The sequence below is a fragment of the Lathyrus oleraceus genome, chromosome 1 (genome assembly GCF_024323335.1).
Source record: "Lathyrus oleraceus cultivar Zhongwan6 chromosome 1, CAAS_Psat_ZW6_1.0, whole genome shotgun sequence".
NCBI classification, from domain to species: Eukaryota; Viridiplantae; Streptophyta; class Magnoliopsida; order Fabales; family Fabaceae; genus Lathyrus; species Lathyrus oleraceus.
Window position 1 is genome coordinate 316,540,762 of NC_066579.1, and position 72,089 is coordinate 316,612,850.

Below are 72,089 nucleotides of genomic sequence, written 5' to 3' on the forward strand. Positions count from 1 at the left end.
CGAATTAGATGATCCATCAAGCCGCTCTCTATCAGAACATCAGATATCATCCTTCCCAGAGGGATGTAAGTTTTAGGCTTCATGTTCTTCCTAGTGTCCCTTACAGAATCCCCCGGGTACTTGAAAAGCAGTGCTGGCAGATTCAGCTTGAGCCCTTTATGGAGGTAGTAGAGGATACACTTCTGGTCAGTGTTGATATAGTCTGAAGAGTTAGACGTTGGGCGATGATGAATAGTCCCCAAAATGATCTTTAGCCAGACTCTGAGGTTCTGGTGATGTTCCTTGTTCTTGGACGAATTACCCTCAGTGTTCTGTTTGAAAATTGTTGGGGCAATTTCTTGGGACATATATTTTGCCCTAGGGTTAATATTGTAAATTCGTCTTTCTCTGTCTTCTCCATGTTCATAAGGGTAGCTATTGACTTCTCGGTGATGACGATCTTCACCCTCAGAACATAGGACACAATATAGTGGTCATTTGAATCTGCAAAATGCCAGAATTTCTTGACCAGATATGTGTATATGGGACCATAGAGCCTTTGAAAGTAGTTTTCCCACCCTTGCTTTCTGAGTTATTCAGTGAGGTCTATCCCATTTCTTTTCATATTCTCAAAATCAACCAGGGATTCACACAGTACTTCAAGCTTTTCAAACGGAGTGGCAAGGTTGATATGGGGTTCACGATCCAAAATATGGGGTTCTTTGTAGATGGGAATGTAGATAACACTAGTTGTTGTAGTGGTTTGTTGGGAAGAATTTGGAGGTTGTTCCATTGATTCCATTTGTTATGAGTAGTTGTACATTGATTGTTGCTGGGAATCCATGAAGAAGATGAAGTTTTTGAAGAACGTTGAAAAATGTTGACGATGCTGAGGATGCTAAAGAAAGAGAGAGGTTTGTGTAGGATGTGAGTGAAAAGTGTGAAAGTGTGAAGTGTGGTAACTATAAATACATAAGAAGGGCATGCAAAACGATAGCGTTAGATGAAAAGGAACAGTTAAATTTAATGATGGCACAGAAAAAGAGTTGACACGCTAGGGAAGAAATTGATTACAGCTAATGATGAATGTCTAATCCACAAATCAACATACTGCTCGAGGAGATCTCAAGGGTCTGTCTCTTGATTTCTGCTAGACAGGTGTCTAGAAGATCCAAAGTCAGACGCAAGAGAAACCACATGTTGATCTATCTGATCTTCAAGAATACCAAAAGATTGGATCATGAGGATTTCTAATTCAGATGATTTCTAACTGGTAGAAGTATCAGAGTCAGATCCAGACACCAGATGTTATGTTCAGAGCCTTATTTTGCCATTTCATATGAGCACATGTTTGATTCATTCTGGGCAATTTTCAATTTTTAAATGTTTCAGAATGAATGAGAATATATCTTCAGCAAGGGGTTTTGTGAAGATATCAGCCCATTGGTGGTATGTATCTATAAATTTTAAAGAAATTACCCCTTTCTAAACATAGTCTCTGATAAAATGATGTTTTATTTCTATGTGTTTTTCTCTGGAATGTAGAATAGGGTTCTTACTTAAACAAATGGCAACAGTATTATCACAAAAGATAGGAACGTTACTCTCATATATCTGAAGATCTTCTAGTTGATTCTTCATCCGGAGCATCTGAGTAATACATAATGAAGTTGATATATATTCTGCTTCTGCAGTAGAAAGTGCAATGATTGACTGTCTTTTGCTGGCCCAGGATATAAGATTGTTTTCGCAGAACTGACAGTTTCCAGATGTGCTTTTACGTTCCATTCTGTCTCCTGCATAATCTGCATCACAATATCCAAAGAGTCTATACTCTCATGTTTTCTCATACATCAGGACAAGGTTAGGTGTTCCCTTAAGATACCTTAGGATTCTCTTAACTGATGTTAAATGAGATTCACTTGGGTTCGATTGGAATCTGGCACAGAGACTTACACTAAAAAGAATATATGGCCATGTAGTCGTCAGATAGAGAAGACAGCCTATCATACCACGATAGAGCTTCTGACAAACCTTTTGACTTACTTCTTCTTTCTCTAGAATGCAGGTTGGATGCATGGGTGTCTTTGCTGGTTTGCATTCTGACATTTCAAATTTCTTCATAATGTCTTTTATGTATTTACTTTAGTATACATATGTGGCTTCTGAAGCTTGATTAATTTGAATTCCCAGAAAGAATTTTAGTTCTTGCATCAAACTCATTTCAAATTATGCCTGTTTTAACACAGAGAATTCTTGACAAATAGAGGGGTTAGCTGAACCAAAAATTATATCATCAACGTATATCTGACAATTCATGAGATCATTTCTAATGTTTTTATAGGAAAGTGTAGAATCAACCTTTCCTCTAATAAAGTCATGTTCCAGAAGAAAGGTGCTTAGTATTTCATACAAAGCTCTAGGAGCTTGCTTTAGACCATACAAATATTTTTTCAGTTTAAAAACATGTTCTGGACATTTAGGGTTTTCAAAGCCTGGAGGTTGGTGAACATACACTTCTTCTGAGATATAACCATTTAGAAATGCGCTCTTGACATCCATCTGATATAATTTGATGGAATGATTTACAGTGAATGATACAAGTAAGCGAATAGATTCTAACCTGGAGACTGGAGCAAAGGTTTCGTTGTAGTCAATGCCTTCTTGTTAACTGTAACCTTGTGCTACCAGTCGTGCTTTGTTTCTGACTACTTCTCCCTTTTCATTTAGTTTGTTTCTGAATACCCATCTTGTTCCATTAATGTGGGTTCCTTTGGGCTTTGGAACCAAATCCCAGACGTCATTCTTTGTGAATTGATCAAGTTCTTCCTTCATTGCCAAAATCGAGTAATTGTCTTGAAGTGCCTCATCACAGGAAGTAGGCTCAAGCAGAGAGACTAATCCCATAGGGGTTTCTTCAGATACTTTGAATGTAGACCTTGTTCTGACAGGTTCATCCTTGTTTCCCATAATCAAATCTTCAGGGATGTTTGGACGATTTCTTGATCTTTTCTGAATAGTTGAGATTTCAGTTGTTTCTGGATTTTGCTTTTCAGTTTCCTCAGATTCTATAGTCTTTTCGTCAAAACCTGCAAGAGTTATCTCCAGATCTGCAAGTTTTTTAACTAGCTTTGACTTTTCAAAGTCAAGCTTATCATCAAATCTGAGATGGATTGATTCTTCCATAATTTTGGTTTCTGTGTTGTATACTCTGTAGCCCTTAGAGCGCTCTGAGTATCCTAACATAATACCTTTTTGTGCTTTTGAATCAAACTTGTTTAGATGTTCTTTAGTATTAAGAATAAAACAGGAGCATCCAAAAGGATGGAAGTTCTTAGCCATATTTGTTTCGTTAATCATGGTCCTGGCCATTTCTTGGAGTGTCCTATTCTTCCTTTCCATAACCCCATTTTGTTGTGGAGTTCTAGGACATGAGAAATCATGGGATATTCCATTTGTATCAAAGAGTTCCTCAAAGAAATTATTTTCAAATTCGCCACCATGATCACTTCTGACTTTGATGATTTTAGAGTCAAATTCGTTTTGCACTTTAGAACAGAAGCTAGTGAATACATAGTGTGACTCATTCTTGTGCTTTAGAAATTTTACCCATATCCAGCGACTAAAATCATCAATAATGACCAGTCCATACTTCTTTCCATTGACTGAAGCTGGCTTAACAGGTCCAAAAAGGTAAATGTGAAGAAGTTCTAGAGGCTCAGAGGTAGAAACAACATTTTTCTTTTTAAAAGAAGTTTTTGAAAATTTTCCTTTCTGGCATGCCTCACACAGAGCATCTGAAGAGAACTTCAGTTTAGGTAGATCTCTGACTAACTCGAGTTTATTTAGCTGAGAAATCCTTCTCATGCTAATGTGTCCCAAGCGTCTATGCCATACCCATTGGTCTTCGTTTACAGACATTAAACATTTTACATTTTGAAATTTTTAGATCTGAAAGATTAATTTTGTAGATGTTGTTTTTCCTCTTGTCGGTGAATATAACTGTTCCATTGTTCTGATTAATTGCTTTACATGTTTTTTGATTGAAGATTATATCATAACCGTTATACTTAATTGACTTATTGATAACAGGTTATACATTAATCCTTCTACATAGAGAACATCGGATATAAAGGGAATAGATCCATTACCAATAGTTATGGAGCCTTTGATTCTTCCTTTCTGATTTCCTCTGAAACCTACAAAGTCAACATCTTTAAGTTCCAGGATTTGGAACATATGCTTTCTTCCTGTCATGTGTCGCGGGCAACCACAGTACAGGTACCATGATTGGTGTCTTAACTCTGCTGCATAGGATATCTGCAACATAAACTATTTTATCCTTTGGTACCCAAAATCTTTTGGGTCATTTGTGATTAGTTCTCCCAAAGTTTCTTGAAACTTTGGGTTTTCTAGCATTAGTAAAATTTTGATTTTGTGTATGTGTGTAGTGATAAGAAAATGGGGATTTAGGTTTATCATCTGCAGAAGATATGTGTTTGTCTTCATTAGAATCATATCATATTCGTCTTTTCTTATTTTTACTGACTCCATAAACATAGAGGTCATTCTGCTTCTTTCTATACCATTTTTTAGAAACTTTTGAAAAGCCTTTTCATATTCATATATAATTGTGTTAGAAGTCTATGGGGCTTGAGATAAGGCTTCTTCAAGTTTTATACATTGTTTATTTGTAGATTCTTTTTCTCTTTCCAAAATCAGAATGTCATCTTTTAATTCAGAAACTTTTATCTCAAGCTTATCACATTCTTTAATAGTTCCTTCAAGAACCCTTTTTAAAGCTTTAAATTTTTATCGAAGTTTCTGATATGAGTTTAGAGATTCAGATAGGCAAGATTCAAGGTTAGAGCGAGATAAATCAGAAAATACCTCTTCAGGATTGGATTCTCATTCAGATGAGCTTCCAGATGTGGTAGCCATGAATGCAACATTTGCATGTTCTTCTTCAGAGTCTGATTCTTAGGTATCAGATTCAGAGTCATCCCAGGTGGCCATGAGTCCCTTCTTAGTTTTGAAGGATTTTTTCTTGAATCCTTCTTTCTGGAGCTTTCTTTCTTAAGCTTTGGGCATTTGTTTCTATAGTGACCTGGTTCTTTAAATTCATAGCATGTTACCTCTTCGTTTGATTTTCCTCTAGAAGTTGATTCTGAGCGATCTCCCTTGGGTCTTGGTCTTCTGAAGTTGTTATTCCTTTTTCTCCAGAGTTGTTTTGCTCTTCTGGTTAGAAGGGATAGCTCTTCCTCATCATCAGAATTGTCTTTTTCAGAGTCCTCATTATCTTCTTCAACTTTGAGGGCTTTGTTCCTTTCTGGTTTGCGTATCTCAGATATGGACTTCAGAGCTACAAATTTGATTTTCTTTTGGGGCTCATCTTCCTCAAGTTCTATCTCGTGACTCCTGAGGGAGCTGACGATTTCTTCCTGGCTTATGTTGTTCAGATCCTTTGATAGTTTCAATGCAGTGACCATAGGTCTCCACTTCTTTGGCAAGCTTCTGACAATCTTTTTGACATGATCTGTAGTTGTGTAGCCTTTGTCCAGAACCTTGAGTCCTGCAATTAAAGTTTGAAATCTAGAAAACATTACCTCTATAGCTTCATCATCCTCCATCTTGAAGGCTTCATATTTCTGAATTAGAACTAGAGCCTTTGTCTTTTTAACTTGTGAATTGCCTTCGTGGGTCATCCTTAGGGAGTCAAGTATTTATTTAGCAGTTTCCCTGTTGGTGATCTTTTCATATTCATTGTAGGAAATGGCATTCAACAATAATGTTCTGGCTTTGTGGTGATTTTTGAAATCACGCTTCTGGTCATCTCTCATCTTGTTTATGGCAATAGCAATACCGGTATTAGATACATGAGGTACATAGCCAATAGTAACTATTTCCCATAGGTCAGCGTCATAACCCAGAAAGAAACTTTCGATTATGTCTTTCCAATAATAAAACCTTTCTCCATCAAAAACTGGAGGTTTGGCATTATAACTATCTCTTTCATTGGTGTTGGCCATAATGTTTTTCTCACGCTGGATCTCTCTACACTGTTAAGTATTTGATTAGAAAATCAATAATAGAGTCAAAGCTTTGATACCAATTGAAGGTAGATAAAAACAAGAAATGGGGGTTTGAATTGTTTCTACAGATAATGAAAACTTTTGCAAATAAAACACACGCGAACAAATAATGCTATCAACACAGAAGTTTATCCTGGTTCGCTTGAAATTCAAAGTTACTCCAGTCCACCTGGCCAAGGTGATTTCTCCTTTATCAAGGAATTAATCCACTAATCTTGAAAGATTACAACACAGAGCATCTAAGTAGATAAAGATCTCTTAGCCCTCTCAAGCTTACAAACTTCACAAGTCACTTGAGGAATATTCAACAAGTAATGAAAAATACAACTATGTGCTTAGTGCTTCTAGGTAAGCATAAGTTACACAATATGAGAACAAAAAAATTTCACACTTAGAGAAATAACTCATGTTAAAGAGAATGAACAAGAATAATAGAGATTTGAGATTTGTTTGTGGTATTCTCATGTGCTTCGTTATTGTTATGAAGATGATCTATCCTTTATATAGAGATTTGATGAAGAGACCGTTGGATGAGGAAATCTTGGCAATGATGGACTTTTAATGTAATTAATCTCTTTGTCCTTTCCATATCAATTTTGGAGAATGTTAACTCTCTTCCAAAAATAGATACTTTCCAAAAACGAAAGACTTCGCAGCTAAGTCTTGGTGATTGTTCTGAGTCAGAGTACGCAGAGCTCGTATGTTTCTGTTCAGCATGTGCATCTTCAGATAGTTGCTGAAAGCTGATTGACTTCAGAGGTTCTTGATGTCTATCTGATAGTGATTTCTTCAGAGTGGGAAACATCAGATCCTGGAGTGCACTGTTCAGATTCAGAGTGTCTGGTACTTCTTTTTACGTAGAACTTGTGCGCTTTCTTTTGTTCAGCGTTAGAACCTCTGCTAGAATAATTTCTAATGGTCATTCTGGACATTCATGTATATCAGATATATGTCTATCTGACCCTTTTTAGATTAGAGTCTTGCACACTTAGATAAATATTGTTAGGGTACTAATTTGTTTCATCCTTTGTTATTATCAAAACCATAGAGATGAATTGTAGACACAGAATCTTGTTCTTACAGCAACATCATGAACTCTTGTTTTTAACATGAATCTAACATGGATTCAACTGCGAAAGACTTCATCATCCATGTCTCCCTGCATCGGAGCAATTGATTTTCTCTGAGCAGGGAGAATTTTCTCAAAAACACGAAGAACCCTAGTTTTTCAAAGTAAAATTAAATGGTTAATACTGAAAATAAATGACCAATAGGTTAAGGATTTTGATCAGTGGAACAAGGCGAAAAGTGTGGTAACTTGTTTGTTCAAGGTTGTAACTCATATCTACTTGTTCGAATGAAGCTTCAGAAGTCAACAATGGTGGATCGGAGAGCTAGGTTGCAAAAGGATTCATACCAAAGCAAAGCTTCAAACACCTCCAGAGGATGGCGGTGAAGTATTTTGGGCACATAAATGGAAGGAAAAGAGCTTGATTGGTTTTTAAAGGTATCAGGCTTCAATGGTGGCAGGGTTTCTTTGGCTTTCAAAGCTTGGAAATGAAGGCAATAACTTCCACTATTTATAGGGAATGAATTAGGATCCAAAAAGTGGGAAATTGGCTCAAATTTATGTGAATTGAGTGGAAAATATTCAGATCCCGAGCGTGTGCACCATGTTTGGTCATTTTGGGGTCCTATGTTCATGATTTAGTAACTTTGGATTCCCTTGTGAATTTTGAGCCAAAATTAGGCTAAATGATTTTTAACATAAGCTTAACACAATGCAAAAGGAATGAGGTTAAAAGGATAATTGAGCTGAAAATGGAAAGGGTGGAAAGTAGGGGTCATGGCAAGGTTTTGGCCCATTCTGGCAACTTGGCCATTGGCACAAATGAGATCTTAAATGGATTAATTAATGTTTGAACCTTGAATAAAAGTTGTAAAGGATCCCAAAAGGCACATTTGTCTCAAAGAAGCTTAGAATTTGAAAAAAATAATTAAAAGAGTTATGGAGTTTGGACCAAAGGCATGTTATAGGTCAAACCACCTTGCACACTTTTTGCCAATTTGAAGTTTTCTTGCACTTTAAACCATGATGATGATGAAATGAGAATCCCTTGGTGAAATCTTGATCAGGGATTGAGTGATATGTGATTTGGATTGAATATTGAGGGTTGTGGCATGAAGATCACCACATGAAACACCTTTTGAATCAACTTGAACAAACTTGCATTTCCCTTGATCAAAGACCTTAATTTTGCCTTGCTTTGAAGCATGATCACCTACTTAAGTAACAAGAGAAAACAAGTACCAACTCTTCATGAAGTTAGGGTTAATTGATAATTAAAACAAAGTAAAACCCTAAGGTTAAGATATAATACACAAAGTTGCCATGCTTGTAATTCCATGACTAAATGCAATGGTCATGCATGATATGACTTGATGTATACACATGAGGTATGTGAAAAGAAGAAAAAAAGAGGCTAAATTTTTGGCTATGACACATAGGTCAAAACTATCACCATTAGACGGTGGAGGTGTGTTTAGGAAAAACTCTTGTTAAAACAATTGTTGGAAGTCCTCCTTCTCCTAAGACAATTAGTATTTAAACATGAGGTAGACTCTAATACCACTTGTTGAACAAGTGACTCTACACATAAGAGGGGGGTAAATTATGGGGGTTTGAAAAACTATGGTTTAAAATGAAACTCTCTTCTAAATCAGAATTTAAATACATTTTTTAAGAAAAATTTGCAATAGGCGGAAGTAGGAAAATACGGAAAGCAAAAGTTAAGGGAATATGAAACGACACCAGGAAATTATAGAGGTTCGTTCTAAAGAAGGAACATGCTCATTTCCCTAAGAACTGGTCTTGAGAGTTTCCACTAATGCTTGGGATCTCGTATAAGGTAGAGTCCATGAACCCTCTTATACAAGGAAAATGAATTTTTAAGTTGACTTATAATCAAACAACGACCATGGAGTGAAGCGATTAGTCTTCACACCAAACATAAAATAGAGCTTTGAGCGGTTACTCTCTAAGCTAAACCGATATTTTGCACTTACTTATCTCGAACCAAGCTAGAGTTTTGAAATGGTTAACCTCTTAACCAAACAAAAGTTTTATATCGGGATAACTACGAACCAAACCAAGATTTTATATCGGGATGTTCTTGAACCAAATGTGCTTTTATACCAAGCTTACCTCAAGAACCAATGTGAAAACCTTTCACTAGTTATTCTTCACGAATCCATAAGGAAACCCTTTTTTTAACTTTGCAGAGCTCACGCACCAAACAGAGACTTATCACTAATCCTCCAAAATGAGCTTTTAAGAAGTTTAGCTCAAACCTAAAGAAAAATTTTCTAAGGAAGAATGATTCACTCAAGAGGAAAAATAAATCTTGATGAATTTACAATAATACCCCTTCCAAAATAACTTCCCCACTTGACACGAGAACTTTTCTCAAAGTGCTATGGCTAAAGATGTATGAGAAAATGAAAAATATTTTAGAGAGAGAATGAGAGAGAGTGAGATGACATATGTTGTATTTTTTAGATGTTTAAAAATGAAGGGGGAGACCTCTATTTACAGGCCAAAGGATAGTTCAGAAAGGAAACAGTTCATGCGCAAAAATAATTCACCTAATCGATTAGATCTTAAGACTAATTGATTAGGTACCTCAAATAATCAATTATTTAAGCTCAATTTGAAAGGTTTTGATTGAGAGTCATTTTCATTCATTAAGAAACTTTCATAATCAATTATAGATTTGTTTTATCCTTATCTAATAAATTAGGCACTTAGTCTAATCGATTAGGCATTTCAAAAACTTGCCTTAATCAATCTCACAGTTCTGAATTCATTTGGCTAGGCTCCAAAAATAATTTTGGTGATTTTGTTTTAAAATAGAGGCTTCAAAATAATTTTAGTGCACGTGTGATTTAACCATGCTACTTAACGAAAATTTCATTGTATTTTACAATAGACTAAGCACTCAGACACGAACAAACGAGTTTTCACATTTCATCTCTTTCACACTTTAAAACGTAAAGTTCTTTTGCCTGATATATCAATCATACGAGAGATTCTCTTGAATCTTCTTGAGGATGAGGCTTGAGATATCTTAAAGTCAGATGCCATTATCAGAGGATATTACTAGTGATTGTCAAACCCTAACTCTTCAGCTTTATTCGAATGAATAACTTTATTATCTTTCTTGTGCATCTTGGACCGCTTGAATTAGATTTAACACTTGCTTGATGTTATCGTAAAAGGATTTACATATTCAATATTTGTCATATCAAAACCATAATATTAACAGGGCTATGCATATTTTCTTTATCTATAAGTTTTGATCACTTCCTGATTAAACCTGCAAGCATATAGTTCCACAATCAGTTTGATTGTACCTTTGTTATGACTTTAAACATGCGCACTACCAGGGAGATCAGTCTAATATAATTTAAAAAATGAGAATTTTTACTCTTTAGAATTAAATCTATGAAGGTATTGTTTGACCCCTTCATAATTCACTTGGAATTCTTGCAAAAATTTCATGAAATCACTTTTCACTACATCCTAGAACTCTTTTAAAAATCCAAAGTTAACACAGTCTAAATTTGGACTCTTAATACTATCACATTCCCACACAACATTCTTAATATAAATTTCTTCAAAATTTATGATCAAATTATTATAATTTTAAAGGTCAATTTTCCTAAAGTCCAGATGGGTCAATCTCAGTCTTCCCATATTCGAATATTTAAAATTCGCTTCAAAATACTTAAAAACGTCAACCTTAACATTATCAAACCCTTGCACATTCCACTCTAAGATCATCCTCTTTTATGCTCAATATAGAACTATTTCTTCTCACTACAACAAGTTTCCTCTTCGACAACAATTGAAAAGTGTTGCCAGAATTGTGACAAACATTGCCTAAAGGAATAAGGTACGCTTTTCAGTTGTCCTCAGTGCGAGTGTCGACTATTATTTAAGGCAACGTTTTTTTATCAATCTATGGACACACTTTTCATTTATTTCTTATTGTTTAAGGCCAATTCTTTTTTTCACTCTTTAGGCATACTTTCCACGCAAAAATTATAAAATTATTAAGATAAAATAAAATATAAAATAATAAAATTAGGATAAAATAGTTAAAATGGAAGAAAAAAAATATGAATTACGAGACATATTATAAATTGGACTAAGTTTTGAAAAGTGACGCTTAATTAAAATGTTATATGTTTGGAGGCAAAATTGTCACCTAATTTTTTTTAGGAAATTTTTATACAAAATTTGTAAAATGTAGTATTTTGTTAGGAAGAATGTGACAATCTAAAATTGCTCCCATAAGCATTTAAGGGAATATTTATCCGTTGTTGCCAAAGATAAATTATAGAAATGCTTGAAAATTGTTCTCAAGTGTATTTTAGAGAACATTCGTGAGGTGTTGCGAGAATTGTCTCGGAAACAGACAAAAATCGTTACCTGGACTTTTTTTAGGTAACAATTTACACATGTTGCATAAAAAAGTGTTGCCAAACATAATAAATATTGTAGTGATCTCTTACTTAAAATCACACCGTAAAATCATTTTAAACTAAAATCATTCTCCCTAAGCCATAAGATTTTAGATTTTTGCCATAGAATGTTGTATTTGATTTTATATAAAGAAAAAGTTTAAGCAGATAAAGAACATGTGTCCTCTATTTTTCTCTCATCTAACTTAGTTTTTTTATGTTAAAATATTACTTGTTGAGATCATCTTTAACCTTTTGAATTTTCTTCACAATGACGTCGCTATTATGTTGATGCCAAAGCTTCAATGAAGCCTTAATACCCTTCAATTTTTCTTTAACAGTGTACTAACATCATTCCCTTTTGAAAAACTCGTAATACCTTTCAAACTCGGATCAATATTTCAACATTCTAAAAGGTTTTGGCCTCAAATTACCAGACTTATTTGTAGGAAACATGGCATTGTTGAAACAATTAGAGTTTGGAGAATAATGAAGAAGAAGAAGAGAGAATAAGAGAGAGAAATTATATTGTGAAAAAGGAAATTTTATTAAAGTGAAAATTGTAGTACTTAGATTTACATCGTCACCTATATATATAGGAAACCAAAACATAATTCACTAACTACAATATTTGAGTTTGTCGAATACATGCTTACAAACTTCGACACTTACATGTTATATTCGAATCTGTCGAATAAAACTAGTTGAACACATCTTTCCTACTAAATAATGAATTATTAGCTTCTAACACACCATCTAATTCATGTTTACAAGGCTTCTCATCCTAATGTTTCTCTTCAACTCATTTAACCTGACTTTCTTCAGGGGCTTGGCTAGTATATCAGCTAGTTTCCATTATGACTTGGAATGTTCAAGATCAAGATTTCCTTTATTTACTTGATCCCTAAGAAAACGATACCTCTTTCCTATGTTCTTACTTATACCACGACACACAAGATTACTTTCCAGGTCAATAACTAACTGGTTATCTAGAAACAACTTCATTTTCTTTAGTACCTTGATCTTGAGCTCTTTGAGTAACATCTCTATCCATAACGCTTGACACGCTGCATAAGATGCAGTTACTTAATCAACTTCACAAGAGGATAATGCCACAATGCTTTGTACCTATGTACTCGACTTCATGAATATGTAGCATGTAATACTCTTTTTCTCATCTTGGTCTCCATTGAAATCTAAATCAGTATAGCCATGTATCTCTGCATCTGTGTTTGTATTCTCATGCCTTAACATTAACACACCATGGTTGATTGTTCCCTTTATGTATCTCAACACTTTATTTACTGCAGTGAGATAACATTCTTGTGACTTCTCCATAAATATGCTCAACAACCCAACATTTTGATAAATGTCGGGTCTAATATTGCATAGATACCTTAATTATCCAATGATTTTCTTGTACAATCTTGCACTTACAAACTTATCATTTATATCCTTTATCAATTTTGCTCCAGTCTCCAATGGTGTGACAACTGCATTACAATTACTCATGGTAAACCTTTTTAAGATATCTTGGGCATACTTTTCATGATGCAAAAACACTCCTTTACTTGTGTCTTTAAACTCTATACTTAAGAAATACAACAAGTTCCCTAGGGAGGACATTTCAAATTCATGCATCAGTTTTGACTTGACGCTTTTTATTTATGATTCATCTACACCTGTAATAAGCAAGTCATCCACATATAAGCACATAATGACTCAACTGAGACAACTTGCATTAATGACATACACTTCATGCTCTAAAACACATTTTGTGAGACCTACCTTGGTCAGAAAGCTATATATTCTCTTATTCCAAGCCACTGGGGCTTGCTTCAAACCATAGAGAGCCTTCCTCAATTTGCACACCTTCAGCTCTTGCCCTTTGATTTCGAATCATGGTGGTTGACTAACATAGAATTCATCTTCCAATGGTCTGTTTAGAAATGTTGATTTTACATATAGTTGATGTATCTTCCATACTTTGTATGATGCATTCGACACAACAATCTTGATGGTTTCCATCCTTGTAACAGGTGCATAGACTGTTGGTGTAAGCCCTAGAGACCAATACTTTTGGTACTTGTATCGAATTATTTATTAATAATAAAAGGCTTTTTCTTTATTATAATTGTTTAATAAAGTCCCTAGGATAGCTAGTCAGTTTAATGTATCAAGTGTGACTTGATCATGAGATCACATTAAACATAAGAACACTATTCTTAAAGTATTCGTAGTCGAGCTTTATTGTGAATATTATGTATATAGACTAATGATCACATCTCATGGATCATGGATAAGGAGTTATCAAGTCTTAAACATAGGTATGAATATTAAGAGTAATATTTATACTGGATTAACCCGCTATGAGAATACTATATAGAATGTTATGCAAAGTGTCATAAGTTATTCTCATGGTGATAATGGTGTATACCACCCTTTGACCTGAAACCACTATGGACCCTAGATGTAGAGTCGAGTGCCTTATTGCTGATCAAACGTTATCCGTAACTGGATGACCATAAAGACAGTTGATGGGTACTCCACGAAGCATGCTAAGGGACATGAGTGACCTAGATGGAATTTTCCCATCCTGCGTAACAGGATAAATTTCTATGGGCCCAATATTAAACTGGACAAGGATGACATGCCTTGTGTTCGATATAGACATAAGGGCAAAAGGGTAATTGTACACATAAGCATTATCACAAAAGGATTTGTCAAATCACATGACATTTTCTTGTCTTGGGTAGCAGTGATGTGTTGCTAGATATCGCTCACTGTTTATTATGTTAAATACGTGATTTAATATAATTACCAATGCCGCGAAAACCTACAGGGTCACACACAAAGGACGGATTGATGAGAGATAGAGTAACTAAGGAACACCATAAGGTACGGTGCACTTAAGTGAATTGTAGAATATCGTAATTAATGGTGTACTTAAGTAGAATACGAAATATGGTAAGGTACCACGCGCTTAAGTGATTTTGGCATATTATAAGATATGGGCCACATACACTTAAGTGGGATTTTTAGCTTGAAGCCCACACAAGTGGTTCTATAAATAGAACCCTTGTGCAGAAGCATTAGTGCGGTTGCATTTTCGTTTTCTCTCTCTCTCTCTCTTACTCAAAGCCTTCATTAATAGCAGCTAGCACTGAGATTGAAGGAATCCGCCCGTGTGGAGTGAGTAGAGGCGTTGTCATCGTTCAACGTTCGTGATCGCTCCGTAGATCTGCATCAAAGGTTTCAATCGTCACAAGAGGTAACGATTCTATCACTGACCATGTCCATTCGTAAGGATCACTAAAGGAGAAAAATTTTAATTTCCGCTGCGTTTTGGATCGCCCTTCTCCTTCAGTGATATCAGAGCCACTTACGAAACCATGCATCGGATAGTTGTTTATTTTCTGTATTAATATGATTAAAAGACAGAATGAATCAAAGAATAAACGAGTAATTAAATTTGGCATCATGTGTGTATGATTTGGATGATTGATGTTGACTATGCTTCGGAACCGACATTAGTATGGTGAAGCAGCGATACATCGACCGTCCATAGGTTACGCAATTTAGATCGATCAAGTTATATATATGATATAAGTAATCCTAATGCAAAATACGGTATATATGATATATTGTTTCTGTTTCGTTCATTCAAACGCATAATGGTTGTTTTCCTTTGAGTGATCAATGGTCATTTGCTTCGGAATTCGACTTTAGTATGGTGAAGCAATGACCTGTTGATCAATCATACTGAATCAACAATCGAGGTGTGTTTAACGGTCTGAAATTGGTGCATTAGGGTTAGTGACGGCACAAGGGTTGTGTCGTCAAAGAGTTGTGAATTGAGGGCTTGTTGGATCACGTCTGTTGACTATTTCAAAAGCGCTGATTTTGGCCGCGTGACGTTCGTCATGGGCCTGTGATGATCGTCACAAGCTGGACGTGACGGTCGTAACATGCTTTGTGATGGTCGTCACATTCACAGATTCAGAATTCTAAGTGTTTCTGTTATTTTGGCCGCGTGATGTTCATCATGGGCCTGTGACGGTCGTAACAAGCTAGACGTGACAGTCGTAACATGCTTGTAACGATCATCACATTTACAGAATTAGAAACCCCGTTCCCGCTGACCAGGCAGCAGACCCCCAGCTAACTCTGTGTAGTGTGATCGATCGCGGAAATTTAATTTGATTTTAATTAATTAAAGAAATTAAAATTAATAATAATAATGTGTTTATTATTATTGTCTTGTGATGATCGGTTATGGCCTTAGTTTTCCTTTATTTTGTTTTGGGATTTTAAAATACGACCTGCGTGTCGTGCCTCTCTTTTAATCTCTTAATGTAACTTCTTTTCTCATCTCACTCCCTCGTATGTAAAATGAGTTTCTTTTATGTAATGGAATGTTATGAAGAGAGAGAAGAATTCAATATCAAAGGAGGACAACCTTGAAGATCTTGCTTGGAGAAGCTTAGATCGTTATTAGGTTAGCTTAGGTTCTCTCATTGGCTTGAGAGAACAATTGCGCTAGGGGCCATAACTGTTTCATTATGTATGTTGATGCATGTAAATGTATGTTGATGCATGTGAGAGACGATTTATATGATAAATAAGCCGGTGAGATCAGAATAATTGCAATTCCCTCAAATTAAATATTAAGTTTATGCTTTCCAAGTTTTAGCACTCAGCAAGACTAGTATCGGATAATGTAGGTTTCGCCTACGCGAGGTGCATGTTCTATATTAGTAAGGTGGGATGGGATAATTGTAATATCCAATTGCTAAAACAATGGGCCAAACTTAACTAAAAAAATTATAATAAGATTATATGTGTTTAAAAGCAAGAGTTGGACATGATCCATGTGATGGATTGGAATAAGGAGTTATTCACCCAACTAAAAATATTCGAGAGTTGTATTAGATACAATTGGAAGGAGTTCCTACCTAAATAACCTAGTTTTGTGTAATTCGCCTACGCGGACTTAGAACAAAGTAAAATATGGATCTCGACCCACTAGAAAATCTTCCAACGAGATTTTCCGAATCAAATGATGAGGGTCATTTGTTTTAAGTAAAATAGTGGGAGCATATTTAATTAAAGGCCTAATTAAATATGTTATTGATACTTATATTTTCATCAATTTCATGTAGATTACCATGACAACAAACACCTCTAACAAATTTTGCGATCAATCCTTGACAAGGAAAAATTGTCTGGGACAAATTTTCTAGATTGGCACCAAAATCTGAGGATTATCCTCAAACATGATAGAAAGTTGTATGTCTTGGAGAAACCTATTCCTGAAGAGGAACCTCCTAGTTCTGCACCTAAGGTAGAAAGAGGTGCTTATAAGAAGCATGTCGATGATGCCAATGAAACTGTTTGTCTCATGCTGGCTACCATGAACTCAGAGTTACAAAAGCAACATGAGAACATGGCAGCGTTCGATATGATTGAACACATGAAGATGCTCTATCAAGAGCAAGCAAGGCATGAAAGGTTTGAAGTTTCAAAAGCCCTTTTTCAAGGCAAGTTAGCTGAGGGAGCCCCTGTAGGTCCCCATTTGCTCAAGATGATTGGGTATGTGGAAAACCTTGAAAGGTTGGGTTTTCCCCTCGGAAAGGAACTTGCGACTGATTTGATCCTGCAATCACTTCCAGATAGATTCAGTCAATTTGTCCTAAATTTCAATATGAATGATATGGATAAATCTCTTCCTGAACTGCTAGCCATGTTAAAGCTTGCTGAGCAGAACCTGAAGTCAAAAGGGAAGTCCATTCTGATGATCGGAAATGGAAAGAGACAAAACAAAAGACCCGCCAAGCACGATGATAAAGGGAAAGGCAAGGAAGTTGCCAAACCCAGACCCACTGTTGCTTCTTTGAAGCCTAGTGGAGGCATAGCAAAGGCAGGCACCTGCTTCCATTGCGGTAAGACCAGACACTAGAAGAGAAACTGCCCAAAGTACTTAGAAGATACGAAGAATGGAGTAGAGACTTCAACTTCAGGTATTTTTGTTAGTGAAATAAATTTATCTACTTCTGCATCATGGGTATTAGATACTGGATGCGGTTCTCACATTTGTACAAACGTGCAGGGGCTAAAAAGAAGTAGAGATTTGGCAAAAGGTGAAGTTGACCTACGAGTTGGCAATGGAGCAAAGGTTGCTGCTTTAGCCGTAGGAACTTATGTATTGACTTTACCTAGTGGTTTAATAATTCAGTTAGAGAATTGTTATTATGTACCTGCAATTAGCAGGAATATTATTTCCATTTCTTGTTTGGACAAGTTTGGTTTTTCATTTATAATAAAGAACAATTGTTGCTCAATTTATTTGAATGATATATTCTATGCTACTACACAAATGAGCAATGGACTATATGTCCTTGATCTCGAAATGCCTATTTATAACATTAATACTAAAAGGATGAAACCTAACGAGTTAAATCCAACTTACCTTTGGCATTGTCGATTAGGCCACATAAATGAGACATGCATTTCCAAACTCCATAAAGATTGACTCTTGGACTCTTTTGATTATGAATTATATGAGACATGCAGATCTTGTTTAATTGGAAAGATGACAAAGTCTCCATTCACAGGAAAAGGTGAAAGAGCGAATGATCTTTTGGGCCTCATACATACTGATGTATGTGGACCACTGAACATACCAGCCAGAGGAGGTTTTCAGTACTTCATCACATTCACTGATGATTTCAGTAGATATGGTTATGTGTATTTAATGAAACACAAATCAGAGACCTTTGAAAAGTTCAAGGAATTCAAGAATGAAGTACAAAACCAACTAGGTAAGAATATTAAAACTCTTCGATCAGATCAAGGTGGTGAGTATTTAAGCCTAGAGTTTGATGACCATCTGAGAAAGTGTGGGATCATATCCCAGCTTACTCCTCCTGGAACACCCCAATGGAATGGTGTATCTGAGAGAAGAAATCGAACCCTGTTAGACATGGTCCAATCCATGATGAGTCATGCCAATCTTCCAAACTCCTTTTGGGGACATGCACTATTGACAGCAGCTTACACACTTAACCGTGTTCCATCCAAAAAGGTTGAGAAGACACCATATGAAATATGGAGTGGTAAGAAACCACATATGTCTTACATGAAGATTTGGGGTTGCGAAGTTTATGTGAAACGACAAATTTCAACTAAGCTTGAGCCCAAATCTAACAAATGCTTATTTGTGGGGTATCCTAAAGAAACAAGAGGGTATTACTTCTACAATCCTTCTGAGGGCAAAGTATTTGTCGCTCGAACTGGTATTTTTCTAGAAAAGGATTTTATTTCCAAAGGAATCAGTGGGAGGAAAGTAAAGCTTGAAGAAATTCAAGAATCACAAAGCATTGATACACCTATGGAGGAATTAGAGCAGGAAACACAAGTAGTTGTGGAAGAGCAACCTGCTCAAGTAGAACAAGACTGGCGTAGGTCAGGTAGGATACGTCACCTACCTGAGAGATATGGATATCTCATAACTGATCAAGGTGATGTATTACTCATGGATCAAGATGAGCCTGTGACCTACCAAGAGGCCATAACTGGTCCCGAGTCTGAGAAGTGGCTAGAAGCCATGAAATCTGAAATGGATTCCATGTACACAAACCAAGTTTGGACCTTGGTAGAGCCTCCTGTAGGAGTTAACCCTATAGGATGCAAGTGGGTCTTCAAGAAGAAGATTGACATGGATGGTAAGGTACATACCTATAAGGCAAGACTAGTTGCAAAAGGATATAAACAAATTCATGGGGTTGACTATGATGAAACCTTTTCACCAGTTGCAATGCTTAAATCTGTTTGGATTTTACTTGCTATCGCTGCATATCATGATTATGAAATATGGCAGATGGATGTCAAAACTGCTTTCCTTAATGGGAATCTTCTTGAGGACGTGTACATGACACAACCTGAAGGATTTGACGTACCAGAAGAAGCCCAAAAGATATGTAAGTTACAAAGATCAATCTATGAATTGAAGCAAGATTCCAGAAGCTGGAATCTTCGTTTTGATGAAATAGTAAAACAATATGGATTCATAAAGATTGAAGATGAGCCTTGTGTCTACAAGAAGGTTAGTGGGAGCATGATCGTTTTCCTGGTATTATATGTAGATGACATATTACTCATTGGAAACAATGTCCCTACCCTACAACAAGTAAAGTCTTAGTTGGGGAAATGCTTTTCTATGAAGGATCTAGGTGAAGCAGCCTATATATTAGGAATCAGAATCTATAGAGATAGATCATAAAAACTGCTTGGCCTAAGTCAGAGTACATACATAGACAAAGTGCTGAGACGTTTTAATATGCATGATTCCAAGAAAGGATTCATACCTATGCAACATGGCTTGTGTCTATCAAAAACACAATCCCCTCCAAATAAGGAAGAAAGGGATCGCATGAATAAGATTCCATATGCATCTGCAATAGGATCTATCATGTATGCCATGTTATGTACTCGACCAGATGTCTCGTATGCTTTAAGTGCAACGAGTAGGTACCAATCTGATCCTGGTGATGCTCATTGGGTAGCTGTCAAGAATGTCCTTAAGTATTTGAGAAGGACTAAAGACTCATTCTTGATAAATGAAGGTCAGGAAGAGTTGGATGTAATTGGATACACCGATGCTAGCTTCCAGATAGATAAGGATGACTTTAGATCGCAATCTGGTTATGTGTTTTGCTTAAACGGTGGCGCTGTGAGCTGGAAAAGTTCAAAGCAAGATACAGTTGCTGATTCTACAACCGAGGCCGAGTATATTGCTGCCTCAAGTGCAGCAAAGCAAGTTGTTTGGATCAAAAATTTCATTAGTGAACTTGGCGTGGTTCCTAGCATTGTGGATCCCATTGGTCTCTATTGTGATAACAATGGTGCTATCGCACAAGCTAAGGAGCCTAGATCTTACTAACGATCAAAACACATACTTAGACGTTATCACCTCATTCGAGAGATAATAGATAGAGGAGATGTAAAAATATGCAGAGTACCTACACTTGACAATATTGCTGACCCACTGACAAAGCCTCTTGCGCAGCAGAAGCATGATGGCCATACTAGATCTATGAGCATTAGGGGTATGCCTGATTGGCTCTAGTGCTAGTGGGAGATTATTGGTGTAAGCCCTAGAGGCCAATACTTTTGGTACTTATATCAAATTATTTATTAATAATAAAAGGATTTTTCTTTATTATGATTGTTTAATAAAGTCCATGGGATAGCTAGTCTGTTTAAAGTATCAAGTGTGACTTGATCATGAGATCACATTAAACATAAGGACATTATTCTTAAAGTATCTGTAGTCGAGCTTTATTGTGAAATGGGATAACATTAAAGCATTAAGACTATTATGTATATAGACTGATGATCACATCTCATGGATCATGGATAAGGAGTTATCAAGTCTTAAACATAGGTATGAATATTAAGAGTAATATTTATACTGGATTGACCCGCTATGAGAATATTATATAGAATGTTATGCAAAGTGTCATAAGTTATTCTCATGGTGATAATGGTGTATAGCACCCTTCGACCTGAAACCACTATGGACCCTAGATGTAGAGTCGAGTGCCTTATTGCTGATCAAACGTTGTCCGTAACTGGATGACCATAAAGACAGTTGATGGGTACTCCACGAAGCATGCTAAGGGACATGAGTAACCTAGATGGAATTTGCCCATAATGTGTAACAGAATAAATATCTATGGGCCCAATATTGAACTGGACAAGGATGACACGGTCTATGCCTTGTGTTCAATATAGACATAAGGGCAAAAGAGTAATTGTACACATAAGTATTATCACAAAAGGATTTGTCAGATCACATGACATTTTCGTGTCTTGTGTAGCAGTGATGTGTTGCTAGATACCGCTCATTGTTTATTATGTTAAATACGTGATTTAATATAATTGCCAATGTCGTGAAAACCTACAGGGTCACACACAAAGGACGGATTGATGAGAGATAGAGTAACTAAGGAACACCGTAAGGTACGGTGCATTTAAGTGAATTGTAGAACATCGTAATGTGTGGTGTACTTAAGTAGAATACGAAATATGGTAAGGTACCACGCGCTTAAGTGATTTTGGCATATTATAAGATATGGGCCACATACACTTAAGTGGGCTTTTTAGCTTGAAGCCCACACAAGTGGTTTTATAAATAGAACCCTTGTGCAGAAGCATTAGTGCGGTTGCATTTTCTTTTTCTCTCTCTCTCTCTTACTCAAATCCTTCATTCATAGCAGCTATCACTGAGATTGAAGGAATGTGTTCGTGTGGACTGAGTAGAGGCGTTGTCATCGTTCAACGTTCGTGATCGCTCCGTAGATCTGCATCAAAGGTTTCAATCATCACAAGAGGTAACGATTCTATCACTGATCATGCCCATTCGTAAGGATCACTAAAGGAGAAATTTTTTAATTTTCGTTGCGTTTTGGATCGCCCTTCTCCTTCATAGACTTCGTCGAAGTCGATACCGGGTTTTTGTAGAAAACATCTTGCCACCAGTTTCTCCTTATTCTTGGAAATTTCACCATTTGGCCTTAGCTTCCACTTGTAAACCCAATTCACGTCAATTGGTTTCTTGATTGAATTTTCTACAAGCTCCTAAGTCTTGTTCTTCTCGACTTCCCTAAGTTTTTCTTGCATGGATGCCAATCAATTTGCATCATTCATGGCTTGATCCAAATTAATTGGTCCTGATTTAGCCATCATCATCACTTCTTCTATGAATTCACCATCTGCATCGATTGATTGATATGGAAATCTCTCATATCCAGCCAGCTAGCCTTGCCGACTCAGTTATCATTCTAATATATCTTCTAACATTTTGGTCAAGTGGTTCTTCATTTCGAGTGGTTGTGGATTCAGTTGTTGGTCTTCTTCAAGCACAATTGTGATTGTATCTTGCTCATGTCGAATTGACCCCTAAGTCTAATTTCACCATTTTCTTTCATCCACTAGAACATCCCTACTGATCACTAGCTTACCATTATTTGACGAATAAATGTGTATACAGCAGTTGAATGATAACCTATGAGCATCATGGGCTGACTTCGATCATCTAACTTCTTCCTCAATTGCTCAGGTACATGCCTAGAACACATTGATCTAAATACTCTAAGATGACTAACATTTGGCTTCAGTCTTGTCTAAGCCTCATAAGGCGTCTTCTCGACTATCTTCTTGGTTGGATATCTGTTTAAAATGTATACTGATGTCGAAGCTTCTTCACACCAAAATCTCTTTAGCATTTATTTAGCTTTCAACATACTTCTGGTCATGTTCAATATATTTCTATTTCTCCTCTCAGCTATACCATTGTGTTGAGGTTTATAGTGTTCAATGACCTCATGCTTTATACCTTCCTCATTGCAAAATCTTGCAAATTCTCTAGAGGTGTATTCACCTCCACCCTCAGTTCTAAGTTTCTTTAAATTACATCCACTTTATTTCTCGACATGTTACTTAAACTTCTTGAACTATGTGAATAACACATTGTTTCTTTAAATAAGATAAATCCACATATATCTAGTGAATTCATCTAAGAAGGTTAGGAAATAACAATTACCTCCATTCGACCTTACTTCAAAAGGCACACACACATCAGAATGAACAAGCTCCAGCTTTTCTCTCGACTTCATCGACAAGTCATGTTTGAGTGCTTTCCTAGCCTGTTTTACTTTGCAACATTCCTCTCACACTTGGCTTGGTTTCTTCACTTGAGGTAAGCCATACACCATTTTCTTTTGGTTGAGCATACCTAGACCTCTAAAGTTTAGGTGTCCGTACTTGTGATGTCATAACCAGTTCTTGTCTTCAACAACAGTCGAAGCAAGACGTTGATAATCAATCATGTCGATCTCAATCTTGAAGGTTTTATTATCTCCAATGATGCTTTTAGGATCATCCTTCCTTCACCATTATACACCTTCATTTGTATCTCTTCCACCTTCATGTTATACTCTTTCGCAAGTAATTGACATATGTTAATCAAATTACTTGTCATATAAGGAACATACAATACATCAGTAATACTGGCCTTCTGACCATCTCTTCTAATCAAAACTATGTTTCCTCTTCCAATTTGTAGGTGTTTAATTGGCTGCATTATATGGTAAAACACTAGCTGGATTCTAATGTCTTGACTGATGTCATGACATGGTGTGTATGTGTGACTGCATTGTAGGTTAGAATATCTAACTGTACTCTGATGTCTTGACTGATGTCATGACACACTTGAGTAGTTACTGCAGGATTAGCTAATACAGGATTTATTGAATGTCAAACTGGATGTTGTGACATTCATCCCTGTCAGCAGATACTAAGGAATAGAACAGCTTGTGTTCTGCTAGAACTTAGTATTTATTTCCAGTCTGGTTATCAAGGAAATACCAGACCTGGCATAAGGCCTACTGACTGAATGTCAAACTGGATGTTATGACATTCATCATTGACAGCATATACTGAACAATAGACAGAGTGGTGTTCTGGTACACTTCAGTATGTTTCTTAGTTTGTTCTTCAAGAGGATAACAGAACTAACTTTAGGCCAAATGTGTAAATGTCAAATTGGACACTTTGACATTTATTAATGTAAGTTGTTACTGTAGAATGGTCATTTTGGTCATGTACAGGTCAGCAAAATTGTACAGTCTGTTTTCTGGAAAAACAGACTTAGCATATGATCCTTGATGTCAAGCTGAATGTCGTGACATTCATTCCTGACAGCATATGCTATATTGTAGGTTGTTCAGTTTTCTGTTTCTCAGGCTATTCTTCATGGATTCAACAGCTGAGAGAAAATCCAGGAAATCAACAACCAAGCTACATTTAATGAACCTAACAAATAGCCTATTTGTTAGTAACCTAGATGTGGAATTTAGGGGAACTCGCGTGACCTTAAATTCAGGAGAATACAAGTGCAAAGGCCCAAGTACTGCAATATAAAAGGAAGTCGTTCCTTCATTCAGAACTGGGGATTTTGAGGCGTGAAGATTTAGTGTGTCCATCATACTTCACTGCTGTATTTTTGTGAGTCTTGTATTAGACATATCTTGTAAGCCAAGCCATTATCACGTAGATGATTGCTTTGGCATAGGGTGTTCATTGAGTTGTAAGTGTTGTGTCGCTCAAAGCTTTTAAGCGTGAGTGTTGTGTATCTTGATTAAAGCTGTAAAGCACAATCAAGAGTTGTTTGAAGTGTGACTTCAAAGTTGTCTTTAATATTGATTAAAGGTAGTAATCACTGAGGTGATTGAGGGGGAGTGAGTACGAACTCTGATCTTAGTGTAAGATTGAAATTGCATTGGGTAGGGATTAAGTGACAAGTTGTAAACGGGTGAGTTTAGCTTTGAATTAATACTACTGATAGTGGATTTCCTCCCTGGCTTGGTAGCCCCCAGATGTAGGTCATGTTGGACTGAACTGGGTAAACAATTACTTGTGCTATTTACTACACTTATTTTAAGTTCTGCATAATTCTTGTCTGTGCAGAATTGGATGTCATAACAACCCGTGTGACATCTAAAGTCTGATAACTAGAATTTCAATTGGCATCAGAGCAGGCACCCTGCCTGTGAATTTCTGGGTGAGATCTAGGGAAGTTACTTTCTAGTACCATGGACAAGGATATAGGACACTCAAATAGACCACCCATGTTGGATGGCTCTAATTATGATGACTGGAAGCCTCGTATGATAGCCTTCTTAAGGTCTCTAGATAGCAAAGTCTGGAGAGCTATCAACAAAGGATGGGAACATCCAACGAAGACAGGTGAAGATGGAGTCAGTGTGCAGATTCCTGAAGAAGAGTGGGACAAGGAGCAAGAGGCATTAGCTCTTGGAAATTCCAAGGCCTTGAATGCATTGCTCAATGGAATCAGTAAGAACATCTTCAGGCTGGTGCACCACTGTGAACTAGCTAAGGAAGTTTGGGATACCCTCAAGGTAACTCATGAAGGTACTTCCAAGGTAAAGATGTCCAAACTTCAGATGTTGACCACCAAGTTTGAAAATCTGAGGATGAAAGAGGATGAGACTATTCATGACTTTCACATGAATATTCTTGAAATTGCAAACACCTCTGGTGGACTAGGTGAGAAAATGGCTGAAGAGAAACTTGTAAGAAAGATTCTCAGGTCCTTGCCTAAGAGATTTGCTATGAAGGTCACAGCCATAGAGGAGGCGCAGGACATCTGCAATATGAAGGTGGATGAGCTCATTGGTTCTCTCCAAACCTTTGAAATGGGCTTGTGTGAGAATGCTGAAAAGAAGAACAAAAGCGTAGCTTTTGTATCTAATGCTGAAGAAGAGTCAGAAGCAGGATATACTGAAGGTGATGAAAGTATATCAGAAGCCTTAGCCATGCTTGGGAGACAGTTCAACAAGTTCGTGAAGAAGATTGATCAAAGAGGGAGACCTAATGTCAAGAACATCCCGTCTGACATCAGGAAAAGATCAACTTCTGAAGAAAAGTTCAACCAAGGCAAGGGAATCCAGTGTCATGGTTGTGAAGGGTATGGACACGTCAGAGCTGAATGTCCTACTTATCTCAAGATGCAAAAGAAGGGGCTAACTATCACATGGTCTGAAGGAGATTCTGAAAGTGAATCTGAAGGAGAATCTGCCAAACATGTCACTGCACTAACCAGTGTTTGTGCCTCTGATGATGACTCAAGTGCAGATGAACTGACCTTTGATGAACTTGCTGCAGCCTATAAGAAGCTGTGTACCACCAGTGCAGAAGTCCGTGCACAAGGAGAAAAGCAGAAGAAACTCATCAAGGAACTGGAAGATGAGAGACAGAAGCATCTGACAGCCATAGAGGGTCTAAATGGTGAGATAGCCTTGCTGACCTCCAAGCTGAATCAGATGACTAAATCCATCAGAATGATGAACAAGGGAACTGACACCTTGGAAGAGATTCTAAAGGTGGGACAGCAGTCTGGAACCAAATCTGGCCTAGGATTTGGGAAAAGATCCTCAGCTGAACACAAACGCCCAAAGGCTAAAGTTCAGAAGTTCAAGCGGAAGTCAAAGCCAATGTCTCAACATCGGGGAACTAGGATGAATAATCATCAGAAGACGAAATACCAGGAGTGGAGGTGTCACCACTTTGGTAGGCTTGGACATATAAAAGCCTTCTGTTACTGGCTTCATGGTTTCCCTAACCAAGCCTCGCATGTCAGGCCTAAGCATAAGACATATAAGCGTTATGTCCCCATCAAGAAGCAACAATGGTATGCTAGGTTAGCACACACAGCTCTAAGGGCTTCTACCAGAGAAGACTGGTACTTTGACAGTGGATGCTCAAGACATATGACTGGTATGGAAAATCTACTTGTGGATATTCAACCTCACACTACCAGCTATGTGACCTTTGGTGATGGTGCCAAAGGAATAATAAAAGGTGTGGGTAAGCTGGACTGCTCTGGAGTTCCAAAACTGAATAATGTGCTGTTAGTAAGAGGACTAACTGCAAACCTCATCAGCATAAGCCAGCTGTGTGATCAAGGGTTCCATGTTCAGTTTACTAAGGAGCTATGCATTGTGACAAATGGTGACAATCAGGAAGTTATGAGAGGAACCAGGTCCAAAGATAACTGTTATCTGTGGGAACCTAAAGTCTCTAACTTTTCCACAATATGCTCCTCAGCCAAGGAAGAATAGGAGGTGAAGCTGTGGCATAGACGCCTTGGACATCTCCACTTACGAGGAATGAAGAAGATTATATCCAAGGAAGCAGTCAGAGGAATTCCAAAGCTGCTTATTGATGAAGGAAGAGTCTGTGGAGAATGCCAGGTGGGCAAGCAAACCAAGATGTCACATCCGAAGCTGGGACATCCTACAACCTCCAGAGTTCTGGAACTGTTGCACATGGACTTAATGGGACCTATGCAGGTTGAAAGTCTTGGTGGGAAGAGATATGCTTACGTGGTGGTTGATGACCATTCCAGATACACGTGGATAAGCTTCATCAGAGAAAAGTCTGATACATTTGATGTCTTCAAAGACCTGTGCGTAAGACTTCAAAGGGAAAAGGACAGCTGTGTGGTCCGGATTAGGAGTGATCATGGTACGGAGTTCAAGAATTCCAAGTTTGATGAGTTTTGCTCGTCTGAAGGAATAAGTCATGAGTTCTCCTCCCCTATAACTCCCCAGCAAAATGGGATAGTTGAAAGAAAAAATAGAATTATTCAAGAATCTGCCAGAGCAATGATTCATGCAAAGAAGCTCCCCATGCACTTTTGGGCTGAAGCAATGAATACCGCGTGCTATGTTCACAACAGAGTTACCTTGAGAAAAGGAACCTCCTCCACTCTATATGAAATATGGAAAGGCAGAAAACCCACAGTGAAGTACTTTCATATCTTTGGAAGTAAATGCTACATTCTCACAGATCGTGAACAAAGAAGGAAGCTGGATCCCAAAAGTGATGAGGGTATATTTCTAGGATACTCCACTAACAATAGAGCCTACAGAGTGTTCAACTACAGGACCAATGTCCTGATGGAATCCATAAATGTTATTGTGGATGATAAAGAGGAAGGAATCAATGTCATAGAGGATGTTGAAACATTCCTTGACAGTTTAACTGACATTCCAGTCAAGACTGAAGAAGTACAGAAACCTCCTCCTGAAAGTGAAGTAGATGCAACCACCAAAATGCCATCTATCAGAATTCAGAAAGACCACCCTAAGGATCTTATCATAGGGGATCCTAATAGTGGTGTGACTACCAGGTCACGGGGAATAAGCTCAAATTCCTGCTTTGTATCCAAGGTTGAACCAAAGAATGTGAAAGAAGCCCTGACTGACGAATACTGGATCAATGCCATGCAAGAGGAACTTGAGCAGTTCAAAAGGAATGAAGTATGAGAGCTAGTTCCAAGACCTGAAGGGACCAACATCATTGGTACCAAGTGGATCTACAAAAACAAATCTGATGAGAAAGGAGTAATTACTAGGAATAAAGCAAGACTAGTAGCTCAAGGATACACTCAAGTTAAAGGGGTTGATTTTGATGAGACATTTGCTCATGTGGCTAGGCTTGAGTCCATCAGATTGCTGTTAGGGGTAGCATGCATTCTGAAGTTTAAACTATTCCAAATGGATGTAAAGAGTGCATTCTTAAATGGCTACTTGAATGAAGAAGTCTATGTGGAACAACCTAAAGGGTTCTGTGATCCTAACCAACCTAAGCATGTATACAAGTTGAGGAAAGCCTTGTATGGGTTGAAACAAGCACCTAGAGCATGGTATGATAGGTTGACCGAATTTCTGACCTCAAATGGATACAGAAAAGGTGGAATAGATAAAACCTTGTTTGTGAAGGATGAAGACAGCAAAATCATGATTGCTCAAATCTATGTGGATGATATAGTCTTTGGTGGTATGTCAGAATAAATGGTAACACATTTTGTTCAACAGATGCAATCTGAGTTTGAAATGAGTCTGGTTGGGGAACTAACCTACTTTCTTGGAATGCAAGTCAACCAAATGGAGGACTCTATGTTTCTCTCCCAAAGCAAGTATGCCAAAAACATCGTTAAGAAGTTTGGTATGGATAATGCTAGGCACAAAAGGACTCCTGCTCCTACTCATCTGAAGTTAACCAAAGATGATGGAGGGCCTAGTGTTGATCAATGCTTGTATAGAAGCATGATAGGCAGTCTACTATATCTAACTGCAAGTAGACCTGACATTTCTTATGCAGTTGGAGTGTGTGCGAGATACCAAGCAGAGCCTAAGGTGAGCCACTTGAATCAAGTCAAAAGGATTCTCAAGTACATCAATGGGACTTGTGACTATGGGAAGCTGTACTCACATGGGTCTGAGCCCATCCTATTTGGGTACTGTGATGTTGACTGGGCTGGAAGTGCTGATGAAAGAAAAAGCACATCAGGAGGATGTTTCTTCTTGGGAGACAATCTCATATCTTGGTTCAGCAAGAAGCAGAACTGTGTATCCCTGTCCACTACAGAGGCTGAATACATAGCTGCTGGAAGTAGTTGTTCCCAACTGGTGTGGATGAAACAGATGCTCACTGAGTACAATGTCACTCAAAATGTTATGACATTATTCTGTGATAATCTCAGTGCCATCAATATTTCCAAGAATCCCATCCAACACAGCAGGACCAAACATATTGATATTAGACATCACTTCATCAGAGATCTGGTGGAAGACAAGGTGATCACTTTGGAACATGTAGCCACTGAACTGCAACTGGCTGACATATTTACAAAGGCTCTGGATGCTACTCAGTTTGAAAATTTAAGGGGCAAACTGGGAATATGTCTCTCTGAGACCTTATAGCAACCAATGATGTTTGGAATATATTTATTGGAACTATGTTCTGATTGGTCAACAGATCATAGATATACCACTTGCAACAAGTGTGGCAACAAGAGGGTAAGGAGACACCCTAACGTGAGAAGGCCTATGCACCTGCAGGAATTCAAGGACGTTGTTCATGCAGGAGTGGTTCTGGATGTCAGAAACAAAGTCATGACATCTGATATGGTTGTACCAACAGTAAAGCAAAAGTGGGTGATTACTTGATCAAAGCTGTGAAGCAAGATCAAGTGGGTGCCAACTTGGTTGAAACTGTGAAGTAAAACCATGTCTGTAAGTCTGTCATTTGTTTCTGTTGTTGGCTTTGGCAACATTTCTGACAAAAAGGGGGAGTAACAGTGGTGATACCCCAGACAACAGATTGGTCTGTTAAAAACAGACCTTCATGACAGATTCGAAGATTCCCTCCCCTGCAGCTGATGTGTGCTACAATTAGAAGTTTTTATTTAACTTCTGTATGTGTGCTGTTATGTGAAGTTTTACTTAACTTCCATGTGTGTGAGTGTGCTGCCGCTCTGAGTGTATTAGCTAGGTTTATTTCCTGCTAGATGTGTGATTCCGCTGCTATGAACTCTGTTATGGGGATCAAAGTGTTTTAGCCAAAAATTTGCCAAAGGGGGAGTTTGTAGTTGTTTAATTGGCTGCATTATATGGTAACACACTAGTTGGATTCTAATGTCTTGACTGATGTCATGACATGGTGTGTATGTGTGACTGCATTGTAGGTTAGAATATCTAACTGTACTCTGATGTCTTGACTGATGTCATGACACACTTGAGTAGTTACTGCAGGATTAGCTAATACAGGATTTATTGAATGTCAAACTGGATGTTGTGACATTCATCCCTGTCAGCAGATACTAAGGAATAGAACAGCTTGTGTTCTGTTAGAACTTAGTATTTATTTCCAGTCTGGTTATCAAGGAAATACCAGACCTGGCATAAGGCCTACTGACGGAACGTCAAACTGGATGTTATGACATTCATCATTGACAGCATATACTGAACAATAGACAGAGTGGTGTTCTGGTACACTTCAGTATGTTTCTTAGTTTGTTCTTCAAGAGGATAACAGAACTAACTTTAGGCCAAATGTGTAAATGTCAAATTGGACACTTTGACATTTATTAATGTAAGTTGTTACTGTAGAATGGTCATTTTGGTCATGTACAGGTCAGCAAAATTGTATAGTCTGTTTTCTGGAAAAACAGACTTAGCATATGATCCTTGATGTCAAGCTGAATGTCGTGACATTCATTCCTGACAGCATATGCTATATTGTAGGTTGTTCAGTTTTCTGTTTCTCAGGCTATTCTTCAGGGATTCAACAGCTGAGAGAAAATCCAGGAAATAAACAACCAAGCTACATTTAATGAACCTAACAAATAGCCTATTTGTTAGTAACCTAGATGTGGAATTTAGGGGAACTCGCGTGACCTTAAATTCAGGAGAATACAAGTGCAAAGGCCCAAGTACTGCAATATAAAAGGAAGTCGTTCCTTCATTCAGAACTGGGGATTTTGAGGCGTGAAGATTTAGTGTGTCCATCATACTTCACTGCTGTATTTTTGTGAGTCTTGTATTAGACATATCTTGTAAGCCAAGCCATTATCACGTAGATGATTGCTTTGGCATAGGGTGTTCATTGAGTTGTAAGTGTTGTGTCGCTCAAAGCTTTTAAGCGTGAGTACTGTGTATCTTGATTAAAGCTGTAAAGCACAATCAAGAGTTGTTTGAAGTGTGACTTCAAAGTTGTCTTTAATATTGATTAAAGGTAGTAATCACTGAGGTGATTGAGGGGGAGTGAGTACGAACTCTGATCTTAGTGTAAGATTGAAATTGCATTGGGTAGGGATTAAGTGACAAGTTGTAAACGGGTGAGTTTAGCTTTGAATTAATACTACTGATAGTGGATTTCCTCTCTGGCTTGGTAGCCCCCAGATGTAGGTCATGTTAGACTGAACTGGGTAAACAATTACTTGTGTTATTTACTGCACTTACTTTTAAGTTCTGCATAATTCTTGTCTGTGCAGAATTGGATGTCATAACAACCCGTGTGACATCTAAAGTCTGATAACTAGAATTTCACAATTGATGTGACATGTCGGCCATATACAAACCTGATCATTTTCTTAACTGATTCATCTAACTTAGTGAACTGGTTTTTATTCCCAGTCATGTGGTTGTTGCATCCAGAATCCAAATTCCACATATTAGTTTGTTCATTATTCGACTGAGTATTGCCATGAGTAACATATCATCAGAGTCGCTTTCTCCAACATGTGCATATTTCACTTCTTCATTATCTTTTGCTCTTGATTTCTTCTTTCTCCAACAATCTCGAGCATAACGACCAAATCCTTGACAGTTGTAACAATGCACCTCCTTCATGTTAACTTTCTTCCGTGAATACTTGTTGCCCATGCCTTTCTTGGTTGAATTAGAGTGAATATTTGAAGTCTTGCTTGACTTCTCATCATTTGCAAGATTATTTCATTGCTTCGCCTTTTCTTTTCCAAAAATCTTGATGAATCTTACTTGCAATGTTTGTTCAGCCACCTTCTCCCTTTCTGAGTTCCTCTGCTTCAACCTCATCTCATGAGCCTTTAATGAAGCTTGAAGTTCTTCTAACTTCATCTCAGCTTGGTTCTTAGACTCTTCAATAGACACTATAATATAATCAAAATTTGCAGTCAGAGATCTCGACACTTTATCAATCTTCTGCAAATCATTGATCGATTCACCACACGCCTTCATCTTGTTCGTGAGTAACATTAATCTTGAGAATAAATCAACAACTAATTCATCTTCTTTCATATGTGTTATCTCAAACTGCTTTCTCAGTGTTTGCAACTTCACCCTCTTCAGTTTTTCATCTTTGTCGTACAAGTTTCTCAACTTGTCTCGCGCTCCTTTGGACGTTTGTTCTTCAATAATCTTCTCGAATATGTTAGGATCCACACATTGATGAATCAAGAAAATAAATTTTTCATCTTTCTTTTTCTTTCTTTGTTCCTTGTGTTGCAACCTTCTAAACATCATTTGCATTCTCTTCCAACGCAAGTACTACATCACTCACGATTTCAGCCGCATCATGAAAACTTAAGATGACCTTCATTTACGCAACCCACTTCCCGTAGTTCTCACCTTTGAAAATCGATAGATTTGTAGGAAATCGCGTTGATGTTGTGTTGACATTTGCCATTATCGATTGACTCTGAATCGCAATCGGGCTCGTTGACACCAACTTATTAGAAGGTTTTCAAGAAGAATGAAGAAGAGAGAATAAGAGAGAGAAACTATATTGTAAAAAAGGAATTTTGTTAAAATGGAAATTACAGTAATTAGATTTACATCGTCACCTGTATATATAAGTAAACAAAACACAATTTGTACCCTTTTTCTGATAAGAGAAAACAATCTAGGGCCCGTTTGTTTTGCCTTTTTTTAAAAATGATTTTTATAGTGTTACATATTTTAGTATAAACAAAATTTACAAAGAAACTTTTCATAAAAGCTTCAAATGAAAATTTGGTTTGAATAGTTATTCTTAAAATGTTATTTTAAGTATTTCATCATTTTATCGAAAAAAAAAAATTGGATATCAAATTTTCAAAAAATCACTTAATTTTGAAGCTATTTCAAATAGCTTTTCATAAAAATCATTTTTAAGATACAACTTTTTGAAAAAATTGTGATTTTGATTATGTTTTGATCTTCAATAATGTATATTTATGTTATAGAATGAATAATTCAATCTTTTAATTTATAAAAAACAAATTTAGAAAAACTTGTAATATTTTAAAAAACATTTTTGTATAATCCATTTTCAAAAATATAAAAAAAAAAATCATTTTTTTAAAGTTAAAACAAATTGACCCCTAATATGACCCTATGTCCTACATTCAACCATGACCAAATGAACCTCCTTTCTAGAAAATTTAAATTGACCAAAGTTGTAATGACATATCAAATAACATTAAATTTTACAAGATGTAATTCATATAATACAAATAAGTGAATAATTATTGAGTGGTAGTATAATATTATACTGGTATAATTTATCTGTACTCGTAATAAATATTTAAGCTCTTAAAAATAAACAAACAAATGGTAAAAGAAAATATAAGTTAAAGTCAAGCTCATAACTATTCACTCAAATTATTCAATTGGCCCAATAACTTTTCCTTTGGTCCCCCCTCCCTTCTTTTCCTTTCACTTTTTTTTATGTCTTCTACGTTTTTCTTCTTCCCATTTTCACCTTGAATCAGTGAGCTTTTACTTTTTAACCTAACTTTCTACGTAATTATTACTCAGCAATAATCCCTATATACTTGGTTAGGGTTAACTTTTATAACTCATAGTGTCACTTTTCTACTTGGATGATTCTAAGCACTCTTTTATGTTTTCTCATTGCTTTATAAATGTTTTGGCTTTGATCAAGATCAAAGCTAGCACTAGCACACCATATCTTTCTTATTACATCTTCACTTTTTCAGAATAATGTACTCATGATTCTTTAGACTTGTTTGCATCTTCTCTTTTTATATAAAACCAAAACTTTAGTTGTTGTGGTTGCCGTTGGTTGTCATGTCAATCAAGAGCTTGCTCTAAGTACTTCAAGTACAAGATCAAAAAATTAATAATTTAACAATTATTTAATTTTTCGATTTAGATAGTAGATATCCTTTCCAAAAAGCTTTCAATAATCAGGGGACAAATCATTATGATTCCAAAATTAATAATATTTATGGTGGGTGTTAAGCATCATGGATGAGAGACCAAGAGTCATACACATCAAAAAAGATAGAGAGCATTTTTTTAAACCATCATTTTTTATAGGATAATAGTATCATATTACAATCTAGAGTTTGGTTGGAAGGTAACTAAAGTCTAACTAAGAATTGTTCTTGTTAAGATCCAAACTCAAATTCTTAATAGTGATTCTTTCTTAAGTGAATACGGTTAATTTTAATAAATTTCAATTTTATATATATATATATATATATATATATATATATATATATATATATATATATATATATATATATATATATTATTTTTTATTTGTATTGGTCAAAAAATACATGTGTACATGTTATCCATATAATAGCAAGGGTACTCAGAGACTCCAGTAGATTTATAACAGTTTGTTTAGGATATGGCTTACTCACGGCGGAGATAAGCGTTGTATGGCAGTTTTAGAGGTTTTTCTCAAATGACGTGAGAGGTTCTATATGAGATCGTGTAGCTTTGGGTGTTGTGTGTAAGTTATGAATTGTCTTTCTCTTAGTATATATAGGGGCTTTGAGGACCTAGGGTTTAGGAAACCCTTAGAAGTAGTATCTCATCTTCCATGACTATGAGACACTGTTGACTACCTATTTTTCCTGGGAGCCAAGGTATGACTCATTCTCATATGACCGGTGGAAGATAACGATATTATACACATCATTTGTCCCAAGGGCAAGCTCCTATGCTCTGTGAGGATGTCACACGAGCGACATCGCTCTAGGAGGGGACCCCGAAGTCACCCCTGTTTCGGATTCTTACAAATATAACATTAAACAGTCTCATAAGCACGAGGACATGTAAATGGCGGAGTATTTTGAAGGCTTCTTTCGATCGAGAGATGAGTCCCTCAACTGAAGGCGACCTTATTAGTAAGAGATGAGTCCCTCAGGTTATTTGCATAAGCCCCCTTAATTGAGGGATGAGTCATCTCCCCTTTCCAAATGTCTTCTGATTAGCTAAAACGCCAGTTGGTATTGTCAATCAATCTTTCAATTGGTCACACTTACGTCTATTTAATGTAACTAATGGACGGTTTTTTGTAACCTTAAGTGCTAGTGTCACGTGTTATAAGCGTGTTGAGCTTTTCAAAATTAGAGGGGAGCCTAAAAGGTCCCTTGTAGTTTTACCTTCCTTATAAAGTTTTCTCTTCCATTTCCTTGCCTTATTTTGCTCTTACGACATCTCCAAGCTAACCTGAACTGCACAATCCTTCTACGCCATTGATTCTTCGTTCACAGTTTTTTTTGTTGGTATGAATTTTCTTTTTTCCCCTAATCTACAATGGGTAGGTTTTATGCAAAAATGTTCTAAATGAGGTTTAGGTTAGCGTATGGTTGTAGTTTTTAAGGGTTGTAGTCACCCCTTTAATAATTGCGACGGTGGTGGTGATTTCTTTTTGTTATATTCTTTTCCCAAAAACAAAAAGACAATGGCTACCCCTTCCTTCGTGTTCAAGGACACAAAGGACATTGGACCTTATTACACATCCAATGAGTAGATCTTCCAATTCTGAATAGGAGTGGAGGTTTTCTCCTCAAAAGTTGAAGAGACAGTTATTCTTGAGGTATGTTCTCCGTCAGAGAGGGTGACCACACTTGTTTCATCCAACCCTCCATCTCCTTACATTTATTTCTACCTCATCTTTACCAAGGATATGGGAGTTTTTTTTTCCTTTTTCCCATTTTTCTATTGAGGTCACGAGGGTTCTCAACATCACGCCCACCCAGTTATTCCCTAACAGCTAGGGCTTTATAAGAGCTTTTGAGATGGCATGTGAAGACTTGGAGGTTACTCCAATCGCGTGAGTCTTTTTCTCCTTTTACACCATCACACATGTGAAATGTAGTTGGTTGTCTTTAGATGGTTTTCCAGAGAATTCTCTTTTTATGTCTCACTCTAATGAGAACAAAAATTGGAAGGACAAGTTTGCTTGTGTGAGGGGGTGTAACACCCCAAAATTTGCCCTCCTCATTCATGCATTCACTTTTTAGGTCATTTAGCATTTCATATTGCATCTCAGCATGTCAATCAGAAACAGGTTCAAATGAGGGCTATTCACCGTGCAAATTGCCAAGCTTGAAGAAGCAAGAATCTGCCGCTGAGCTGTCATGCTCGCTAGGCGAGCAGATGCTTCGCCTAGCGAAGAACACTGTCGTGCTCGCTAGGCGAGCAGATCCTTCGCTAGGCGAAGGGCGCGCATTTCAGAAAATATCAGAAAGCTTTGGGCCTCAGCTGACCTCATTCCAAGCCCATTACCCACGAAATCAGTCTATAAATACTGAAGTTTCAGTAGAGGAAAACACACTTGGAGTTACACTTGGAGTTACACTTGGAGTTACACTGGGAGATTCACTGGAGAAAGATCTTGAGAGAAGGAGACCTAGGAATTACTCTGCAGCAACCTTCAGGCAGCTCTGAGGAGTTCACTCCGATTCACACGCTCTTTTGCCTCCGCCTCACGCAAACCTAACAGAGCTTTACAAATCCAGCCGCGCCGTTCGATCGATCTCTCTCATCAGGTATGCATTTGTTCCTACTACTTTACGCCTTGAATTTGAATATTATGAATGTATGAGGTAACATCAGGCGTTGCCCACGGGTTTATGTTTGTGTATAAATATATGAATAATACATCGAATGTTTTAATAATTTCGTTTCTGAGATGAATTCCATAGGGTTTGGAGTCTTTAACATCGTGCAGGCATCAACGAGAAATCCAAAACCCGCAGGCCCTCGCTAGCCGCTTCGCTAGGCGAGCCTGTAGCGAAGCTTCGCTAAGCCTTCGCTAGGCGAAGCAGTCGCGAACATGACAATATTCGTTCTTTTGTTCTCTCTATTCTAACATGTCTTGTGTTTCCATGGCATTGTTTTCTCTTGATTTCATCTTGTTGCTCTAACCCCTTTGTCGAGTTTTATGAGGGCTCACATGGCTTTTGCGGAGACACTCGCGTGGTTTCCCACTTTATTTGCGGGATACCCCCTGGAGTTTTATTCTGATTATTCGTGTTGACTGATTTCCTTTGACGGTCCAGCTGGAGAGATTTCAGGGTTTCTTGCTCCTTTAACTGCTATAGCTTCGGATCTTTATCCGTGTGGTAATTTTTTCCCTTTCTCGTACTTTATCGCTTTCTTAGCTGGAAGACCTCGATAGGAGGCAATGTTTGAGCCCCTTGGTGGCATTTTACTTTGAGATACATGTTTTGTGTTTTGTATTCGTATCCCCACATGTAGCGCGGTTCCTTCGTCAAGTACTGCCCGTTTGCCCTCGCGCATCCCAAACCCTAAAACCCATAGCACACGTTTACTCCTTCTACTACAGGCGAGTAAGTCTCCAAAGGTCGAGCATCCGGTAGATTGCGTAGTAACGTCGTTCATCCAAAACCCATTCCATAACCCCGTAGTTAGCCGAACTACGACTTGCTCTGATTCTCATTCCAGATGAGATACGTAGGCATAAGACGCGATGTCTTAGCGAGCACACTAACCCCCAACCCATAGGTCAGCCGAGCTACGAAGACTCTGATTCTCATATTCAGATGAGATACGTATGCAGTGGATGAGTCATCCGCGCGAGTCATTTCTCTTAACCTTTTTAGTAAATAAACACATTATATAAACTCACACCCTTTAGGCAAAAACTACAAAAGTGGATCCCGTAGAGTACTACGGATGCGTAGGGGTGCTAATACCTTCCCTTCGCATAACCGACTCCCGAACCCAAGATTTGGTTGCGAGACCCCGTCTTGTCCTTTCCTTTTTTTCAGGTTTACTTCGAGCGTTTCCTTTCCCTCCTTTGGGATAAATAACGCACGGTGGCGACTCTTCTGTCATTTTCTTTCGCCGGTTGTTTTTTCGCACACTCTATTTTTCAGGTTGCGACAGGGGGCGAAGGGATTCTCTTGGAGTGTTTGGGGATGAATGTCCCCCCCTCCCTTCCCCTTATCCTAGACGAATGATCTTGTCATGATCACGGGATATAACAAGAAGTACCTTAACCTTGAGGAGACTAGAATTGTTCACCTCTTAGGGAAGTTCAAAGTTGTGGAAACAAGTGTCGTAATTAAATTTTGGTTAGAGGGTTATAATAATCTCACCATCTTCTTAGGTAAGTTTTTTAATATCCTATTTTCTCTTGTAGTTATTTTTCACACAATATTTGTGACCTTTGTGCATTACTTTGTAGATCAGATGGTGAGGATCACTACTGAGAAGAAGTGAAAAAGATGGGAGAAGATCGAGGTTGCTCGTGGGGAGACTAATATCCCTTAGAGTTACCCATAGGGCTTCATCATCAAGGGAAAAAAAAGGAAAGTTGAGGATCCATCCCCAAATTTGCTCATATGAAGGCTCAAAGGATAGAAGTGGGTTCTTCCCCTGCTGTTGGTATTGTCTTGCCTACTTCTGGGAATGCAAACACTTAAGCGCCATCTGAAGGCAAGGCTCCCCCACTTCCTATCATTATAAGCATGAAGAATAACCTTTTGCTAAGGGTGTGAATGCTTCAAGATGTTGACCAGGAGAGGCGAGATAAGGCTCAGAGAGAGAGTTAGAAACGAAGCTCTAAAAGTATGTGAGTGCTTATAATGAGAGTCATAGGCGGCTAAAGACTCTTCAGAAAGATAAGGAAACCTAGGAGGAAAAAATGGTGGATGTGAATGCCATGATTGAAGATATCTCCAAAACAAAGAAGTCCTTGCATGAATACTTGGACGTCGTCCTCCTTCGCCAAAAAGAGTTGGAGGCGGAGCTGGAGGTGGAGCTGGAGGCAGAGCCGTCAAAGCTTACTGGTGAGGTGGTGTCTAATTCTGGCTTCTACTTTGAGCGTGCCAAAAAGCAGGTTTTCTTCCTCTATTCCCAGTTGGACCTGAGCATGATGGACTTTTTTAAAGTTGTATGTGATGGCCAACTAGTCGATAAAGAGATGGCAGCCTCTCTAGAACCTAAAGATTCTGCTTCCACCAAGGACACACAAGACGATGGTGGGGCGAATGTAGGGGATGAATCTGGAGTTCCTCAATTGGAGGATGTCATGAGGGAGGAGGAAACTTAGGTGGAGAATTGATGTATTTGGTTTTATTTGTAATGTTTCTTGGCCCTTGAAGGCCTTTTGTGATATTTCTTTCCCCATTCGAAGGCATTTTGTAATTGTAAAGACAATGGCACCTCTTACAGCGCCTTTTATATTAATTTTATATTATTTCCCTATATCTCCATTCCTATATGTTTGTTTTCTAACCCTTGATTTTGGGGTATTTAATACCATCACATTTTTATGAGGTTGGGCTTATGCATGACCCCCTGTAAAGGGGATCACTAAGGAACGCTTGCAAGAGTTTGATGATTTTATTTTTTCTAAATATTTCAAGGGTTTCTGCCTTGTGATTGCCTCATAGGAAGGAAAGGATTCTACTTAGGGAATCCAGAGTTTTATTTGACTCTTAGAACAATAAGGATTCAATTTAGGGAATCCAACATTTTCATCACATCATAAGGCGACAAGGATCCCTCTTAGGTAATACATCATTTTTATTTCCTCGTATGGCGGCAGAGATGCCCCTTAGAGAATCCAACATTTTGATCTCCTCGTAGGGCAGTAATCTTAGGGAATCCAACATTTTGACTGCCTCGTAGGGCGGCAAGGATTCCATTTAGGGAGTCCAGTATTTTGATCGCCTCATAAGGTGGCAAGGACCCCCCTTAGGGAATCCAGTATTTTAATCGCCTCGTAGGGTGGAAAGGACCCCCCTTAGGGAATCCAACATTTTGATTGCCTCGTAGGGAGATAAGGATCTCCCTTAGGGAATCCAGCATTCTGGTTGCCTCGTATGGAGACAAGGATCCCACTTAGGGAGTCCATCATTTTGATTGCCTCATAGGGCGCAAGGACCCCCTCTTAGGAAGTCTAGTGTTCTGATCGTCTCTGAGGGTGATCTTCTCGTTAGCTTATAAAGCTCATGCAAAAAGGGAATAACCAACAAACACAAATTCTCTGAAATAATAAAAATGAGGGGCCTCATTAAAACCCTCACCTTATGTAAAGAGTAGAGGTAAAAGAGTACACCCGGTAAAATAAAACGTCCTTATAAACAACAGAGATACAACACTTGCCTATACAAATTACCAATGACATAACTAAATAGTAATACAGAGATAAATAAATGAAAATAATGCAAGCGGCGCCAGAGGGAATTCCTTCTGAGCCTTCAATCCTCAGTGTCCTCACTGGTCGGAAGATAAGCCTCCTTGCATTGGAAAGCTTCTCTTGGAGGCTTTATTCCTGACCCGGCTTTCCTAGCTTTCATTCCTAGAGTGTGGACCCTTTTTAGCTTGAGGCTCTCAACATGAAATTTTCTAGTAATCTCCTAATCTCCTTGGATAACTCCCACTCACCCATTGGAGAACAAGTACTTCATGCACAAATACAAAGTGGACAAAATGGCGCCCAGTTGATTAAAAGTCGGTCTACCTATAATCATTATAATATGCTTTTGGTGATGATAACTATTAAAGATGAACATGTATCTGATAATGACAACAAGTCATTGATGATAACCAAAGAGCAATTAAAGAAGAAACCATGTCATTAGGGTTTGATGGACTTATATCTCTAATGATGGAAACCAAATGGAATATAATTAAAGCCTCATTTGTAACTCAAGAAAGTGTATACAAGGATAAAGCATCTAAAAAGTATTAAAGTATATCAAAGTATGAAAGTCTTGCCTCAATACAACTGAGTGAATACAATGTAAAACATTAAGACATTCTCGTAAAAATGCATGACTAAACCACTCATTCTCACACACACATGTCGCGGAGGGATTTTTCACGAGATTAAGTATTGATTGAACTTAACCCGTTTGAAAAATATTTTAAATGCAAGAGTCGCCACCGTCTTTTATTTCATCCAAAAAGAGGAAGGGAAAAATGACGATAAATCCCTTTAGAGTTACGGGTTCGGGGGTTGGTTATGCAAAGGGAAGGTATTAGCACCCTTTACATCTGTGGTACTCCACAGGAACCTTTTTGCTTATGTTTATGTGAATGCTTTGCTTTTTTCGCTTTGATCGTTTGATTGGGGAGATGAAAAAAGAACTTGATTTTATTGTTTTTGGACTCGATAAAGTCGTAGACTTCATGCCTACGTATCTCCAAGGCGCAATGGAGAAATCAGAATCCACGTAGTTCTCCCAAAAGAAAAGGGGAAAGTCTGTTTTGTTGATTTTAGATTTGAACGAGCCTAAACCCTAAAGAAATAAATAAATGGGCTCATTACAGGAAAGCCCAAGAGTAAGCTTATGAGTGTGTGAAAAGGGTTTCTTAAACGGCGACCGTTGGAATCGCATCGGGTTTCTTTTTTTTGGATTTTTCGATTTTTTAACATAAAACGTGAACAATACGATTAAACACACAATACAGAAAATAAAAAATGCGAGAAAGTAAATTATTACAACACAGTTAGCTATGAATAGTTAGTATTACGAATAGTTAGTGGAGTTAATCGAGCTGAAACTGAAACGAAACGGTTAGTAACAACATAAACAAATATAAAAAAAAACAATATAAACCTTTACTTTAGACAAAATAAACATTTGATATAAATAAACATTTAATTAAAATAAACATTTAAACAAATAATTAATTTAACTAACATTTAAATAAAACATATGTGCAAAATAATAATAAAAGATAAACAATATTTAGTAAACAAAAGTAATATATATATATATATATATATATATATATATATATATATATATATATATATATATATATATATATATATATATATATATATATATATAATATATATATATATATATATATATATATATATATATATATATATATATATATATATATTTTAGACAATAAATATATAGTAGACAAAAATAATATATATGTACATTTAGACAAATAATATATAATAGACAAAAATAATATATATATATATATATATATATATATATATATATATATATATATATATATATATATATATATATATATAGACAAATAATATATAATAGACAAAGATAATATATATATATATATATATATATATATATATATATATATATATATATATATATATATATATATATATATATATATATATATATATATTTAGATAAATAATATATTAAAACACATGTCGGCAAGCCGGAACTTTGCCGATTTCAGAGATAAATGAAGAATATTACCTTGTGTGAAGAGGATGAACTTCTGATCGTCCAAATGATCGACCGAAAGCTGGAAACCGTCACCGACGCAGTGCTGGCTGCCTTCGTGAGTACCTGACTTCAACGTCGCTTTTGATCGGTGAAACGACGCCGGAATGAAATGAACCTTGGATATTTGTGACTTGGACTCAACGAACTTCAAAGATATGAAATCGGTTTTGTGTTTCGGTGAATAATCGGGACGATTTTGGGTTACCGAAAATGAAGGACAAGTGAAATACGGTAATGCTTTTGGAAAAATAATTCTTTTCAATTCTCTGGTTCTCTCAACACACGTTTTTTCCTTACTGATCCACCTCCTTTCTCTTTTCTTACTAACCACATCTATATATATATATATATATATATATATATATATTTAGATTACTTAAACAATAAGAAACCTAAAAAATATCTAACATAAATTAATAATATATATTTAGATTACTTAAACAATAAGAAACCTAAAAAATATCTAACATAAATTAATAATATATATTTAGATTACTTAAACAATAAGAAACCTAAAAAATATCTAACATAAATTAATAATATATATTTAGATTACTTAAACAATAAGAAACCTAAAAAATATCTAACATAAATTAATAATATATATTTAGATTACTTAAACAATAAGAAACCTAAAAAATATCTAACATAAATTAATAATATATATTTATATATTATATAATAATAATAATAATAAACTAATATAATATTAATCCTAATTAAATAAACTAATTAACAACTAAACACAATTAATATTAAGCACAAATAATATTAAACGGCACACGATTAAAATACGATAAAATCGAGCGACACGAACGCGATAAAAACGATGACAATTTGCACAGCAAAACAGACAAATTGATAAAACCAATAAACCAGTAAACCGGTAAACTAGTAAAATCAACAACACGACTCAAACAGACTCGATTAAATCACACGGCACAACACGTAATTAAATAAACAACCCTAGGCAATAATAAAATCAACACGACATCACGAAAACGCTGACAAACACAATCACAAATAATCGGACAATACGAAAACTCTAATATATTCGAAATACAGTCAAAATACCGACAAACAAACAATTAAAAAAAACGCACAAAACCTAATCGAAGCGATGCCACGCACAAAAGAGATAAGCGAGATAAATACGAGGCAACGATATCGGCCAGGTTTTGCTAAAACAACGAAATACAACGCGGTAAGCAACGAAAACACACAAAACCTAATCAAACCAGTTGTCATGCGAAGTTTAAGAAATTGAGATGAATACGAGACAACGAGATTAATCAGGATATGGTCAACAAAGCCAAAGTCAAATTTTGGGGTGCGACAACACACACACATAAACTTGTTTTCAAACTTATTTTCTCAAGGAAACACTTTCAAAAATACCTTTAAGTTGTTCTAGATGAGATAGGAGCTGTCAGAAAAGCTTTGGGCAAATTGTTGTCTTTGCCAATCGTTTGGCACTTTAACCCAATTGATTGGGTCAGTTCAAAAACCTGCCCTAAGAAATTAGAACAACATCTTAATGATGTGTAACGGCTAAATATATTCTTTTTTTTACATTTTTGAGCTTATTAATCGATTAAATCATGCCTACCAATCGATTGAAGCATAATGGCAATCGATTGACACATCATTATTGGCCTTAAGTTTTTTATTATTTTGCGCCAACCTAGCCTATAAATAGAGGTCCCTTCCCACTCTTTTACATGTTTGGAAAACGTGATTTCATTTCTCACTTCTCACTCTCTCTATATAAAAATTCTTTTTGTTTACTTTATCTCACTAAAAGTTTAGTCGTGGTGCTTTTCGAGAAAGTCATTTTGTGAGTGAGGAAGTTGTACATCTGAAAGGGTAATTCTGTAAGTTCACCAAGGAAGTTTTTTTTTCACTTTGGTAAAACATTTTATCCACTTAGAGATTGTTTGTTTTGGTTCGAAGCTAAACCCCTAAAAAGATTTGGTTTGGGGATTGTATGATCAAGCCTTTGTTTAGGTTCTTGGTTAGCCCGTGATAAAACCAAGTTTAGGTTCAAGCTTAGGCCGGGATAAAAGCTTGTTTTGGTTTGAGATCAATCCAGTGGTAAGATCTCACAAGTTCTTAGTTAGCCCGGTATAAAAATAAGTTTTGATTCGCATGCTTAGCCAAGTGTTAAAAGATCTTAAGGTTCAATATCAGCCTGTGATAAAATCTATGTTTAAAGCTTGAAGAATAACTGTTCCAATTTTCTTGTGAAAAGGAGACTAACCGCTTTGATCCATCACTTAGAAGGAAGACTCACCACTTCTCTCCAATGTTTGTTTTTTGGTTGGAAGTTAGCCAAAAACTTTATTTTTCTTGTATAAGGGGGTTCAAGAGTTCAACTTACTAAAAGCTCTTAAGTTTCTTGGAGGCTCTCAAGAACAGTTATTGGGGAGAGGATTAGGTCTTTTTCTCTTTGACCAAAATTTTACAACTTCCTGTGCATTCTCTTTTCTCTTAAACTCTTTATATTTCCTTATTTTATATTCGGAAAGTTTACTCTCTACTTCATAATTCTAGAACTTTTCTAAAAATGTTTTCAAACTATTATTATAATTCTAAAAGTTTTTTTAAGCAATTTTTCTAAAAAAAATACAATTCACCCCCCATCTTTCTTGTGTGTGAAGTCACATGTTCAACTAGTGGGATCAGAGCTTAATTCATGTTTAAGGACTAACCGTCTCAAGAGGAAGATGACTTCTAACAAGAGATCTTTTCTAAACACACCACCAACTTTTAATAATAGTATATTTAATATATGGAAAGCTAGTTTTTTTTCAACTTATAAATCATGAATTATGGTAAGCTCTAATCAATGGTCTGTTTATCCCTACTTACGACTTAAATAAAAAAAATAGTAGATAAACCTGATTTCCTTTGGACCAAAGAGGAAAATAGAAATTTTGAGATAGATTTCAAAACCAATAGTTTTACAATAAATTCTCTAGATGATAGTAAATTTGTCTATGTTCATCATTGCAAAACCGCCAAGGAAATATGGGATACTCATGAAATGAAATATGTAGCTTCTCTAAGTCTTGAGCAAGAGCAGATGAACAGACGAGGCAAAGAAGATGAAGATGCCACCTTTAATTGCTTTTCAATGTTTAGAAATATTAGAAATTATATTGGAACGTTTGTTACTAACTAGTTTCTAAGAGTTAAGAATTGGAAGGTTAACATAATCCTTAAATCAAAATACGGGAACCTTCATGAATTTAGGAAAAATTAAAAAAGAAGGAAATCAAAGAGAAATTGAACTAACTAGTTCAATTTCTAAATTAAGAAGAAACAAAAAATGGAGATTCGTAAATTTCATCATACTCCTGTCAAACAACTTTGACGGTATCCTTCGAAACAACATACTCAGTAGTTGAACGATCTTCAGAAGGTTCAACATCAAATGAAGAAACCTCATGTTTGAGAGAAACTGTGAAGAAGAAGCATATTCAAGTCAAATCTTTGAAAGAATAAAAGGGATGGAGACATTTGAAGGTGTGAAAAACACAAGAAATAGGGGTTTGAATTGGGTTTTACAAAACAAAAGCTTTTTACCAACTCAAGAACAACACTAAAAAGTTAATAACAAAGAGATAAAAACACAAGTATTTTTATCCTGGTTCGCTTGAAACTCAAAGTTACTCCAGTCCATCCGCCAAGGTGATTTTTTCTTATACGCAAAGACTTAATCCATTATAATCAATATATTACAATAATCACAAAGAATAGCCTTCTTTGTCTTCTCAAGGATCAGACTATACCCTAGTCTCCTTAAGGACTCACAAATAATAACCTCTTTTGTCTTCTCAAGGATCCGACTATACCCTAATCTCCTTAAGGAATCAAGAAACAGTTTGAATAATATTTTGTGTGTTACAAGTTGCTTCTATACAAGCAGATTTTGCAAAAAATGATGAACAAACACTTAAAGAAAAATTGTGTACAGAAGAATGATAGCTTTTCAGAAAGAAACAGGCTTTTCAAAATGTTGTATCATCGGCTTTTTCTTCAAGTCTCCAAGTCTCACTTATATAGCATAATAAAAAGACCGTTGGAGGTCAAAATGGGGAAAGCTCAAGGATGGTTGTCCACTGTTGGATGGTGAAAGGAGTGATACTGCGTACTGTTCTTCACCCACAAAATCAATGATGGGTGTGGTGTATAGTATTGTCCTTTGCCCATGAAAACATGTAGTGGAAAGGATATTTGATTTGTACTAAGTACTATTTGATCACGTTCCCATTTGATCTTATCTTCAAGTTCATTGGCTTCTAATGAAAGTTGATGAAGCATGAAATGAAGAAACACAAAGCTAGATTCATAAACTTCAGAATCTATAGTCAGAACCTTGATAACCTCAATCGTCTGACTTGAGATCTTCAAAATCTTCAGCTACCTAACACAACTTCAGAAGCTTGCCATTCTTTAGAAGTTTGGTGATCAGAGTCACCTCCAGAAGCACGAACTGAGAGAACGTTGCAGCAGCAATATAACGTTTCCTCAAAATCTTATCAGGAGTGAATCAGTACAGAAGCAGATCATTGCAGCATCAACATTGAACATCTTTCAGAACTTCTAATAACTGGCGCAGAAGCGGATTTGGAACTCATTATTCAGAAATTGATGATGTTGCACGTCATATACTCAGAATCAGAACTGGTTGTTAAAGCTACACAATAAAAAACCATTAGGGTACCAAAATTATTCTCACACAAATACAATATTGTTATCATCAAAACTCAAAGTGTAGATGCAAAACCAAAACTTGTCCTAACAATCTCCCTCTTTTTGATGATGAAAAAACATGTATTTTGATGAACTGTTTTGTACAGGGTAATCACAGAAGAATACATCTTACAAAAGCACAAATCTTCCCCTGAGATGTATAATCTTAAAAAGATAAAATCATAATGAAAAAACACTTTCCTGATTAACCTTTTTGAAGTACCAGAGTAATTTTAAATCAGAATCTTGTTTATCTTCAGAAGTTGATTGATGTTGTCCAGAGCACTAGTTTGTTAACATCAACATTTTGATGAGCTTCACTTCAGAAGCTTGGTTGAGTTCTTTTGAAGAAGCTTTTAGAGCTGGTTTTCTTCATTCAAAACTTGAATTCTGGTTCTCTTTGAAATTATCTTTCAGAGCTAGATTGCCTTTAAAAAGCAGAACTCTTTAAAAAGAAATTTCATAACCTAGTTAAGAATTCTTCTTAAAAAGTTGATTGCCACGTCTGATCACTATGGAGAATATACTTCCTCATAGCTAGATGTTAAAATTTTCTAATTCTTCAGAACATGGTTATTAATTCCTTGAAGATTCATACACTTGAACCTGATTCTCAATCATCAACATGGAGTTTCTAGAGACTCGAATAGAAGACCATTTCATCAAAAATTGGTAACTTGTATTCTGATCTTTGAAACTTCATAAAAACTTATGATGTTTGAACCAAACCATTATGGCTTATGAACTTAACCCTGCAAAACAGTTAACAAACTATTCTTCGAAGTAGTTGTTAGCATAAAGCATTAAACAATGTTTGGGTTCTTTGGTTAGGAGTTTAGGTATATCAAAAATAATTACGAATCTTCCCCTTAGATATGTTTCTCCCTCTTTGTCATCAATCAAAAAGACATAGACAAATAAAAATAATAAAGAAAATAATGGAAATATACAAAACACTATTTTTAATTCATTAATGCCAACAGGCCGAAAAGATAGAGTCAGGACCATTAAAAATATTTAAAAGAAATTTTAAAGAAAAGCAGTGTTAAGGGTTCTGAGGAGGAGGCGGAGGAAGTATGGATAGTATCAACTGAAACATCATATCCTTTTTGTCCAGACGCTCTTTGACCAATGCATTACCAGATTTTATTTCCTCAATGGTCTTCCGAAGAACATCAGGAATGTCTTCAGACAAAGTTCCAACAGATTGTTAAGGAACAGAAGCTTCAACTTGTTGGATCTCAGAAACAACTATTTGAGCAACAGCTTATTCCATGACACATCTTGATGTCCAGAATCAACCTCAGCATCCTGAACAACTTCCTCATTCACTTCTTGAATAACTTCTTTAACCTCTGGAGCAGGAAGACACAACTGGGAACTTTGTAACTTCCATATTTCCATTAAGGGAACAAACCCATAATGTAAGTTTCTTTCAGATACTTTATACCCGAAGTTCTTCAGCTTATACATCTTAGAATTAATCCATCTTTTGTAGGCTTCCCAAGCATAATCACTTTCAGTCGGATTTGTTAAAGAACAATTGATAGTCATTGCTTCATGCAGATGGTTTATTGACTCTGATTCAAACTTCCTCATAATATTACAAATGTCAGTAGTAGGTTTGGGAGGTTTGGGGAAGCTATCAGTTAGGTCTAGTTTGGTTTCATTAAGATCAGGACCAGAGAGAGTTGGAAGTGAGGGGAAAGTGATTGGAGGTGTTTCTAGATAAGATACTACTAGTTCATGTTCAAAATTGAACATGCCCTCAAGAGTACCCTCAGACATATGGTCTCCATAATCTCTCGAAGGAGATGTTCTAGGGGTTGTTCTATTTTGATTTTCTATGTCGGGAGAAGAAATAGATGGTGGTGGAATGGGTGAAGTTTGTAACTGTGAAGGAGATGGTGTTGATGGTATATGTTTACGTTGTGACTGAGTTTCAGAAACTTGAGGAGTTTCTGTAACAGGTTCTGTAACAGTTAGGTCTATTTTGATTTCATCAAGATCAGGACCAAAGAGAGTTAAAAGTGAGGGGAAAGTGATTGGAGGTGTTTCTGGATCAGATACTACTAGTTCATGTTCAAAATTGAACATGCACTCAAGAGTACCTTCATACATATGGTCTCCATAATCTCTCAAAGAATATGTTCTGGGGGTTGTTCTATTTGGATTTTCTATGTGAGGAGCAGAAATAGATGGTGGTGGAGTGGGTGAAGTTTGTAACTATGAAGGAGATGGTGTTGATAGTATTTGTTGATGTTGTGACTGAGTTTTAGAAACTTGAGGAGGTTCTGTAACAGGTTCTATAATAGGTGTTCTTGAAGGAGGTGGAAGTAAAATGGGTTCATATATTTGTTGGGAAAATATTGAAATGGGTTGAGAGGTGGGAGGTGGTTGGATTGGTAAGATCCTTTCGGAAACTATAGAATCAGAAACAATAGGAGTCCTAACTTCAGGAAGCTTACCAGAAGTAGTGTCAGAAGCTCTTGAAGACTGTTGGACAACTTCAGACGTGTCCTTTAGAAGAATAGCTTTCTGGCGCACATTGAGAGGCACCTCATGTTCATCCAGAAAGACAACAACTTTCTTCTTCTTCTGAGGCCTTAAAGATCTTTCTCTTCTTAATTCCTTCTTCTTTTTCCCATGAACATTTGGATACGTTTCTGGTAGATTTAAAGGATCAACCATTGGGTAAATACCATCCTTCAGACAACTTTTTAGATAGGCCATAAGAATTTCCGAAGGATCAATCTTAGTGAAGATTGGAAACTTTTCAACTGGAGTCCTCATTCCACATATATCATCCTTTAAGGGAATGAATTATGGACTTACAACCTTAGAAATGAGACCCATGCTCTTGAGATTCTTCCCCTAGAAGATCTTTCCAACATCCTTTACAAGTTCATCAGTTAAACCACTGACCAGAAGGTCATCCACCAGACCATTCTCAACAAGAATTTCAGAAATAAGCTTTCCATTGGGGATGAACTTACTTTTGTTCTTCTTTGAAGATCCACCAGTTTTGGATTCTCTGATTGAATCCCTTATGATTTTGAACAAGATAGAAGGGAGTTTAGGCTTGAGACCCTTCTCCAAAAAGAACACATAAACTTATGACGAGTGTTGACATAGTCAAAACTATTGGTGTTAGGCCTATAGTGAATGCAATCCAGAATGATCTTGAACCACACTCTTAGGTTGTTTGTCAAGTCCTTAGAACTTGGACCTTTATCATCCTCAAGATTGGTTCCATCTTTAAAGATGACAAGAGAAATATTTGCTTCTCTCTTAGCATTGATCTTGGCACTGTGAATCCTTTTACCCTTTCCATTGTGATATTAAATAAGCAATGGATTTCTCAGTAATGATAATCTTCCAGTTCATAACATAGGAAGTTATTGTTTCTTTTTCTGCAGTAGCATGCACCAAAAACTGCTTTACCAATACTAGATAAACAGGATCGACCGGTCTTTCAAAGAAATTCTTCTATCCTTGGAGTTCCAAGGTTTCAGAGAAGTCAAAACCATTGTCCTTCATATTCTTGGAGTACACAATCGTTTAACAAAGCACCATTAAGTCACTAGCATGAGTATTTATAGTTAACTCAGGAATCCCTTCCATGACGGGATGGTTTTCATCAACCATGGAGCGACTGGGAGAAAGTTGTTGTTGTTAAGGAGCAGCCATTGTTGAAATTGAAGGAGAGGTTGAACCGTTGCAGAGAGGTGTTTTAGGTTTGAAAGATGAAAGTGTGGGAATATTATGCACGTAGTGTGAAAATGTGAGTGAAGTGGGTTTATATAGAAATATTTGTAATGACGACGAGGAAAAAAATGCAGTCATAGGGGGAAGCATAAGAGTTTTTAACCTAATTCCAAGAATTGTGAAACCTAATATGTGATGCTTTCATCATGCATGCTCAGAAAGTGGGACACCTGTCATCACTTAGAACCACATGAAATCAAACGATATAACAACCATTTAATGCAACAATTATTCATAATCAAGAAGACAAATCGATAAGATTGCTTCTAATCATAACCTTTCTGATTCATGAAACTTCCTTACTTTAGAAAGCTCATGTTTCAGAGTCAACAATAAATATTCTAAAAAATCTAATATAGAATTCTGAAGACTTAAACATTCTGAAATACATCTTTTCATTTTGGACATAAATCCATAAATAAGTTTTTAATAATGAAAATAAATCTATCTTCAGCAAGGGGTTTTGTAAAGATATCAGCCCATTGATGGTTTGTATCAACAAATTTTAAATGGAAAATACCTTTCTGAACATAGTCATGATGTTTAATTTCAATATGTTTAGCCCTAGAATGCAAGATAGGATTCTTAGATAAATAGATAGCAAAAGTATTATCACAGAATATAAATGTTACTCTCAGATATCTGATAATCTTCCAGCTGACTCTTCATCCAAAGTATTTGAGCGTTGCATCCAGAAGCAACAATATATTCAGCTTCGGTTGTTGAAAGCGCAATTGTTGACTGTCTCTTGCTGGACCATGAGATCAGATTGTCTCCCAGAAATTGACAACTTCCATAAGTACTTTTACTTTCTATTCTGTCTCCAGTATAGTCAGCATCACAATAGCCTACTAATTTGTATTCACTTGATTTTCTATAAAACAAACCAAGGTTAGTAGTACCTTTCAGATACCTAAACATTCTCTTAATAGTAGTTAAGTGAGTTTCCCTAGTATTTGATTGGAAGCGAGTACATAACCAGACACTGAATAAAATATCAGGTCTTGAAGCGATTAGATAAAGGAGGGGTCCTAACATACCTCTGAATAGCTTCTGATTTACCTTACTACTTACCTCTTCTTTCTCCAGAATACATGTAGGATGCATTAGAGTCTTTGCTTGCTTGTATTCTGATAAGTTAAACTTCTTCAGAATTTCTTTTGTATATTTTCTCTGATGAATGTATGTTCCTTTTGAACGTTGACCAATCTGGATTCCCAGAAAGAACTTGAGTTCTCCCATCAGACTCATTTGAAATTCTACATGCATTGACTTAGCAAAATCCTTGCACAATGAAGCATTAGCAGAACCAAAAATAATATCATAAACATAAATTTGCACAACCAGAATATCATTCTTAAAGGTTTTGCAAAAGAGAGTTTTGTACACTTTCCCTCTGGTAAAATTATTTTCCAAAAGGAAGTTACTTAGTCTATCTTATCAAGCTTTGGGAGCTTGTTTCATACCATATAACGGCTTTTTCAATTTAAAAACAAAGTCAGGATTTTGAGAGCTTTCAAAACCATGAGGTTGGTTCACATATACTTTTTCAGAAATATATCCATTTAAGAATGCACTCTTAACATCCATCTGATAAAGGATGATGTTATGATTGACTGCAAACGAAATTAAAAGACGAATAGACTCTAACCTCGCAACCAGAGCAAAGGTTTTTCTATAGTTTATACCTTTTTCCTGACTATAACCTTGTGCTACCAGTCGAGCCTTATTTCTGACAACCTCTCCCTTCTCATTGAGCTTATTTCTAAAGACCCATCTGGTTCGAATGACATGGAAACCCTTTGGTTTTTAAACAAGATCCCAAACATCATTTCTGGTGAATTGATTCAGTTCTTCTTGCATAGCCAAAATCCATTCATTATCTAGAAGAGCTTCATCGATAGATGTGGGTTTTACCAGAGATACCAAACCTAGAAGTGTCTCTTCGGAAGGTTTGAATGAAGATCTAGTTCTGACTGGAGCTTTTTTATCTCTCAGAATCAATTCTTCAGAATGAGGGGTTCTTGATCTACTCTTCTTCTGATGAGTTGGACCAACGACAACTTATGGTTGAGTCGTGTCTGATTCGTTTGCTTCAGATTCTTTAGCTTTTCCTTCTGAGTCTTTTTCTCCTGAATCAGTATCCTTGGATTCTGAAATATTGGTCTTCAAATCTGCAAATTTCTCAACTAGCTTTGACTTTTTAAGGTCAAGCTTATCATTGAATCTAACATGAATTGATTCTTCAACAATTTGTGTTTCATTGTTAAAGATTTTGTATCATATAGAACGTTCAAAATATCTTAACAATAAACACTTTTGTGCTTTAGAATCAAAATTGCCAAGATTCTCTTTAGTGTTCAACATAAAACATTCACATCCGAAAGGGTGAAAGTAAGAAATGTTGGGATTTCTGTTCTTCAACAATTCATAAGGAGTCTCACCCGGAATAGGTTTGATAGAAATCTTGTTCTGAATATAACATGTTGTGTTAACTGCTTCTGCCCAAAAATGCTTAGCCATGTCAATTTCTTGGATCATGGTGTGAGCCATTTCTTGCAAAGTCTTATTCTTCCTTTATACAATCCCATTTTTTTGTGGAGTTCTAGGACAGGAGAAATCATGGGAAATTCCATTTGCATCAAAAATATTTTCAAAATGTTTATTTTCAAATTCGCCACCATGATCACTTCTAACTCTGACTATTTTGCAGTTCATTTCTGTTTACACTAGTGAGCAAAAAGTAGAGAACACAGAATATGACTCATCCTTGTGCTTCAAGAACTTTACCCATGTCCAACGACTATAGTCATCAATGATGACCAATCCCCATTTCTTTCCATTGATAGAGGCAGTTTTCATTGGTCCAAACAAATCAATGTGCAGAAGTTCTAACGGTCTTGAGGTAGAAACAATAGTTTTTGCTTTGAAAGATGTTTTAGAAAACTTGCCTTTCTGACATGCTTCACAAAGAGCATCTGAAGCGAACTTCGGGTTGGGTAAGCCTCTGACAATCCAAGCTTATTTAGATGAGAAATATTTCTCATGCTAACATGGCCCAAACGCCTATGTCATACCCATTGTTCCTCATTAACATACATTATCTATTTTACATTTTGGTCCTCAAGATCAAAAATTCTAATTTTATAAATGTTGTTTTTTATCTTTCCATTAAAAAGGATTGTACCATCTTTTTGACTAACAACCTTATAGAAATTTTGATTAAAAATGATATCATAACCATTGTCACTAAGTTGACTAACAGACAAAAGGTTATGCATCAGACAATCAACTAAAAGAAAATTAGTAATCGAAGGAAGTTTACTATTATCAATAGTTCCAGAGCTAATGATCTTTCCTTTCTGGTTTCCCCCAAAACCAACGAAGCCTCTAAGCTTGAGTTCCAAATCTTGGAACATAGACCTTTTACCCATCATATGTCGGGAGCATCCACTATCCAGGTACCATAACTGGTGTTTCAACTGAGTTGCTAAGGATGTCTGCAACAAAAATTATTTTATCCTTAGGTACCCACTTTCTGGGTCCTCTCTTGTTAGTTTTCCCAGAGTTTCTTACAACTTTGAGTCTTTTAGCTGAAGGATAATCATGGGGAATTTGTGCATGTTACTTAGATTTCAGAACTGAGTTCTTACCCTTTGTATGTTTCTGTGTTTGTGCAGAAATATCAATCTTAGTGTAAGCATGCACGAAATACACATAGAGAGGTTTTGGTTTTACCTTCTGACTTTCATCAGGTTTTATAGTATCTGTACAACCTAAAACTTTCTTGCCATTTCTGTTAAATCCATAGATCAGAGAAGCCATTTTTATTTTATCTATACTTTTAGCTAGAAAGTACTGGAATACACTATCATATTTAATGACGCACTCAGTACCAGAAGCTTCTAAGACTATTTCCTCCTCTAGTTTTAAAATTTTGCTTTTCAAAGCAGAGTTGTTACTTTCTCATGAAAATACTTTTTCATTTAGATAGGAAATATCTTTCTCAAGCTCACAGCAAGTTTCAGAAGCAACTACTTAGACTTATTTGAGGTCCTTGTATTTACTCTGAAGACTCTGGTACTTTTTCAGCATTTCAGAGATACATGATTCAACATCAGAATGAGATAGGTTAGGAAATACCTCTTCAAAATCGGAGTTGGATTCTGATTCTGATAACACATTGTCTTCTGGTTCTTCAGAACCTTCAGGATCATCTGTAGTTGCCATCAATGCAACGTTGGCTTTTTCTTCGTCAGAATCTTCTTCTTCGGATTCTGAGTCATCCCATGTAGTAGTCAGTCCCTTCTTGCCTTTATAAAAATTCTTCTTAGGCCTTCTGTCCTTTTTCAACTTAGGACAATCATTTTTGTAGTGGTCTGCCTCCTTGCACTCAAAGCAGATAACTTATTTTCTAGAACCTTGCTTCTTCTGTCCAGACGAAGAATAAAAACGACCAGCAATCCTTCTGGCTCCTCTAAACTTCCCTTTATCATTGTGCATGTGATTCCAGTGTCTGTTGAGTCTCTTTGAAATTAGAGATAACTCATCACCATCTTCCGAGTCTTCATTAGATCCTTCTGATTCTTCCTCATCTTAATGAGCTTTTGTCTTCACAGGCTTAGACTTTAAGGCAACAGATTTACCTCGCTTTTGAGGTTTATCTTCCTCGAGCTCAATCTCGTAGCTTCCTAAAGAACTAATAAGTTCTTCAAGACTGATATTGCTGAGATCCTTTTCCAACTTCAAAGCAGTTACCATAGGTATCCATTTTTTAGGAAGACTTCTGATAATCTTCTTGACATGTTGAGTTTTAGAGTATCCTTTGTCCAGAACTTCAGAAGCCAGACAATTAAGGTTATCAAGGCTCTGAATGTAGATTCTGAAGACTCTGAAGATTCTGAAGATACTGAAGATCTCAAGCCACAATAGCCTACTCTTCAGAATCTTCAGCTATGTAACACAACTTTAGAAGCTTGTCATTCTTCAGACGTTTGGTGATCAGAGTCACATCCAAAAGCACGAACTGAGAGAATGTTGCAGCAGCAACGTAGCATTTCCTCAAAAGCTTCTCAGGAGTGAATCGGCACAGAAGCATAAAGATCATTGCAATAGCAACATGGCAACATTGAACATCTTTTAGAACTTCTAATAACTGGCGCATAAGCAGATTTGGGACTCATTGTTCAGAAACTGATTACTTGCACGTCATATACTCAGAATCAGAAATGGTTGTTAAAGCTACACAATAACAAATCATTAGGGTACCAAAATTGTTCTCAAACAAATACAACTTTGTTATCATTAAAACTCAAGGTATAGATGCAGAACCAAATCTTGTTCTAATAATATCAACCTCAGGGAGAAACATAAAAGAACCTTCTTCCAACAAAGAAGATGGAGTTTTCTTAAAGGCATCCTACGAGGTAGATATTGTTCAAGTAACAAAACTACCTTACGAACAACTATTTAGAATGAGTGCTCAGTTAGTTAAAGAAAATGATAAAATAAGAAAACCCAACTTAGTTCTTAAAGAGTCTTTAAGATCTCTTGAATAAATTAATAAATTATTCAAGATAGAAATAAATAAAATTATAAACTTAAGAGAAACATGTGAGACTTATGTCTCCCTAAAAAAGGAAGTCAATGATTTGCAAGAAACCCTAGGCAAGTTTACCCAAGGGAAGAAAAGCATGACTTGCTCTTATCAATTCAAAGGACTTCCTTAAACAAAAATTGACTAGGATTTAAAAAAAGATAGAAAACCTAATAAAGTTATAGATCACAATAAAAGTTGTCTAGTTTATAAATGCACGCATTATAAAAGAGTTAGCCATTTAAATCCTTTCTGTTTTGACAAATTGAAAAGATCTAAAGGTAATAATCTTATATCTTCTAGAACTAATGAACATAGGCCCAAGAAGATGTGGTTACCAAATGTGAAACCTTAGTGTTTTGCATGTATACTTTACAGCTCGAAGCTTTAACGATTATCAACGGGGTTGTGAAAATAAAGAGTATACTTATAAGTATACAATTTTTATGAAGTCTCTGATCTAAGAATGTGAGATGATGGCGAATATCAGTCACAATGGTCAAAGCAAATGTTTTTGACAATATCTCAAGAATTATGATCCTCAGTGATCAATTGAGTGGATATGTATGTAATGGACTTGTTCATCTTTTTGTTTATACCAACTGTTACATCCAACAATGTGTAGAGAAGGACACACCATAATATTCTTTGTGTTTCCCTTTAAGGGAAATTTTTATCAAAGTCTTTTTATATGAAAGGTAGTAAACTATTTTAAGGTTGAAATGCTTGGAAAATAATGATTAATCCTTTAAAATAGTGGTTTTAATTTTGCTCATTTCAATAAAATATTTTCACTAACCAAAAATATGAGTTTCTAAGTGTTTTATATAAATGAGGTGCAATAAGGATGAATAGGGGTGCATAAAATAAATAAAATCCAGATCAAGGCCTAAAAAGCACCAAGGAAGCTGAACAACAAAAGACCAATCAATTGGAACCTCATGGAAATCGATTGGAGAGGCTTGGCGCGCTTATTTTCATATCAAATCCAAGCCAAATATGCATTCTAAATCAATCAAATCGCAGAACTAATGAAGATCTCTACAAATCCTAGATGATTTGATTAACTAATCGATTGAGGGTATTAGCCAATCGGTTAAGAATCCCAATTTGGAATGATCTCGCCTTGATTTTCAATCAACATAATCTTCATTGATGGTTTGCCATAAATACATGATCAAATCATCATATGGCACGCTATAAATAGGTATTAATCTTTCATTCTTTTGCATTGCATATTTTCCTTCAAACTTTGTGAGTGTGAGATTATTCTTGCAAAAATCATCATGGCTCCCAAAAGATTGAGCTTTTCCACCAGCCCCTTTCCAAATGCCTTCAGCACCAAACAACAAGAAGTGAGATTTTTCTAAGAGTTTGTCGACTGAACCCTACTAATTATCCACACCCTTGATTCAGAAGATTTTAAATAATGTGAATTATTTAAAACCTTTGAAGAACTCAACCTTCCACACCTTCCTCTGCAGCCCCTCAAGAAAGGTTTATCCATCCTTAGTCAAGATGTTCTTCTTAAATCTCTACCTCACTAATCGAATAGTTCAATCTGAAGTAAAAAGACATAGAATAACTTTGTATGTCGAAGATTTTAGAAATATTCTGAATCTTCCTCGTGAAGATGTCATACTTGAGCCCAAAGATAAAGGATACAAGTACAATTACGAGCTCCCTGCATCCTCTCTCATGAAATATCCAACACCCTCCATGCCAAATCCATTCACTTCTTGATATATCCACCATGAGAGTCGTATGACTCATTATTGATCAATCACATACTTTTCCTAAGGAATAGTAACTTTAGCCTCATAACCCAATTTAATGTTGAATGTCTGTGGTATATAGAAAATAAAATTAAGGTGAACTGGGCAAGGCAAGTAATTGAGTACATGATAAAAAGCAAGAGAGAAGAAATATGTATACCATATCGTAATTTGGTCATAAAAATTCTAGAAGAGACATGATAGTATTTTGGAGATGAAGAGAACAAAGAAGAATTAATCATAACAGGAAGATCAATTCTACCATCAATGAGATTTGAGATCCTAAATGGAAAAGTGACTGAAAAACCTCCATCAAGTGATAAGAAAAGAAAAGAAAACAGTCAACAAGCAGCCATAGAGATAGACGATTTCGACTATTCTATTCCTCAACCGCCTTAACTACCCATAACTCACGACCTACTCAAAGTCATAATTGGAAAGATAAATGTAATTAATGAAAACTCCAACTTCATAACTCGTAAGTTCATTCCAGACCAAACTCAACTACCATGAGACCTGTTCTTTGATGATGATTTTGATAACAGATAGTCTCACCTAGATGTCTAACTATTTTCAATTCTATGTTGTTTCCTGCTTTTCGTATCTTTAAATTCTATAATTTCCAATTTTGTAATTTGAATTCCCAATAATTTCTATTGATAAAATATTATTTTTCCTTTTTCCTAAGTGTTTACTTTCTCATGTTTTGCATATTTAAATTTATTGCAATCCATCTTTATCTGCCTTTTTGATTTCGACAAAGGGGGAGAAGTATATTCCCACGGAGAGTAGAGTATACTCTCTACTTAATTAAGGGGGGTTTAATTACTCAAAACTATTATTTTTTATGTCTTTTACCACCTCCCTGAGAGATGCATTGTCATCATCAAAAATGGGGAGAATGTGGAACCTTGTTTTGTAGGTTATAGAATATACTTTTGATGATGAAAACTATTAAAGATGAACATGTATCTGAGAATAACAGCAAGTCTTTGATGATAACCAAATAGAAGTTAAAGATGAAGGTAAATCATTATAGTTTGACAGACTTGACTCTCTAATGATGGCAACCAAATGGAATATAACTCAAGCATCGTCTCTAACTCCAGCTAGTGTCTAAAAGGATAAAGCATCTGAAAAGTCTTGAAGTATATGAAAGTATGAAAGCCTTGCCTCCATACGCCTAAGTGAATACATAAGTATAAGGGAATTCTCGTAAAAGTTAATGGATAAATCACATAAACATAAACTTGTTTTCAAAATTATTTTTTCTAAGGGAAACACTTTCAAAAATACCTTGAAGTTTTTCCAGATGAGTTAGGAGCTTTCAGAAAAGCTTTGGGAAATTTTTTATATTTTCCAATTGATTTGAACCTTAACCCAATCGATTGTCACCTTAACCCAATTGATTAGGTCATTTTAAAAATGTGTCCTAAAAGATTAGAACAACGTCTTAATTAGGTGTAACGACTAAATATATTTTCTTATCATTTTAAGCTTGTTAATTGATTAACTCAGACCTACCAATCGATTGGCACATCAATTTTTTCCTTAATTTATTTTCCTTCCCATTCTTTTACACATCCAGAAAACATGATTTCATATCTCACTTCTATCTCTCTCTATAAAAAATCTTTTTGTTTACTTTCTCTCACTAAAATTTTAATCATGGTGTTTTTCGAGAAAGTCATTTTGCGAGTGAGGAAGTTGTAATTCTAGAAGGGTAATTTTGTAATTTCACTAAGGAAGTTTTATTTTCACCTTGGTTGAATATTTTATCTATTTAGGGATTGTTTGTTTGGGTTTGAAGCTAAACCTATGAAAAGCTTTAGTTTGGGGATTGTGTGATCAAGTCTCCGTTTAGGTTCTCGGTTAACCCATGATAAACCATGTGATAAAATCGTTGTTTGAATCTAGAATACAAAATGCTTCAAGTTTCTTGTGGAAAGGAGAGTAACTGCTTTGATCCATCATTTAGAAGGAAGACTCATTGCTTGCCTCCCATGTTTGCTATTTCGCTGGAAGTTAGCCACAAACTTCATTGTCCTTGAATCTAGGTTGTTTTCTCTTTAACCGACCTCTATAACTTCTAGTGTCTTATTTCTTCCCTTATAATCTTTATATTTCTACATTTTATATTTTTCCAGTTTATTCTTCACTGCATAACTCTAGAGCTTTTCTAAAAATATTTTCAAACTGTGATTCTAATTCTAAAAGCTTTTCAAATCCAAGTTTTTATGAAACAAACAATTCACCCCCTCCTCTTATGTCTGAAGTCACATGTTCAACAGAGGGGGCATTAATAACCAAATACCTAACCTTTATTTCCTTGGACTGGTCTTGCTCTCCAAATTTGGTATTTATAGTGATATATCCTTTACTTGCACTTGCTCTTCAGAGAATCCAACCAGCGAGCCCTTAAAGGGTTTTAAGTATTCTGGGTCGATGCAGAGTCTTTTAAACGCCTCTGCCCATAAGGACTATTTTCATCTCCCATTCATCACATTTCATAGTGATGACCATGGGGTTATCATTGTGAGGGTGGATGTCGATTGCATATTTTTCAGAGAAGGTGATCATGGCTTCTGGATATTTTGTCTCGCCTTCTCCTTTAACATTAGGGAGGTCTTCTATATTCAGAATTTGGCGAATGTACCTTCTATGGGAAGAGCTAGTCTCCTCGCCCCGACGAATTTTCTTGCTATAGTATTAAGCATGTGGCACATAATTTTATTTCTCTTGCCCTGGGATATCTCATTTTCTTCTTTGGACCTAGGGCTTCCTCCGTCTTCTAGCCCTCGTGAGTTGGACGTGTCTGACCCACGGGAGGAGTCACCCTTCACATATTTCTTGAAGTGTCCCTCCTAGATCAACCTCTCGATTTCTTTCTTCAGTTGGTAACAATACTCAGTATGGTGTCCCTTGACTCCTTGGAACTTGCATCATCTACTTGGATGATGGTCTAATATGTTCGCCTTTGAAGAGGGCAGTGTAAGGATGTTGTGCAGCTAAAGAACCTCATGCCAAATCGGTTCACGACGAGTGTTCAGGGGCGCGATGTTCTTCGTCGTCTTGCCTACTATCTTGAACACAATATTGTCTTTGATAGGAGAGGTATAATTACTCTTCCTCTAATGGTGTGAACCATCGACTTTGGGAACGTGCTTTGTTACGTTTCTCATCTCCTCCTTGACATTGCTCTTCTCACCCTTTATATAACATCCTGCTTTGTGACTACTTTCCCAAACGAAAGCGTTGGCTTTTGGGTGAGAGGCTCTTTGAAGTGTCCACCTTAAGTCCATTTTGGAATGCCCCTACAAACATTTTTTAATTTGGTGGGATGACCATGATGGCAGCTTTGTTAAATCGGGCAAGATAATCCCTCAGCGAGTCTAATGGACCCCGTCATTGAACAAGCTGGTGATGGACATCTTCATGTGACAGTTGAAGGCTAAGTGGTGCATAAGTTTCTTTACCAGCTCATAATAGTTGGTGATGGAGGCACGAAGTAGACCATATACCATCATAGGCTGGCATCCTTGAAAGGGCCAGATATTAACTTGCACTTCAGAGAGTCTGGTTCTCCGATGATGGTCATTTGTGTGCTGATGGAGGTGACATGTTCATAAGGATCATTGCGCCCATCAAACTCGGCCAAAGAGGGAGGTTTGAATCCCTTAGAGACAGACATTCCCCATATCTCGTATGAGAGTTGCTAGGGATCCATCACTTCCATCTCCTCGGGCGATTCAAACCTTGTTGGTGTTATCTCATGAAATGGACATTGTCCTTTGGTGTCTGATTCTGACGGTGTAGTTCACCCATTGCGATGTGCATCTCCGCTAGGGAGTCGTAATCACTGCTACCGGTGTTGCCTTCCGGTGTAGGAGAATGAGCTCTTCTGGTAACCATGGTCGAGAATGGCTAAGTGTAGGAATGAAGGATAACAATGAGTAGGGTGACTATGATGAGGATGGTGCGACCCAAGTTAATTTTATCGAGACTCTAGAGAATATTTTTAGGCCATTAGGATTTGTTTGGTCTCACTATTTTTTATAATTTGACATCATCCTAATAATATAGAGCCATGTGGTACAACTCTCCAACATCCCCCACTCTATTATGCTTATCCAACACTCCGAGCTTGATCTTCGCCTCACGAAGAAGCTCCAAAAACTTGTGACATTGAGTCTTAAAAACTAAATTTAGATAAAGAAATATTATTCTACTTTTAAGATCCTCAGTTCATCCCATTTGTGTATAATCAATGTGTTAATCTTGAGTGATGGTGCGACATCTTAAAAAATTATGAGAGTAAAAATATTTCAAAAGCTATTTTATAAAATAAGGAAGCAAAACATGGTTTTAGAAGTAAAGAAATTAAATGTTGATTAAAGCTAAAATATGTACAACAAAAATACATTAAAGCCTTTATAATATTTTAAAATTAAATTAACTTTTTTTCAAGAAAAGAGTTTTAAAAAAATTAATTAATCAATAGACAATAATTTTAAAATTAATTAATTAAAAGACAACAAATAAAAAATAAACAATTTTAAAAAACAAATAATTATAAAAAAAATAACCGTCGATAAATAAATAAATAAAAGTTAGGCCCACCAGAATATTTGATATTTTGAGCTTATTAGAATGGAGTTTTGGACAATTTACCCCCACCAAAACTTATCCTTACTTTTTAACATTTCACTTATCACCATCACTTTTAATATTTCTGGACTCTCCATCAATTCGCTCCACAATTGATTTTCAGCATATAAATGTTTTACAAATCCCCATATTTAACCTAAGAATTTTGGAAGCATCTCACCATTGAAATAAAATAAAAAGAACAAAAGTGTAAATGTTGCAATATAGCTCAAATTTTTACAAAAAGTCTGTATAATTTCTAAAAAAATAAATGTTTGAATTACATAATACATTTTCCTAACATAATAAGCCTTTGATTTTATGATCGTCCTAAAAAAGACCCAAAAAAGTATCACTTGACAACACTAAGATGTTTTGGAAGTGAATGTATTGTTGTATTCATGTTATCGTCCGAAAATTAATTTTTAATTAATTTTTTCTTTTTTTAAAGAAAATAGTTTTTGCTTTCCAAATATAAGAGTCAAGAAATCTGGGCATAATAACGAAAATGAAACAGTTTATCTAAATATAATTAACGAAACTCAAAATGTCCAAAAAAGTTATTTGCTATACAAATTGTTTAAGGCCCAATAGTTTTCTGTGAGGCCTCCATCAACAAGACAAAAAATCTACTTGACAACCCATGTCAGATTCTGTCACTCTTAAATTTTACAGTTTTAAAGAAATAATTAAATTGCCACTAAAAGAAGATAAATCATGTAGAAGAAATTTACTTTTTCCTGAATTTTTTTTAAATGTGGTATGGAATAAAAAGTTAAGTACCAATTAAAATTGAGTAAAAATGCATAACATGTATAATTCCAAAATCAATAGAAAAATTTGCAGGAATTATTTTTTCTATGGAAATTTTACTACAATCTGCAATAAATTTTGCAAGTAATAAAAATCAAACAATAAAAAAATTTATGAGAAAATACCTAATACCGAATTTTAAGAAATATATATGAGGTCACCCCTATATATTTTAATGGATATTTTGAAAAAGCGATAAGAATACATAAAATAAAGTACTATTTTTTAAAAATTGTATAAAAATGCATAAGATTAGGTTTAGATCTTTTAAAAATCCAATAGAAATGCATAAAGTGCAACTATTTCAAAATCGCTGAAAACTCTGCTGGTAACATTCTTCTTATGCAAATTTTTCTATAATCCGCAACAAGTTTGTAGGAAAAAACAATTAAAAAATTATAAAAATGCTTAATATCAAATATTTTTTAAAATCTTATTTCGGACCGACCATATTGATCATCGACCAACGCTCTAAAGAAGTTGCGATCCTTCTAAAACCTTCTCAACACACAAGAGCTACCTTACAGATAAGTACAGGAGATCCAAACTCTATATACATCCAACGGTTCTCCATGATTCACAGCAAACAAATAACAGATTGTTATTCCCTATCCACTATATATATATAGAAAGCATGCCAGTCAGGTATTCAATTTCCCATCTAATTTAAATTCACTTTTCTCCCTCAGATAATGATTTAAGCGTTAGAGTGTTAACCATCCAGGTCAGCTCTCTCTATGCCATACCAGAAGCTCATATCCGCAGTTACCACCAATCCTCACTCTATTTTTGCTTCTAGTACATATCAGTGTCACCATCTGTGGGAATTGACTTATAATTCCCGTGTTTTCCATTATCTCATGTTCATTCCTGAATTCGTTCTCTATGTGTTCTCTAAGCGTTTACATTTTGGATAATAGAATACCGAAATCCATGGAGAAGCCTTTTAAGCTGAGTGAATACAAAGGAAAGGGGGATTTGGATGAACACGTATACCTCGTCAATGATTTGTTGAATTACTTCAGTGTTTTGACGAATCCTCCATGTGAAAACTTTTCGCGATAACTCTAGTTAGGTCGGTCATGAAAAAGTTCAACGGTCTACTACGGGAGTATTGAATCCTGGATGGATTTCTACAAAAGATTTACTTCTCACTTTACCATTCAAAAAAGGCAGTCAGTGACAGTAGCTGCCTTGAGTGAGATCATTCAAAGGAAGATGGAGAGTTTATAGTCTTACGTCGACTGATTTTCACAAGTAGTCGTGGAGGTAGAGGGAGTCGAACTTAAGTGATAGGTATTCGAGAATGGCCTTTTGCGGGATCATCCCTTCATATTGAAGCTAAGGAGGAAAGAAGCATGAACCACGTAGGAAATGTTGATCATGGCTCAATATTACATGATCATGGAGAAAAAACTGAATACCAGGTGATCTCACCTGATCAGGAGGGCCTTCCAAGGTCTTGGTGAATGGGCCGGAGAATGAAGTGAGAGGGGGGTGTACCTGCAAGGTGCTCCAACGCTTAAGTCAGAAAAGGTACAGAATGAGGTTATCAGAGTGTGAGTTAGAATACCTGCCCCTTTGCCATGAAAGGGGTATTTATATTGAGCCCCCAGCGTTGGGCCAAGGCTCCTAATGGGCTGGATTAGCTAGGCCCAAGGAGGAGCTGCCAGGGGACGCGTAAGAAGCGTTAAGACCTAGACCAAGGTCTGCCCCCTGGTCCAACTGCCCCTATCCCTAAGGAGACAATATAGGGGAGTTGGGTGACGTGGTGAGTGAGATGCCGTTATGGCTCTGCCCGACACAACTTAGGTGTCCGCGACGTGGGTTGACGATGAGTGGATGGAGATCATATGAGGAGGACCCGCTCGTTGTCCGACACGTATTTAAGGGGCCGGGGAGACATTCTTCGGGCGGACGGTCGTTCGCCTGACGTGTCCTCGTGGTCGCTTGGACACGGTCGTTTGGACGTGGGCTTGGCGAGCATTGGGCCGTGCCGTGCCTAGTGTCATGGCCCAGTCCAGAACAGGAGCCCCCCAAGTCGAGTCTCTGAGCCAGAGAGATGACTTATGTTTCAACTAAGGGTTCCCCGAGACGATGGGGAAGCTTGATCGTTAGACAGGTGAGGTTGTAACAGACCTATTCATGACTGACATTTTCTCCGGGAATGTCGGGGATGGAGGTGATCGGTTGGTCTGCACCTTCCTTGTAGTAAACGTGGGTACGACGCGGGGAGGTGGCGTCTTGGTGAGTCGAGGAGACGGATAGGTGCTCGGGTCGTTTCAGTTTCTTATCTTTGATAGACGTGTCTCAGGATTAGTGGCGTCGCTTCGTTTCGCGCGCAAAGACGGCGTAGGCAGGCTAGGCAATGATGACCTAGCGTGTTGGTCTACGTGCCAAGTCCTATAAAAAGGGGTTGAGTAACTTCATTTCCACCTTTTTTTCTCGCTCATACGTTCACCGGAGTTCTCCACCTTCTCTCTCGTTTGCTTGTTCAACCGTCTGGACCGCCGTCTCCGCCCGTCCTCCTATCTGAACCACCGTCTTCTGCTCGGACACCACCGTACCCCTTTCAACTTAACTATGTCAGGTATGATTTTCCACTGTGACCCATTCTTTTTCCTTGTTGTTTTCTGTCAAACGCATGCTATTTTTGTAGAAATGTGGTTAGGTTTAACTTGGGAACAGTGTAGTGGACTGTAGGTGTATATTAGATGGTAGAAAATAGGGTTGGGATCCTACTGTACCGGGCATAAACTTCATATGCTGGGCAATACTTGCATAGGCTGTATGAAGTTTGTGCCCGGTCTCCATAGAATGCGCGCGCCACCGAGTTGAGCGCGGTTAGTGTCCGTCGCCGCTACGCCCTTTCACTTGACCTGCGGTGGAAGGGTGGATTTGATATGACGTCGAATTCACTCTTTCTGTCTGCGTTTCAGGTGCTACCGGGCGCTTACGACCGAGGAAGGAAGATTCTGGGTCCTCCACCGAAGACGCGACAATCGCTCGTCTCCCTGTCGGGGATGGGAGTGTCCGAGATGGTACCGAACACGCCTCCTCTTCCGGGCAGGTCGACTTCTCCTGGGTTGCGGATGAGCCCTTGGAGGAGGAATCAGACTTCTGTGACGAGGCCATCACTGCTCACGCTATGGTCGAGACCATAAGCCGGGAGGATCCACCAAACTGGTATTGCTGCGCCCCCAAGGAAGAAGACCGCATTTGTCATCATTTCCCGGGGAAGCAGTTCACCATGTATGAATTTGCTTTTCGTGAGGCGGGGATTAGACTGCCCTTCAACTCCTTCCAGATGTCGGTCTTCAAGTGGCTCCGGCTGGCGCCGTCCCAACTACATCCTAATGCTCTCGCATTTATGCGGGCATTCGAGTTAGTTTGCCAGTTCCTCGGCATTGGTTGCACCCGGGCCCTCTTCTTCCACGTTTTCCATCTCCAGAGGTCCGGTTCCCGTGGTCGCCACAGTTGGGTTTCTTTCAAGCAGCCCGTGCGTCTGTTCAAGACGTACGAGGATTCTGTTCGCCATTTCAAAAGCCGGTGGTACGTGGTGATGCCGATTACCCGGGCTGCCCTTCACTCTCTATACTACTATCAACGGGAACCCAACGGGGAGGAGACGCTGATGTCGAAGATACCGCTGAGGTGGCAGCGTGATCATTTCGATCTCTCCACGGCGCATTACCGGGTCAAGTACGCGATGCTCGGCGAGGAGGATAGGCTCGCGTACAAGAAGCTGGTCGATTACGTGCAGAGCTTCAGCTTGGCGTTCTGGGCGAATCGACAGGGCGTGCCCTACCTGGATGAGGCCGGGGAGCTAATCACCGAGACGCGTTATATCAATACGAAGGCTCTGCTCGAGTGTGATACCGAGGAGGAAGCTCTGGCGTTATTGAGTAGGCAGACTTTGTTTAGCTTTTTATTTCTGTTTATGACTTCGGTCGCTAATGTTTGTGTGTAATTTATTTGCAGGTGCCATGCCCAATGCTCGCGATCGGGTGCTGAAGCTAGCGAATCAGGTCGGCGCTCCTGACCGGGTGCCCAAGAAGAAGAAGAAAACTGTGGCCCGTGTCTCGGAGACTGCTGGCGATGCCGGGGTCGGTCCCTCGCAGGCGGCGAGCGTGATTCCTTCCTCTCCTCCTCGGTCTAACCCGATCAACATTCCTGATAGCAGTCCGTCGCCAGCGGCTTCCCCCCTCCATAAACGGAAGCGTCCGGCTGGGCCTCTCGCCAGGTCGTCTCCAGGAAGTCCGAATGGACCGGGCAGCTATCTTCTACCTCCCTGCTATGTGGAACGGTCGTTCTTCAAGGCCGAGGAGTCGATTGTTGTGCCTGCGCCTGAGGCCAAGGCTATTCTGGACCAGGACGCTGCTGCCCGGAGAAAAGATCTGGCCAGGGATATTGCTGCTGTCATCCGGGTGATGGAGACGGCCATGGTTATGACCGACGCTTCGGTCTCCACCGCCTCGCTGGAGGATGCCCTTTTGCAGGTTCGGACGGAGAAGGAAAGACTATCTAAAGATCTGTCGGACTACAAAGAAGAGCATCAGCTGCAGGAAGGGCTGAGCCAGAAGTTGGAGGAGGCGGAAAGGGAGAGGGACCAGTTGAAGGCCGCTAAGGCGAGGTTGGAAGAGCAGGTGGTCGACCATCAGAAGCTGAGCGAGGACAACGCTGGCCTACGGGCTCAGGTTGAGTCTCTCGAGGGAAAGGTCCGTCCTCTGGCAGATGAGACCGAGGAGGAACGCGCCCTCGGTTCGCGCGGTGAGCTGCTAGGGCATATTCGGACTCTCAACCAAGATCTCGTGGCCTGCTTCAAAGAGGGTTTCGACAATGCTGTCGAGCAGCTCGGGCTTCTGAACCCTGAGTTGGTGACAGAAGGGTCGGCCTATAACTGCTGCGTCCGGGATGGTGAGATTATCTGCCCGTTTGAAGCGGAGGAGGAGCTGGGGGGAGAAGAAGAAGAAGAGGATGAAGAGGTGCTCCGAGCGGAGTCTTAGTTTATATGTTTTAGTTATCATGGCCTGCGTGCCTTATGTATTTTGGCCTTCGGGCGTTGTAATATGGCCTTCGGGCGTACTTGGCTTCGGCCGCTTTTATCGTTTCTAATGTATGAATATTTTCGTTATCATTCATTGTGCTCGTTTGTGTTTGATACTTGTTTGTATGAATTCGTACTCTGCTCGACTTTGTAAATCTCCTCGGTTTAGGGAACCGACGAAGTGTCGGGCTTTGTGCCCGTGGGTATCGAAGCTCGGGTCCGTTGTTCGAACCCTGGTCCCGAGGCTTGGGTCCTCCCATCGCGAGCTGGGTGCCCTGCCAGTCTTGGTACTTCGACGTTGAGTCTTGGTCAAGATCCCAACCGTCGGGGAGGGTTGTGTTTGTTATGTGACCCCGGATCGTTCCCGGGTCTCGTGGTTCCTCCCTGGGGTTTTGGGGACGAAGAGCGTGGCCGTACCTGCCACGTCTCCCCGTGGTGTACTTAGTTGTAATATTGTCTAAGTTTTTCTGCGTTCCATGGTCGAGCGAGTTGTTCTCCTTGTAGGTTTTCTAGGTAATAGGCCCCGTTGCTCGTTTTGTCGCGGACGCGGTAAGGGCCTTCCCAGTTGGCCGCCAGTTTGCCCTCTCTCGGGTTTTTCTGGTTTCTTCTGAGGACCAGGGTGCCGACCTGGAACTCTCTTTTTATGACTTTCGCGTCATGGCGTAGTGCTATTTTTTGTTTGAGGGTTGTTTCCCTGAGAGCTGCTTCGGAACGTATCTCCTCGACTAGGTCGAGCTCGGCTCTAAGGGTCTCATCGTTCATTTCCTCGTCTAGGGGCTCCTCTGTCCTCCTCGTTGGCGTCCGTATCTCCACCGGGATGACTGCCTTGGTGCCGTAAGTTAGTCGGAACGGGGTTTCCCCGGTGGTAGAATGTGGTGTCGTGCGGTAGGCCCATAGGACGCTATGTAGCTCCTCGACCCATGCCCTCTTTGCCTCGCCGAGTCTGCGTTTGAGGCCGCGTAAGATTACCCTGTTGGCCGCCTCTGCTTGCCCGTTCGTCTGCGGATGCTCGACAGACGTGAAATGCTGCGTGGTGCCCAGGCTGGCGACGAAGTCCTGGAATCCTCCGTCCGTGAATTGTGTCCCGTTGTCTGTGACAAGTGCCTGGGGTATACCGAACCGAGCGAGGATATTGCGTTTGAAGAACCGGAGAATGTTCTGCGCGGTTATTTTAGCCAGTGCCTCCGCCTCGATCCATTTGGTGAAGTAATCCACCCCGACGATGAGGTATTTATTCTGATATGATCCGGTGACGAAGGGCCCGAGGATGTCCATGCCCCACCACGCGAAGGGCCATGGGGAAGACAGCGATTTGAGGTCGTTCGGGGGTGCGAGGTGCATGTCGGCATGTCGTTGGCATTTGTCACATCTTTTGACGTGCTCTTTCGAATCGTTTTGCATGGTCGGCCAGTAGTAGCCTGCTCGAAGGGCTTTTCGTGCGAGCGATCGTCCGCCGAGGTGTTGAGCGTTAATTCCCCGGTGTATCTCTCCAAGTATGTCGGGGACTTTCTCTTCTTCGACGCATTTGAGTAGTGGGATGGAGAATCCTCTCCGGTAGAGTTTGCCTTCGAGGAGTACGTACGAGCATGCGCGTCGTTTGACAGTGGTCGCCTCTTTCGGGTCAGCCGGGAGTTCGTCTCGTGTGAGGTAATTGTAGATGGGTGTCATCCAACAGTGGGCATCTCCAATAGCGTTGACCTCGAGTGGAGGCGGTAGTTTGTTGATGCTGGGCCGAGGGAGGATTTCTTGGATTACTGATTTATTCCCACCCTTTTTCCTCGTGCTGGCTAGTTTGGAGAGAACGTCTGCCCGTGTGTTGTGCTCGCGGGGTATGTGTTGAACTTCCCATTTTTCAAATCTATCAAGTTTTTCTTTGACGAGGGACAAGTACTCGAGGAGGTTGTCGTTCTTGGTTTGGTATTCTCCTCGCACTTGTGAGGCCACGAGCTGGGAGTCGGTGGATATTTTTACCTCTTTTGCTCCCAGGTCCTCGGCTAACCTCAGGCCTGCGAGGAAGGCTTCGTATTCGGCCTGGTTGTTTGATGTTGGGAACGCTAGCGCTAATGATACCTCTATCAGGATCCCTTCTTCATTTTCGAGGATGATCCCGGCCCCGCTGCCTGATGTGCTAGAGGCGCGATCGACGAAGATCGTCCATTTGTGGGCGCTTTCTGCTGGAGTCGGGCAGTGGGTCATCTCCGCGACGAAGTCGGCCAGTGCCTGAGCTTTCAAGGCTTTTCTACTTTCGTATTGTATGTCGAATTCGGAGAGTTCTAGTGACCACTTGAGCATCCTCCCGGCCATATCCGGGCGCCCGAGCAGCTGTTTGATTGGCTGGTCGGTCCTCACCTTTATCGTGTGTGCGAGGAAGTAATATCGTAGTCTCCTCGCTGTGTTGATGAGGGCCAGGGCCACCTTTTCGATTTGCTGATATCGGAGCTCGGGACCTTGGAGTGCTTTACTCGTAAAATAGACGGGTTTTTGTCCTTCGTCGGTTTCTCTTATTAGAACGGCGCTGACGGCCTCGGTTGCCACGGATAGGTATAAGTATAGGGTTTCCTTTTCTGATGGTCGTGATAAGACCGGGGGTTGGGACAGAATCTTCTTTAGATGGAGTAGCGCTTGCTCGCATTCATCGGTCCAGTCGAAGGTAGCCTCTTTGCGAAGG